The 72,089-nt window shown below is 45.5% G+C and overlaps 1 protein-coding gene across 1 annotated transcript; it reads left to right on the top strand.

The window, feature by feature from the left end:
• Positions 1-13,475: 13,475 nt before the first annotated feature.
• LOC146195445 (xyloside xylosyltransferase 1-like) lies at positions 13,476-51,553 on the top strand. Its single transcript, XM_084597827.1, has 2 exons — positions 13,476-14,161; positions 39,150-51,553. The coding sequence occupies exons 1-2, from the start codon at positions 13,685-13,687 to the stop codon at positions 39,825-39,827; spliced, it is 1,155 nt and encodes a 384-aa protein (XP_084453953.1). The 5' UTR covers positions 13,476-13,684; the 3' UTR covers positions 39,828-51,553.
• Positions 51,554-72,089: the final 20,536 nt, after the last annotated feature.

The following is a 72,089-nucleotide window of genomic DNA, read 5'->3' as shown; positions in this document are numbered from 1 at the left end:
CCTCTGTCCTTGATCCAAGCCGTGAAAACCAAGGAACCGACCGGCAGTTGCGTAGAGGTGGTTGTCTTACACCGCTGCGTGTTACCGACAAAGGAGCTAGCCGTGCACGTAGCCGCCGCCGCCGCTGCGTCGTCGCCTCTCGCCTGGAGTGAGTGAGTGAGTGAGTGAGTGAGTGAGTGAGTGAGTGAGTGAGTGAGTGAGTGAGTGAGTGAGTGAGTGAGTGAGTGAGTGAGTGAGTGAGTGAGTGAGTGAACTTTATTAATTGCTCGGAGATCTTTTTCTCCGCCTCTTCAACCGAGGCTGACGAGCGGTTGGCGCCCCCAGTCCAGGGCACCACTGGCTTTCGCCAGTTTGCGAGCTCTTGTGACCAGGTAGAGCTGAGCCTCCGGGTCAGAGCTGGCCAGCAAAGCCTCCCACTGTCTTTCATTTGGGTTTTATCCGGCCGCGTGGTAGAGAGCTGAGCCTTCGATCTTTACAAAACAAACATCAGAACGCCAGAGCGCAACCACGAATACATTTCTAAATATGTGCTAAAGTCATACTGAAAAAGCGGACCCTGTAACGGGCGTTCCTCAGCATTGATATTAATAATAATAACAGTAACAATATAAATATTTTGTTTAGAAGAAAGGAAAGGCGCAGTATCTGTCACGTTTTCTGTGGACATCTTAACCGAACGATAATGAAGGGTGACTGATTGTTTTGGGGTTTAACGTCCCAAAGCGACTCAGGCTAGGAGAGACGCCGTAGTGGAGGACTCCGGAAATTTAGACCACCTGGGGTTCTTTAACATGCACTGACATCACGCAGCACACGGGCGCCTGGCTTTTAGCCTCCACCGAAAAGCGGCCGCCGAGGCCGGGATCATAATGGAAGGGTGGAAAGTGGGAGTGGAAGTGAAGAGAAAGAGGTGCCGTAGTGGAGAGCTGCGGAGTATTTTCACCACCTAGGGGTCTTTAACCTGAGCTGACATCTGCAGAATGAAGTAATCGTAATAATAATAACGATTGGTTCACAAGAAGGGAAAGGCGTAGCATCTGTCACACTTGTAGCTGTGGGCACCTGAACCGCGCGGTATACGAAGGGAGGAAGGTGGGAGTGAAAGTGGAAAGAGAGAAAGAGGCGCCATAGTGGAGGGCTTCGGAGTAATTTCGACCACCTGGGGATCTTTAACATGCACCGACATCGCACAGCAAATGGACGCCTCTTTGTTTCGCCTCTATCGAAACGCTGCTGCCGCGGTCGGGATCGAGCGCGGGTACCCTGACACAGTAGTCTGGCGTCTTACCACTGCACCACCGCGGTGGGGCGAAGCAATCATCTGCATCGCGCGTTTTCACAGCAGCGGACAAAGCTAACGAAAACAATTGAAGAGGTTCAGCTATCATTGAGCCAAATATCGCTAGTGTTAGTCATCGGCCGCAGCTGCAGTCGTTGCTTCATCTTTGACCTTGGCCCGCTTCCGCGCTTTCGCTTTCTAAGAATCTTGGTAACGGGCATTTTTCGATGCTCTCGGGCAAAGACGGGGCGCATCTGTCCTTCGGAATGGTACTGGGCAGGCAGTATATGGTTTCGCAGTATTCTTCAAATGCTGAAATATGTCTCCATATGGGGTGGCGACAGATCTTCAAAGGTCGTAGGGGCTCAGGACACAGAAATGACATTGGACGCATGTAGAAGTGTGAAAAGGGTAACTTTACACACTTCACACATGATTTGTTCTGACGTTTTGTTTCCGGACGTTCTTTCATGTCCAGGAGTCCATCTAATAATTGTTGAGCAGCCCTCCATTCTGGTGACGGACTTATAGTCTGCAATGTCATAGTTGCCCCACAGGGATGGTGCAGTGGTAAGACGCCCGACTGCTGCCAACCGGTGGTAGAAATTACTCCGTAGCCCTTCACTACGGCTTCTTTCGCTCTTTCCACTTTCACTCTCATCTTCATTCCTTCCCTGTCCACAGAAACAAGTGTAACAGATATTGCGCCTTTCCCTTCCTGTGAACCAACTATTTCTTATTATGTCATAGTCTGCTCCCCATGTGCGGTATAGGCGGTGTAAGCGGCTTGCGATTTAGTGTAAACCACGGTGTAAGAAATTATTCTTACACCGTGGTGTAAACATAGCAGCTACGATCTGTCAGGTCCTGTCTTTGTTATGCCGCTGATGTCACCATATATGACTATGAGCTCCTGACTGCCGTATTTTATGGTGCATAAAAGGCACCCCTCATATTAGAGGCTTCCAATGAAAACTTCGGTATAGGCACTTCAATCTACCCAGTTAGTGCAATGCGGCTTGGTTATACATGCTTCCGTGACCATCGCAAAATACTCCCTATCTGTTTGCGAAACTCAAAAAAAAAAAGAGGCAGCACTCACGCCCAAAAATACTCTCGTGTTGTTTGAACAGAAGCGCTTCATTTTTACTCAAAGGCTTCATCTTCCGGTGCGCTGTCAAAACGTTGAGGCAATGCTGCAGCGGCATCGCTGACCTGATAATCACTGAACCTGTTCTCATGCGGATAAGTATATTCATAGAATAAAAACACAGAAAACACCCATTAGGCACCAAAGTTTGCAAATGCCAACAGGAAAAATACAGTCCGCTTGTCCCGGCAGTGTGGAACAGCGCGAATTGGGCAATATTTTTAGCATTCCATATTTATTTGTTTCATCGGTATACTGCCAGCCTTCAAGAAAAGTCGTAGGCACGAGTGGGCGGTGCAGTAAAGTGAATACAATACAAAAAGAAACAACAAAACGCATAACAAGAAGCACATTAGGTAAAATAAGATGTAGGTCGCACTGTCCACTAACGCGGAAGTAACTCGATATTTTCCATATCATTTGCAAACCAACCAGTCTTATTTTTAAAAACTGCACGCAAGTACTGACAGACGCCCAGGGAAAAAGAAACACTAAGCACGAATACGGATTCCACAGCTGTCTATGGTGTCATTGGTATATTAATAAGGCTTGGGGCCTGTTAATTAGGCGACCGTAGCTCTCGTAATAGTGGAATTCGCTACCACCGACATTTTACAGTAAAGTTCACTTGGGAGCGTTGCGAAAAACGAAGATAAACGTATATAAAATGCAGCATTGCACAGACCCCTTGAAAACTCCGTAAGTCAGCATTCCTGATAGCAAAAAACCTTTTACCATTTCGTCGGGGCCCGTCGTGTACGTAGGGGCATGGGTTTTGTGCAGTCGCTGAATGCTTCAATACTAAACCTTCCGTTGCGCACTATGCTAGCAAGCAGTATTTCTTTGTAATTGCAGCGCGAGGACGAGTAATAGTTCCTGGGAAGCAGCGGTTCGGAAAAGCCACTCTTAATCTCTAAATAGGTAAAGCGAAGCGAGGCGGAGCTAATACAGCGATGGGTGCGGTATCTTTATTACAATAGACGTCGCCAACACTGTTATGTTCGGGGCGTCGGAGCCCCGTGAGCGAAGAACCTCTCGATTCGGTTGCTGGGTGGAGACTACTTTATTGTGCGTTAGGAGAGAGGGGAAGAGAAGGAAAGAAAGAAGCGCGAGCTCCTGTGAAGATTGTCCGAGGACGGTCCAGTTCAGAGGCAACGCACGGCTCGGGTTACGTCGAACCCGCGAGTCGTCGTAGGCGCAGGCACTGGGGACCCCCGCTGGCCTCTCCGAAGCGGCCGGCTCCCAGTTGCAAGGAGGCATTGCAACTGGAGCGGCCATACGTCCGTTTGCTAGGAAGCGGTGTGGCAGTGCGTCGGTTCGCGTACACAACAAGCACTGGGCACCAAAGGTGGGCATTTGACCTCAAAAACTTCGACCTCACCTCAAACTCAAAAAATATTTGGCGACCTCACTCAACCTCAACCTCATAAATTGAGGTTGAGGTCCCCCAGACGACCTCACCTCACTTTTCAGGTGACCATTGGCGACCTCACTCAACCTCACCTCAAACTCAAAATGTGAGGTTGAGGTCGGGCACTCGACCTCAAAAAAAAAAGAATCATCAAATTAAACCGTAACTTAACGCAAATATACAATCCTCGGTAATCCTAGCATATATAGGCAAGCCAGAATTTTGTCGTATGAAGGCTGTATTTTACTCTTAATTTTATACAACAATTAATATCCCGGATAAAAGAAAAACTCCGGAGACTCCATGTCCAATCCTGCACTAAAGTAGCAATCCTCTCCCCCTCTTCGCCTACCATTTTTTGGTCCGTTTTATTCTAAGGCCTACATGGGTACCACATTACTACGCATAGGTCCATGATGCAATACAAAGAGTTTATCCCATCCGACCAACATGAATAAAATCCGTATTAGAAATAAAACAAGCCAGTTCTTACTATATACTGAAAAGACAAATGCTGTTGACCCTAGTGACGATGGCAACAATAACGATATGCTCTTTTTCTTAATTCGAAAAAAACAAATTGATGATTGCCAAGCATTGTTTTTTAATACACTGTACATTGTCTTGCGACCGTACACATCAAATTGGGGAAAAAATAGGAATACAGTCGTGCCTCGTTAGTATGGACACTTTGGTTCCCGACCAAAACTGTCCATAACGCGAGTCATCCATAATAACGAGTCATGATAAAAATGAAAAGTATTTTTTTTTAGAAAAACAGTATAATTAATGACAGCTTAATAAATTAAATTTTTAATTAAAAACAGTCGATGTTACCCCCTTCTCCATGAATCCGTCGACCCAAAATGTCATGTCTGTTCTTAAATCTTGTCAGCTATCCTCATGAGTAGCTGAAGTTAGTAATGCCTATACATAGCGTAGAATAATTTATCTCGGTAAACATCCCTGTTTTACTGAACAAAAATTCCGTAAGTCATCACAGGTAAAACCTATCAAGACGGAGGAGAAGGAAGGGTGCGCACCCATAATGTTACCGAGGCAGCGAGCCTTCTATTGAAGCCTTTCGTCGCTCACGACAGCACCATTCGCGCACACATTTCCGAACCACATTAACAAGGCTGACTCCATTTCTTCGAACTGTGCTGGGCGCTGTCGGACTGTAGCTGACGCTGCGATGAGCGATGCCGACGTTGAGCCATTTATCAGAGCCCTGTAGTATCGATGCTACCGTCGACCTGGCGAGGCTGAAGCCTAGTTGAACTTGGGTCCAGTCCCTCACGGCTTGGATTAATTGAGATGGCTTTTGCCGCTTGTATTCACAGATGTCCCGCTTTGCGCCTACGTTCAGTTCCGTCTTTTTTTTTTTTTTTTTTGCGTTTAACTCCCGCCATGCCAAAAGTCAGACTAAAGTTGAGGGTTACAGGCTCCTGATTCTTTGCACTCTTTTTGCCTAGTTAACCTCCCCGCCTTTCCGTTCTTCTGATTCTCTTTTTTTCTGCCTTGTACTGTTTATGTGAGGAAGCGAGGGAGTCAAGTTGGCAGGCTGCTGAGGGCTATCGAACAGCCCTTTCCTGTGCCGTTTGTATGTGTTCCTATGAAACAAACACTGCAAGCTGAAGTACAGTTTAGAACGACGGCGAACCGACTACGAAGAGCTCAGACCTTGTCAAGGCCGCATCGTTGACTTAAGGCGAAGCCGACATGCGGACCGCCCGGGGCGCGAAATGTGGCAGTTCGGCACCCCAACAGTGACGAAAACCAGGAGCATGAGAAGGAAGGGCGTCCAGGACGGGACGCCCGGTCCTGGTTGCGTGCTCGCCGCCTTTCTTTTGTCGCTCTACTTCGTGAGTGTGTTTTAACTCTGACCGAAAAGCGTTAACGGCTTCATGGAACACACTTTGTGTTTTGGGAAAGAAAAACTTCAGTTGCCACCCCCACTTTTTGGCGCTTGTCTTTCTTCCTATTATTTCTTTCCTACGCTTTTACCGGCCTCTCTGTTCACGTTCAGCAGAATTTATTGCGACCACATGTTGCTGTTTTCCCGACTGCGGCCTCTCGTTGCGGCGCTGCCGCTGCACCCAGAAATCTCCCGGTTCCCTCCATTCAGGGTCTTTCTTACTTAGCTGACCCTCGGTTTTCTGTGTACGCTCCTTTCCGCTCTTGCGTCCCTCCCCTTCTTAAAATGACCACACGCCCGCTTTGGTTCTTTCCAACTCCACAGGACTAGTTCAGGCATCCGACCGTATCGGCTGTCGCATAGGTTCCCGGCCTGCGCGCCCTTCTTTAACTTGCGTTCGGACTCCGCTGCTTTTTTCAAACGATGTCCATATTAACGAGACAAAAATACCTGGGCCCAAGTGGGCTCTATGCATTCTTCCCCTGTCCATTGTTCAAACAGCGAGTTTTTACATTAACGAGGCATAAATACATTGAAAAAGTTCGTCCCCAGAAAACTGTTCATAATTCGGGTCGTCCATATTAACGGGGCACGAATTTTGCATAAAAGCTACTCATGAAACGATCTGTCGTGATGACTAAATCCCCAACAAAACAAACAGAAGAAGAAAGACAGCAACACACCAAATAATCACCAAACTCGGCCAACGCCGAGTAAACAAATGTACCTTCAGAAATTTTCAGAGGAACGCTGTGGATGTTACGAGGTCCCAACCGGTCACTCCTAGGTGTTTGTCTATAATTCTGTGATCCCGAGGCGTATTGCAAGAATTGATGAAATTGCTTCTTCGAACACCACGCTTACATTAAAAAATTACAGGGTTCGAAACTGCTAGGAAAGAGGGTTAAACGTGAACCATTTTGCAGTCAAATTTCGCCGGACCAAAATGTCCAACTCCCCCCCCCCCCCAAAAAAAAAAAAAAAAACGATACAAATGCTTGTACATCTGAACAGAATACTGAATATCATTTCTCCAACAAGTCTGAGACGAGCTTCTTTGTGTTATTCACTTGTTTTCCTTTAAAGACTGAACTAATAGATTACACGGTGGTGTCTCCGAAGCTGCTTCGTCGCATGCACTACACGTGCATCCAGAGAAACCGTTTCCCCGTTAGTGTCGTGTAGTTACAGCACATAAACGTAAAATAAAGACAAGAACAACAGAAAGGAGGCGATCAAGCAGCCTGGAGGGACCGCGCTCCCTGCTGTGCACGCGTTCCTCCCTTCGCCGTCCATCTCTAGACTCTAGGTTTTGCACATGCAGTGAATGCCGAACTGTCACCAATACACACCAAAGGCAGCAGCGAATGTGTCAGCTTCGTTCTCAGAGACTACATCGCGCTTTGCAATACTTGCAAAAAAATAAAAAGAGAAACTAAATGACCGCTCCGGTAAGTGGAAAGGAGGGTTGTGCTATGGGTCTCTGGAAAGATGCCAAAGAAAGAGCCAAATGTGAGGGAAGAAGCCTGTTCTTTGTTCGCCAGTACACGAACGTAAATGTCATACAAGAAAATATATATAAAGAAATACCATGTTGACGGAAGTATACGAAATTTCGCACACTAAAGAAAGAAGAGAACTGCGCTTCCCAGAGGGTATAGAAGGCTTGAGACATCGACTTAGTACTGCATTCCTCAGTGCTAGCATGTAATTGGTTTCATTCACATATATTTCAATGGATTTTTAAAGAAAAAACGAATGTCTGAATATATTACTCCGATATCTGACCACACAAATTTTCATCCGATTGATTTGTCCGTCTCGAGCAGACGGCAGCACAAAAGAGACGCGCTCAGTTTGCCACACTAATTCGTCTGTCTAGACACCAAAATGTTGAGTCAGAAAACATCTCAGTAGTTTTTAACTTATAAAAACATGTAGGAGAACGCTTTTCTCTTTTTTTTTCCTGCGCCTAAAGTGATTTCAAGATAGACCTGATATTATGAAGTTAAGAATCTCTTACCATCATCCTTCCTCCTGCATTGCTTGGTTTCACGAAAATTTGAGAGAGAAACAAAGGGCCTTAGCGGAGCAAAAAGATTTTTATTTTCATTGGGCTTTACTATATACAAGCCCCATATCATTTTTTGCCTCTTCTACCTAGGCAAATGGTTAACATGCGCAGGCTTCTTTCCTGTATACCAGTTGTGTCTTATAAGCTGTGCCGTCCGTCTCATCATCTTGCGTGTTTTACCGCTATATTGGTTACGTAAGAAACGCTACCACCTTCATCCCATGCAATTTCGCTACACCATTTTCTATTAAGGTTCCGTGTAATGTACAGCGGGATCCTTCATCGAATGTAAAGCAGCAGCCATGACGTCAGCGCCTGGGAACGGGCATGCATACGACAAACAGTTCTGCTTTGCACCGTCTGCGCAAAAGACAATTTGCTTCGCTTTTTAGTTTCCTTGTTTGTTTGCGGCATCCGACAAAAGCATCGCGGGTCAGAGTGAGTTATGTGCTTTGTGCACTTCTGGGTGTTTGAGTCGGCGGCAAGCATCGGCACAAACAAGTCAGAGAAAACGGGAGTGGCGGGCGCGGGGGGGGGGGGGGGGGGGGGGGGGGGGCACGAGGAGTTCGTGTCGTAAAAAAAAAAAAAAAAAATCTTCCAAGAAGACCAGAGGGAAGCCTGGGCAGGGGCTACGGCATCCGGTCGTCCGAACGGGGGGTAACCGAACACCAAGAGTCGACGGGCACACCGCGGCAGTACGCTCGAACTCCGCGTCAAAAGGGGCGCTCTTCGAAGCAAGCCGCGGCAACAGCAAAAAAGCCTGGACCTCACAATTTCGACCTCACACAATTACGACCTCACTCAACCTCAAACTCACGCGTGAGGTTGAGGTCCAATTTCGTGACCTCACTCAAAATATTTTGAGCTATAGCCGACCTCACCTCAACCTCACCTCACTCCGTGAGGTCGAGGTCATTTTGAGGTTGAGGTCGACCTCATGAGGTCGAAACCTCATGAGGTTGCCCACCTCTGCTGGGCACACCTTCTGCCTCCAAAAAAGGTTTGACTGCCATGATTATGGACTTCTTGTTGTGTAGAGAAGCTCTTTTTCAGAGTTTTTCAAAGGGTCCATACGACGTACTTGTAGAATATTTGTTAAAAAAAACTTAGATAAGAAAATGCAGAAAGAGCAATTTTTTCCCCGGGAAGCTTTTGGACTGACTGTGATGTTTGACTCCGAATCACGGTGTACTAAAATACTGAGAAATGTTCCGATCTGAACGATAAAAAGTATAGAGGGCACTGAGAGTCAGAACAATGCTGCCGCTTCGCTCAAAGCGCGGAGTAAACACGCGCGGCGTCTGCTTCTGTTCTTTGTTCCATGCGTTATTTTCTGCCGTGGAATGCTATTTTACGCTCGTACAATGATGCGATGTTAACTGAACAGGATGCGAAAAGCCGACGCAAATAGAGAGACCGCAGGCTCTTTGTAGAGAGCAAACGCGGATCGCCAGTCGCAGAAAGGAGCGTGGCTCGTATATGGCGTTCAACTGTCAGGCTACCGACTTGGAGGTTGTTAAAAAGAATGGAAATTTCGTCTGTATCGTAAGACAGTCTACTGACAATAAAGGCAATCAATCGCACTATTTACTCCTGATACTAACATTACGTAATACGAATCTTTGCTGAGGAATTTCCCCGGGCTGTTCTGCCCAGGCGGCGTTGGCAGAAGCTGTGATTGAGTCTTGAAAAATAATAAAATCATCGCTTTAGCTAGCACTTTGATCACTGGAGGGACGCTACGACTCTTAGTTTTTGGCGCCAAGAGGGAGACTTGAGGTGAAGAGTCTAAAACTCATGTTCGGACCGGGTTAGGCCTGCACTGACCGCGCTCCGGGGAACCGCTACGAGTAGCTCGACGCAAGTATAGTCGTCGGTCAGGCAGGACAGGGTGTCGTTGCGGACGCACCGTGGTCTGACGTTCTTGTTAGCCTGCTGTTCCAGATGTTATAGACCACCCCGGTCGTTGTGTAAATAGTATACAATAGTGTAAATAAATTCAGTTGTATATTTGTGCCAAGAAACCTGTCCATTCGTCTCGTGTCCACTTCAACGTGTCGCGCCCCAAATGAACCGCTTCTCCACCACGAGGACGTGGCGTTGCGAAAATGCAACAAGAACCCCCAGGACTAACTATACGGTGCGACACGTACCTGCATGATGGAAACAAAATAAAGTCGTACGATTGTGCGCGAAATTCAGCGCCAGGGAAACGCATTTTCAAACCCGCTACACTCCACTAGGCTCCCCGTCAAACGTATAAAATCTGGTGATAGAAGTGCAAGTGATAGCGCTGGAAATGGGAAACATCTACCAGGTAACCGAGGCTTTCTCGGTACCGCCAGATAAAAGCGCCTCACACAGGAGACGCGCAGAGCAACAAAACGTCGAAGGTAGAAGGCATTTATGCACCACCGGGCGCGAAGGATTTCACCACCACTCTCATATATCCAAAGTAATTTTATGGCAATCCAACATAAGTTGACGTCGTCTACATAGACCATGACATCGTAGAGCTATTACCACAAAAACATGACCACCCAAGCATTTTATAGTAAACCTATGCAGGTCCCCACGAGAACGAGGACGAAGATTTGGCTACTACTTTTCAGAAACTCTCAAACATGTACAGCACCACGGGCTGATCATAGTTGCAGATCTTAATGCATGGCACGCAGCCTGAGGCAATCAGAAAGATCGAGCCGCAAGGCGGAGCCGGTTTAGTAACATTGTTTTGGAAAATACAATCCCAGACCTTACAATGGACGGGCAACTGCGGGTAGTGATCACTACCCAATACATACTACATTTGCCATCGGACCGTACCGAAGGAAAGGTACAATTCTTCTGATTGGGACAAATTCCACACCTCGAGGACGAAGAGCAGGGACCCTACACCTTGAGAACACTGGGCACGCCATAAGGGGCGGTCTTGTCACCGCTCCTGCTCCATATGGCAATAATGAAGCTTCCACACAAAATTGTCCGGGTGGAAAAATTCCGGCGCGGGTTATATGAGAACGACACATGAATTTGGACGAGTAATTGGGAAGCCTTGGAGACGTGGAGGAGCCCCTTCGGGAGGTGGCTGCGCCGCTTGCTGTGGATTTCAGTGGGCTCCCGTGAATTGTGGGCTCTAACATACTCATCATCATCATCAGCCTGACTATACCCACTGCAGGGCGAAGGCCTCTCCCATATTTCTCCACTTAACCCGTTTCTCCATATTTCTCCACTATGCATATTCGATCCGACCCAAAAGATAACACCACGAGTCTGCACATCTCTCTGACGGGAAGTTCCATCACAGAGGCTGAGCTGAGGAGCTCTGGACATTGGGCTCATCATTAACTGTTAGCTCAGTCCGGAGGCTACTCTCGCCAAAATGGAGCGTATGATTTACCACGTTTCAAGCAAGCACAGTGGTTTCGGCTCGCATATTCTACGCATCCCGAAACAACACCGCATTGAGGCCACCGTTAGGAAGGTCACAAACGAGCATTGGATCTGCCGGTCAGTGGCGTAAATTGATGCAAACTTCAAGGGGGGGGGGGATAAAGTATGCCGTGAAGCCCATTTTGAATATAAAATTTTATTTCTATTTGTTTCTCCTAAATAAATGTGCTACAATGTAATTTAAGAGAGAGAGTACGCGGCGTTACCAGACTAAAATGCTTTTAACTAACTTTAATGACCTGCAATTTGCGAAAAAAAAAAAAGATGTCACTAAACGTTCAACAAAAGATACTCAGTCAGGTTACTCGAACGTTTAAACATAACAGCTAAGATTAACACTGGACTCAGCAGGCATGCACGCACTCACCCACACGTTACCTAAAACTTTGCGTAGCTTCTCCAGAGAGAGAGAGAGACTCCATAATTTATTACTTTTCGCTGGTCCGAAACCAAGGCATGGCTGTGGCAAGCACTGACAAATATTTTAATCAATCCAGTCAAGGTAGCATTGCCTCTAACGTTTTGATGGACATGCGTCATCGCCATATACTTCTCATGCATTAATCCCACATCGTATTCTGAAGCCACGCCTTCAACCTTCTCAGGGTACTGAAAGATCACTCTACTTCATACGAGGAAACTGACATCACCAGCAGGGCTTAAATTCACCGTGGTCCAAGGGGTCTCGGACCCCTCCCAACGAGATCTCCAAGGCTAAGGTTTGCATTATTACGAAGCAGACTGTCAACTTTTAATCCTGTCAGGGGTTGTTAAAACATTTTTCTGATATTTCAGCAATTTGGCAGTGAGTTTCAATAAGAACTATTACCAGATCCTCTATAAGCCGCGACGGATAAAAATAATTTCTCCCATTTGTATCAAACGATGTAAGAAGCAGGCCACCAACCGCTTTGTCTCCCCCCCCCCCCCCCCCCCCCCCCCCCCCCCCCCCCCCCCCCTCCCCTTTGTCTTCCTTTCCCTCCTATTTTAAGTAGTGATCGCCGGAGTAGCACTAAGGGTGTCTGGTCCTCATCTTTTTAAAATAAATCCAAGTTTACTCATACGTTTTTTTTTTTTTTTTCAGGTTCCATAAAATACGGCATAAACGCGCTTAAAAGTAACGAAAGCAGTTAAGTAAAGCAAGAAACTAGGCAGGTGCGCGCAGATATCTGCATCGCCAACCTTTCCCCTGCAGCTAGTTTCGATAGGGCGGCTGCTAGACCAAACCGAATTCGCAGTGCAATGCCCCTCAGACGCGCGGCGTCGTCAAAGCGAGCCTCGCACACGCACCGCTCCGGTCTCCTCTGGGCGCGGGCGTGTGCCTTTGCAGCGGCAGGTTGGCGGAGGCGGTGTAGGCACGCGCGCTGGGACTTCCACTTGTTCGGCCGGATAGCGGAGCGGCCGAGTGGAGAGGGAGGGCATCAGTGCCCAGCAATCGGGAGAGGAGGGTAGGGGCAGGGACGCCTGCAGGCACGGGGCGCGAGGTCACGCGCTGCGGTGGTTGTTGCGGCCGCTTCGTTGCCCGGCGGGTTTGGTGCGCGGGCGGGCGGAGGCGGCAAGGGAGAAGGAAAGGCAGACGAGCAAGCTTTCGAAGACACAGGTTGGCCGTCGCAACGGCTGGCCATCAGCTGGAAGGGGTTATGAAGGTGTCCGGGTAAACACTCCTCAAATCAGCTACATAAGATGGTAAATGCTACGTAGTAAATGCTCACGTTCCTGATCGTCGACTTTTGTTGTCTTTCACGGCCCCCATGAAGCGCTGTGTACCTTACATTATGTCCATCATTTAGGAACCCCATTTTATCAAAATTAATTCAAAAATCGTTATTTTACTATGACCCATGGTACGTGGTTCTGTCAACTCTCCTTTCAGCTGCTATTTTTTTCAGTAAGAGTACAATTTGTGTATAAACCGTGGCTTCAACCGCGATTGAGAAATTAACTGTAAGGTAATTTACGGTATTTCTATAATAAAACCCTACTCAAAATCATGACACACAACGACCACGTACCATACAAAGACAAAACTAATTATTCGCCTGGTTTTTGGTGAACAAAAAAAGAGAAATATAACAGCAGAAGGCAACGACGAAGCAAGCCATCAGAATCGAAACTGACGCGCTCACTAGCGAGCGCAGCGCTACAGACGCTTGCGGTGAAAACCCGAAGTACGAGTACGCTTGTGAAAGGGGGAACCACTCTCGTAGCTGTCAAACTTGCTTCCCCGGGCTTTGGAACGGCGTGTTGTGTCGCATAGCTGGGAAGTTAGTGCGCTCGCGTTGCGCAAGCATGCGCGAACGCGCGCCTGTTTGTCACCTGTATCTGACAACGGCAAGTGCTAGCAGGTGCAGTTAGCAATGTAGCGCGCTTACGCTTCACCTGCGGGCTCGGCGCAGATGGAGCTCGCCACTCCGCGCCGACATTGGAAGCGAGAGTTGCTGGTTGCCTTCGCCGTGATAACGGTTCTGATCGTCCTGTACGCCAACCCACGCGAGCTGCGCAAAGCGATTGGAAGTGCTGTGCAAGATCCGGACCGCCGAGCATCCTCTGCATCGCATGACAAGGCTACTGGCGGCAGCAACAGCAGTGCGTTTGCGGTTCCCATTCGTGTGCTTGGACGCTTCCGACACGAATCGCAAGACAGCGGCACTGCAACCGAGTGGGACTCCGACGATGTGGTGCGCGTGTTGCTCATCTTCACGCAAGCTCACAAGGTGGGATACCTTCGCGAGAGGCTGTCAATTAGCCTTGGCTCACTGATCGAGCTCAGCAGCGCTCCACTTCGGATCTACATCGTCACGGACCATCCGAGCGCCAACGTGGCGCGGCAAGTTCTCGCGGATGCCTCAGCCAAGGCCTCCTGTGACGTGCTGGTGAGTACATTTGCATGCAGAGCAAAGGTCGAGCAACTCGGTCGTCGTCTCCGCTTCGGCTGTGCGCATCCCGTTCACCCGCTTAGCAAATAGGCCGTCGCCTGTGCGGCGGCCCTAGCGATCGCGGTACGCTGTAATCGTGCTGAAGCGCCTAGCTCCCAGCACGCGCGCGCTGTACGACTGATTCCGCACGCCCGCCTGGCTGATCCCTGGGGAGGGGGGTGCACCGGGAAAACGGCAACAACAAAGTGCGGGGGACCGCCCTCACAATGTTTGGCTGCCCGCGCTGCGGTTCGCCTGTGGCGGTGTGGGGCGCTCGCTTTGCGTTGGGCGTTAGTCATATTTCCAGTTTTGTCCAGGCGCGTCATATTCCATTGGGAATCGCGCTTTCTGGCGTCTTTTGTGCGCGCGTCTGCCGACTAGGCTGAGCGCGGACGAACTGAAGCTGAAGCTTTCGAGCGTGCTGTTGGCTTTACTTTAGGTAGAATCGCAGATAGAATCCCCCAGAAAAAAGCAACTGGTTATAGAAAACGGAAAACATGATGCTTAGCTCGTTGCGGACACCTAAGGCACCCAGAATTAGCTACTTTCGCCGAGCCTGATAGTCTGCTAGGTGTCACACAGTATGACAAAAGCATTAGGCAAACTGGTAAAGTGCTGTGTGTGTAATGTTTGAAAAGCAAGTTGCCTCGGGATGTCTTTAACTGCAGGGATGTACTAATATTTGAAAATTTGAGTAGGGAATCAAATATCCGCCTGGTTGGTTACTCATTGAATCAAATTGTGCATGCTCAAAATTATTTATTTTTAGACTTCTCATCCTGAACCTCATGCCCTGTGTCGAAGGCCCACGTTCAAAACTCTTATGCCTCACCAACTAAGGTTTGGAACTAGTTTGTTTGTAGTTCTTATCAGTAGCAAAACATCAGTTTTGTATGTACGCAACATGATAATTTAATTACTACACTGACTTCGTGTTGCGTGCTCCCCCCCCCCCCCCCCCCCCCCTCCGGTTGAGTCTTCTGAGAGCGCCAGGGCTAATGCGTGAAATATTGCTTTAAGAGGCTTAAGTAGTGCTACACGTCCTGCTCTACATTTATCAAGGTTTCACGGAGCACCATTATGTGTGCCATAACTTGAATACAAGACCGTGAGAAAGGTTTCGTTCGTGCTCCATGCTGATAGCTTGACTGCAGGAACCTTAATCACAGGCAATGTAACACCTTCCCGTCAGCATCTGAGACTTTGGTTTGTTTGTACTCCCATCCCATGCATGCGGGTCTTGAACTTGTGCCATTCCAGCATGAGCTTCAATTATTATAAGGGGCTAGGTATTCCGAACAGAGTCTGTGTCGCAAATGTTTTGGGAGCAAACTTCCACGTGCAATGGAAAGACATGCCCTTGGGAGCAAACTTCCACGTGCAATGGAAAGACATGCCCGAGAGACATGAAATTGTGTCGCTCTGCTGACAAGTTGAACCAGTTCCCGAACGATGCTTTGACTAGCTGCCTGCTTCTTCAGCCTGGTTTTCCCTAAATGAGTTCCTTCAATCGAAGCACATTTGACAGCGCCAACATCACAGCGCAGCTTACAAATGTAGAGGTGCAGACTAATTTGTTATTCATGCTTCCCTAAAGGTGCCAGAATGCAGGAGCGAAATACTGAACCCTTTTTTAAAATCAATTGCAAGTTGATACCCCCCAAAAATAACTGAAATGTGGGTCCTCTACACTGTCCACAACTTTCACACGTAAAAAGTTGTGCTAATGCTCATATTGCAAAATATCACCCATTTTTGTTTTGAAACCAGTAAATAAATTTGTGTGCATTTGGATTGAAAATATGCAGGCATGACTTACACAACTGCGTAGAATGTGGAGCATTCATATCTTCTTGCAGTGTGTCATGTGTTATTTAAAAATCTCTGTATTCACATCTTTATATTGTTTCTCATTATTGGGCTCCTGCTACGAAAGACGAGGTAACTGCTCCAACTCAAATTTTATCCTTCTACAAAGCCTACTTCAAAATGCCCTTGTCCATCCCAAGCAGTGCCATAAAATTTGCAGCGACCTGAAAAGGCTTTTTGATTATACATGGAAGACAGATGTTCGAAAATAATGAAAAAAAAAAAACGTTTTTTAAATGGACGCCTTCATGTTCCACGATAGCTCTGGTGTAGCTCTCAGCGAGTATGCGTTTTTGTTTCCTTGTTTCGCAGACATAACTATCTTAACTGGCCTGACTTGTTTACATAATCACCTCATATGACAGGAATGCGTAAATACATCTACTATAATAGTAGCCTTAGAAACAGTTTGGTTTGGAATTTTGTTTCAAGGGAACCTAGTCGAAACTTTATTAATAATCATAACAGAAGGTGAGAATTTTCAATTTGATTTCTTATGTTCCTTACAATAATATGAAAAATATTCCCTCCCATCCCTTCAGAAATGATTTGTGCCTGAGAGGGATAAGCTGGATGGGCACATTATGCTGTAATGTACCAAGGTAAAGATGGATCATCTGCATCGTGTTTTTTTCATGGCAGCGACAAAGGATAGAAGAGCAGGAAAAGAGAAAATTAATGAGCCCCGTAAGGGTCATCTGTTAAAGCAGATGTTAGTGTGTACTGTGTGACACCAGGGACCCCAAGCACTCATGCTTATCTGTGCGCGGCATCCCCGTGTCTGGGGAAAATGGGATCCTTGTGGTTTAGCCAATGGTGAGTGATTGGACCTTCAAGGCCCCTTGGCGGAGGCAACACACCGCTTTGGTCCACGCTTCCCATAGACGGCACTCCAGGCTGACCCACCCGGTGTACATTGGCAGTCACCTTTTCCTGTATGCTCCCCTCCATCTTTCACTTTCCAATCTTCTGTCTTACAACTGACCTGTCTCTTCTTCTTTTCTTAGTTTTTGCTTTTGCCAGGCTGTGAGGGTTAACCTTGTGTAGTGAACCACCCTTAGTTCTACCTCATTTGGTTACAATCGTGGCGTACAGCTGGCATGGGCAGGACTGACATAAGTTCCTGTCCTGTCCTCTCGTTTGGTACCTGGTGGGTGGCTTGCCACAATGGCCGAACAACAAACTTATTTTACATCATCCTTTTCCGAAAATTGAAGAAAATAATTGAGATAAATGCAAATAAAGATAATAAGAACATTACACAGAAAACAAAAACCTGGCATATACGCTGCAAACTAGCATCCACATGTCCAATGCAATAACACTCGCGTGTCCACAAAAAGACACTACACAATGGACATGCATTGAGTCCACATCTTCATTCTATTGGCAAACATAAGCAGTCATTCAAAAATACATGCAACACCACCACAGACGGACGACTGATGCAGGCATTTCCATGATCCTCTATGAAAAAAGCTTTCGTGATTTTTCCTGCTTGTGTATCTTTATGACAAAAGAGACATCACTGTCCTCTCAAAAGCAGGGTTGCATCCACATGACCAGCGATGCTTTGCAAGATCGATCAATGAAGCAGAAGAGTCATGGACATAAGAATATGAATCTTCTTGAAGTCTTTTGTTTATGCATGTATCTCATGAGCTAATCTGAGATCTCTGCTGCTGCGCACAAATACTACTCAGTTTTGTAGGTGCAGAGAAAGCAACCTTCACACCATAACTGCTCCCTATCTTCCTTAAACCTTGTGGCAATTTGTGAACATATGGCGCAGCTGCTACCTTCTTGTAATCATAGGGATTAATTCGATTCCTTGTCTTTTTTTTTTTTTCCCTGCTCTTTTATCTTTGGCGGTTAGGGTAACCGCTCTTTCTCATTCGTCCTTTGCTCTGTCAAACAAACGGTAAGTTTGTGGGCATACGGTTTATACACCACAAACTAGCTTTGAGCAACCAGACCTTTAGGCTAGTGAAGCTCGCACAGTTCTCGGTTTATACTGTCAGCGCGAATGATCTGTGAGAGCATATGAACATAGCTCCAAGAACCTCAAAAATTACCAGGTAATCATCTACATAGCAATAAGTTTTTTGAAACAGGCCAAAGGAATTCTCATCAATAACTCTATCTACATAACTCAAAAACGTATTACTCAGCTTAAAATCCACCCGTTACCCTATGCAAGCACACCATATTTTTTAATGTATTGTTCATCGTTTTGCTCTATAACAGTAGATGTCAAATAGAACCACAGGATTTCCAAAAGTGTACCAACTGACACAGGACATCCTGGAAATTTCTCTCATCCTTATCCTGTGTGATGCATTCTTTGACACGCTTCGTTAAATCATTATCAGGTGGGGAATAGTATAAATCATCAACAGCTACACCGAAGATATGACAACCCCCCAAATTATGCTCACTAAGCAAGTCTACCATCGAGTCAGATTTAAAAATGAGGTGAAGGTCTTTCACAAGAAGCAAATTTAAAGGTTTTCGTAAATAAGAGGTCACGACATATTGTCACATATTGGCCTCTGACAATATAGAGCAAAGCGAAAGTTCTGGCTTGTGTGTCTTGGCAGACAAAAATTTGCTTGGAATTCCGCACTGCAGATGCAACGTGCTCCAGGTTGTGCTTAATTCGAAGCTTCTTCCTTCACCTTGCTTGCCTTGAAAGCCAACTGCTTGAAATTCTTGAATTCTTGTGCACAGCTTAAATTCGTTTTAAATAAGTTCGGCTAAAACTGCTTTCTTCTTATAATCACTGGAATTAATCCGATTCCTTACACCTTTTTTGCCGTCCTATTTACCTTTTCACATGCTCTGGTAATAAGGTGGTCAGGGTAGCCACACTCATTCTAGTCACTTGCCCCATCAAGCTAACTGTAAGCTTGTAAGCAACTAAACAGCCCTCTTTGTCCGATACCAGCATTTTTAAGCCACTGGAGAACCAAGCCTGTGTCAAGAAAGACTATGGACGACTTCCATACTAGGTGTGAAGCTGAGTGTTTCGAGCTCATTTTGAAAACCGAAGGTAGGGAGGTAAATGTTGGCAGCAAAAAGCACGTAGTGGATTACTTGCTCTCCAGTGGTTTAAAGGTGATGGGGCAAAGAAGGCTATTTGTTTTATTTAATTAATAACCAATTTCAGTTGTGAATAAGAATTTTAAGCAGGTGGCTTTCAAAGCAAGCAAGGTAAAGGAAGAAGCTGTGTCGCTCCTAATTAAGCACAACCTGGAGCAGATTGCATTTGCAGTTCGGAATTCATTGCAAGGTGTTCCCGAACTGTTTTTTTTTTTTTTTGGCCAAGGCACACAAACAAGAAGCTCTCTTTTGCTCTACTGTGTCAGAGGCCAAGTAGTGGCAAGCAATATGCGGCGGCCTCTTTTTTGCAAAAACATTTGAATTTGCTGCTGGTGAAGGACCCTTTTCTCACTTCTAAATCTGTCTCTGTGATAGAATTACCGGCTAGTTGTCATATCTTCAGTTTAGCTGTCAATGACTTATAATATTCTCTACCTCATAAGGATTCCACAAGTGTGTCAAAGAATGCATCACACAGCATAATGATGAGGTTAATTTCATACCATGATGTCCTGTGTCAGTTTGTACGTTTTTGGAAATCCTCTGGTTCTATTTGAAGTGTACTGTTGCAGGGTGGAATGATCACCATTACATTCAAAAGTCCGGTGAGTTTGCATAGGGTCACGGGAGGCACCTGTGTTGAGTAATAAATTTTTAAGCTATGTAGATAGAGCGGTTAATGAGAATTCCCTCGCCTATTTTAGAAAATTTAATTTTTCAGGTACTTGGACCTCTGTTTGCATGTCCTTACAGATAATTTGTGCTGGCAGTATAAACAGGGAACTGTGAAAGTTTTACTAGCCCACAGGTCTGGTTAAGGATGGCATACTAGTGCCATGCATTAGGTCAGCGGTGCATAAATTGGGCACACACAAGCTTACTGTTAGTTTGACGGAGCAACTCACTAGAATGAGGAAAAGAGCGGTTACCACCTTATTACCGGAGTGTGCGAAAAGGCAAAGGATAGTAAAAAAAAAAAAAGAAAAGCAAAAGGTATCGGATCAATGCCAATCGTTATAGAAGGTAGCCGTTGTGTGATACGTTGTCAAATTGGCACATGGTTTAAGGAAGACAGGGAGCAGTTATGGTGTGAAGGTTGTTTTCTCTGCACCTACAAAACTGAGTAGACTTGTGCGCAGCAGCAGAGTGATCTCAGATTAGTCCATGAGGTCAATATGGTGGGTGTCATGTTAAACATCGTCCGAAGTCCTGATAGAATGGAAGTCGACTCAATGTGTGTTCATTGTGCAGAGTGTTGGGATTGTGGACATTTGAATGCTAGTTTGCAGCGTGTAAGCTAGGCTTTTGTTTTTGCTCCTATGTTGTTTTTATTACGTTTATTTGCACTTCCCTTTCAATTTTTTTTTCAATGATTTTCCTCAACTTTTTGTTTCATTTTTTATAATCTCTTGTGGCATTAGCTTTTTTTCTTGTTTCCTACACATTTTGTCTTGTTCTGTGTATTTGCTTCCTGGACTTAAGAAGAAGTTGAAGTGAGTGCTTATTGTATCTCTATATTCTCTCTATGTCCGTGCTTATGCGCTCATGTCGGCCATGTATTCCGACCAACTCGCCCAGATGTCTGCGTTGAACATCCTGAACACTGACCCCATTCCTAGCAGTATCGAAATAATCACGGACACCCTTGGTTGGAAATAGGAAACCAACAAAATAGCAGATGAATACCTACTGCCCGAATTAAACAACGAATCACGGAATGCAAAGCTTGCAAACCTCCTTTCTATTGCAGACGTAGCTGTGACCATCACCGCCCAATGATCCTTCAACACTGTCTGTGGTGTAGTATGCAACAATGACTTCGTTCGTATAACACAGAAACAAAATGTTAGAAGCCTTGCTGAGCAGAATTATAGAATTGTCCAAAGAATAACAATCCGAAAAGACAACAAGGAGATCCCTACTAAACACCTGCTACTAACATTCAACTCAAGCACACTCCCAGGAAAGATAGGCTACCAAAAGTCGAAGTCTGTGCTTATATACCGCATGCACTTTAATTGCCAGCGATATGGATCACAAAGTTTCCGTGGCCGCAAAGCATGTGCAAAATGTGCCTCCAAAGATCACCTTGCTGAGAACTGTGTGTTGGGGAACCATCGTGCCCACTGAGAGGGAGGGTGCTCCTCGTACTCTAGATCTTGTCCCTACACTACAGCAAAGACAGTCAGTACAGCAAAGACAAAGGAAATATATTGTAGCACTCTTGATGTCTCCACGCAAAAGCAATGTTACTGAGACCAAAAGAATGATGCACCCGAGCAAGCCAGCACCTCAGCTCCTGCACACTTGTCCTTCATCCTCCTACACTGTCGTCGCCCCTATACCACAGAGGCTAGCCGACTGTCGGGAGGTGTCACAGTTCTAACACAAAGCGACGTCACTGCAAGAGAAATACCATTAAAAACAAGCCTCAAGGCAGTTAGAGTTGGCATGATTAGCCGCAAAACAATAAGACAATAACAGTTTGTTCTCTACACTTAACAGCACACCTAACGTTTACAATACATGACCTAGAAGAACTTAGTCAGCAAATACCAGAGCCATAGATGGTAGTCTGGGATTTTAATGGGCACTCCTCCTTTTGGGGAAGTCAACAGGCTGGTGCAAGAGGGCAAATTATAGAAGATTTTATGTTATCAAGTAACATATGTCTGCTGGGCGCGGGAAAGCCCACATATGGCTGCCCCAGCTCAGGCAAAATGAGCTGTCTTGACCTAGCCTTTCCGTCACCATTAATTTTCAATGATGTAAGCTCATATGTTTTAGATGACCCAAGGAAGAATGGCCTTTTACCCACCATTTTAAAGTTATCATTCTCTATACCCATCACCTCAACAAGACCACGGTGTTAGAAACTTCAGCTCTCTGAAGAAAAATACAAAAATTATGGTGAGTGCAGGAATGGAAATTTATAAAACAAAGCATGGGGCATCGTTCGTAGATATCCAGCTCCAGAAAACATGACTAATTTCAAAAAGGCTAGAACCAGAGTGCGGTTCGTATGAAGAAGCACCGAGAAAACCTCATGGCAAAAATGTGTGTTCGAAAGTTCAGTGGAGATTGTACACCTTGCTGACAGCGCCTGGAACACAAACAACATTAGAAAAACAAGCCAACGTTTTTGGCAAACATTTTTTCTAAGTTTCAAGGTCGTCCAGCTGCTCACACATTTTCAAAGCACAAAAGAATAGCAGAAAAACAAAAGCTCTCCATTGGGACAGGCGTAAATGATGAGTACAATGAGCTCATAACATTATGCGAACAAAACACTCTTACCTTCTGGTAAAAAAAAGCAGCATCACTCTCTGATATTCTGCACCATACAATGCTCTCCCATCTCTCGCTGGCTGTCTTAGGGGCATTGTTGAAATTTTTAATAAAGTATAGACAACTGGGAAAATACTGGAAGCATGGAAGAAGACCATAATAGTACCCTTCTTTTGAGCTTTCGAGCTAAATGCAATCGTAGCCTTGTGGTCAGAGAAGTTGGCATTCTTATGCCACCTTCCAGAAGCATGGTCATTGTTTTTCGGCGCTGTGGGCCTTCAGACAGGGCTGCAAGGTCCCATTTGTTCAGTCTCCATCTCACCCTTTCATATGAAAGGAACTACCTGAGTTGGGTAGCTTTCTTCAATTTGACCATGCCACCTGGTCTGGTGATGTCACAGAACTCGCTGATCAATCACTCGTCCGGCGACTTTTATAGGCAAAGGAGAAATGAGTCCTAGAATGCCATTGCACCTCTGTGAGGACTTCCCCCAGAAAATTTGGAGAGGCGAACATTTGAAGAGGGGGGGTAAGGAGCAGCGACGGTGTAAACGGAATAAAGACAACGCTGCGGATGTCTTGCAAAAAAAAAAAAAAAGAGCACAGGCAGCTGCGCAGCGTTTTTCGTTTTGACTGCAGTAAAATCTCAATTTGGCACTCGGGAAAAATGTTCGATTTATGGAGTGGCCCTAAAAAACTGCCAAAAACTGTTTGCATCACAGCAATATTATTTAATGAGCAACTAGAATATGGTTGCGTGTATATTTGAGATGAAAGCTGTGAGACACCGGCGATGATTCGCGCATTTGTTAATTGCTTTGTTTTGCGTGCGCTGTCAAGGATTGGAATAATTGCTCCAAAATCAAAAGTAGCCCACCAGGCTCAGGCTTGAAGTTGTGGGCCTGGGCCGGGTATGGGCTTGAAGGTTCGGGCGTAGGCCAGGCTTTGGCTAGCTGTGTACATGCTTCTTTCGAAAATGAAGAAATCCCGGTGCTAAAATTATTGAAGTGGTTTAGGAATAAACCACTAATAGCACATTTGTTAATAAGGAATGAGAGGATGCTTACTTGTAGACCGAGTTTAATCAGCTGCACTTGGTGGGTTGTTCAAGTAACTTTGGATATGCGCGCCTCTTGGCATCCAACAACACAAGCGAAAAAGGTAAAAAGAAAATGCTCAAGACCCTGAAGTATGCTCTGCACACTTCGTTGTATCTAGCATAAAGCACGCTTGTATCATTTCATTGTCGTGTTACCACCAACGAGTGGGCATATGTAGCCTCATAAGGGCCACTTGAGAAGGACCATTAATTGACTGCTCCACAGGTAGCAGTCTTCACCTTGCCCCCCTCCCCCTGGAAAAAAAAAAATCTCTATGCTACGAGAAACTCCATTCAATAAGACCGTATTCCTTTAGGAATCTTCGGTTATTCAAATACATATTTATACAAAATAAACAGGCATTTCTGTCTCTATTAGATGCGGAGAGCGGCTATGAGTTCAATAGAATATTGTTGCATGAGAATCTGTAGATTTTTTCTTTTCCTGCCCTTGATCACACAGGTTCCTATGGAATAGTTGCCGGGGGCAGTCTCTTTGTGCTTGAATAGGCAAATCACTTGCCTCAAGAGCTAATTAAAAATAAAGAGGCATACTTAAAATCCCTCTAATCTATAGCTCTTAAACGTCCATGAGCACGACAGCTTTAACTGAACTGGCGTGACAGAAATTTCTTGACCAAGCATTTGCTTCTGCCGGTACTTTAACAGTGCCCTCCTCTGCTGAGAATATTTTGTCACATTTTTCTCCCATCTTGATTTATTGTTATGTACCATCTAAGAATTAATATGTATTTAATCTAACAGTACTATCAGATATGCAGGGCTAAGATAGAAGTGCTTTGATTAGATCTTAAGTACACTCATAGTCGCCTGCCACTGGCATGCTGGAGGTTTTTTGCTTTGTTGTTGTTTCGAACAGTACACACCGATGCCCCAGACAACCTGATTTACTTTCTTTATTATTATCATCGTGGTGTTAATGCTCTCACATTAAATATGCTTCTATTCCATTGCATCCTTGTAGCGCATTCATTGCATAAGCATGCAGAAGTGGACTTTGCAAACTGTGTCTCTGAGCTCCAGATTAGTGACAATGTTTTATTCGGACTGCGAACTCGCGAACGTAAGCGAATTCCATTCGAAATCATCATATATTCTTGCACAGTAGTGAACCCCTTCATTTCCCACAGATGACTGTGCATCATTTCTCTCTCTTGAGCAAATACATTTTTTATAAAAATCAGTTATATTAAAGTACGTCTGGCCGCGACGATGCGCTTCTTACGAAATTACGCTGTGTGCGCGCTGCTGTGGGTCGCCAGCGATTAAAAAAGAAAGAAACCCCACCGAGCTTTCTTTTTTTTTTTTTTCCAATTAGGTTTACCACCAGGCACCCCAGCTCTGAGGAGAAGCCAACAAAGCACGTGGCACATAAGAAAAAAAAAGTAAAGCTGGCTACAAAGGTGAAAGAAGGCGGCGTGGTCCGTTCTGAAATTAAAAAGATTAAAAGCCAATCAAGTAGAGAAGGGAAAAAATGGCAGAACCTTCGCAGCACTGTGCAGCATGAAGCATGAGGAAGCGGTGAAAAGAAGTGGAGGGTCAGCATGTGTAGTTTTGTCGCGCTTGACTGCTGCATGCCATTTCTCATCTGCTGACCCTTAAATGACAAATTGTGGAGGGCGACGCCGTGTTCATGCAAGGCTTTCGTTTTTACATGAAATCAAGCTTGACTGGATTCTAGCCTCGTTGCTTTCATGCTAAAGACTTACTTCCACAAGATGTAACCAAAAATAGAAAATTTATAACTGTACAAAATAAAATTGCAAAAAGGACGATAAGGGAAGTATGAAAGGTATTTTGGAGTGCTTTTTTTTTTTTTTCAATAAAGTGGGTCTGACTACGGCTATACTTGAGCAGTGGTTGCACACACTTTCGTACGGCATATTCTCTGGCCACAAGTACAGTGGGAGCTCTGCTAAGCGAGTAGCACTTACTGCTGCGATGGGTGTGACGGACATAACAGACCTACCCCTCTCTGGCCGCTCGCTTCTTTAGAGGTGGCCGGAGTGCACCTTGTTTCTTGTCTTGAAGTACTGATTTGCGAGATACAGGGAGCTGAAGCAAAGACAAAACAATGCAGTGGGTTCGCGTGCGTCATGAAGTTTGAACATCATAAAATATTTTCTTCAAAAAGCTGGCCACTAAAAAAAATCAATCTCCTGTTCTCTAAAGTTAGGCTAAGCATGTAATATATATCGAGGCCTTAAATGTTAACACTGTACATTGATTTATTTTGTATGCTGATCCATCGCAGCACGTAAATTAGATGTCAAGGCTGGCTCTGCCGGAATAAACAAGCTCTGAAACCAAGCTTAAGTGGGTGTGATCTCTGGGAATGCAAACTCAGCAGAGCAGGCTTGGGTTCCTCTGTAGCTGCAGCATATGGGCGGGCTTCCTCAAAGGGTATGCTGCTTCGAAAACCCATAATATTAATGACTAATGTCACAGTAAGTAATATATGCATGTGAATCCTTCCAGCACATAAACTCCTGAAATGGCAGGACTAACAGGAGCCTACAGTGATTTACCTAAAGACGAATTCTCTTTGCCCTGAAAATACATTCAGTTCACGGAGTCAATGACATCCCGAATTAACTGCATGTAGTTCTGATTTTATATGCTTATGCCGGAGTTTTGCAGACTATGATCAAGAAGCAATATAGGTTTTCTTTGTTTATTTTCGACTAAACATTGCCTCAAAACTTAATTCTTTGTCATATTATTGAGTCACAAACAGCCAATGAGCACTGTACTGATTGTCAGTATTAAGTATCTTTGTCATATTTTTTGAGTCACAAACAGCCAATGAGCACTGTACTGATTGTCAGTATTAAGTATTCGGCAACCTGTTAGGTTGCACGAAAGCTCCTCTTTCTATGACTTTTCGCTTCCTGTGTGGCATTAGACACAAGCACGCCATTTATTCATAAAAATGCAATGGCAAGGCTGCAGAACCTATCACATGAGAACTAATATTCTTGCTGGTCTGTGCAGCATCCGGAAATAGAGCGAGTGCCCTGTCTGCTGTTTTTGTTGCGGTCACTGTTCGATGTGGCGCTTTGCATTCTGCCAGCCAGTTTCAATTAGTGGTCAAGCAAGAGGGAGTGACATGTCGTAGCGGAAACATTGCTTCATCTTTGAACGCATTTCTGTTTGCTTCTGTAGGTGTCCCTCCTACTCCGGCATTTCCCTGTGCCTGTTGTTCAGTCAGGGTGGTCATTGACTCGATTTAGGTTCTGTTAATAAAAGTTGGGAATACTTGTTCTCGTCTCGCTTTTGGTGTACTCCAGCCTGCATTCACCATAACCTGTCTTCCTGTCCTGAGGTGTGCGCTTTACCTTGGGGCGGCAGATGGTGTTCATTGTCGTCCTCACATGCAGCACCACAACTGAATAAAGCATGGCCAGGGTCACAGACTTGGCCAGCCTGTAAACAATATAAAAGTAACTCTATTCCACACAAAAAGAGTGATCCCAGATCAAAAGCGTCAGCAAGCTTTGCACGCTAGCAGCCATGCCTACAGAGGAGGAGGGGCAGGGCTGCAGTGCCATAATTGCACGGCAGTGGCAGACAGGAAACACTCCTAGTATGCAGGCAATACAAAGTGGGCGCCATTGCTGCTGCTCAAGTCTGGCCGTGGTCTGACATGCAGTGGCAGATCTGTTCACTTCTGCAGGGTGTTTTTAGTCGGTGCCCGTCTGGGAAAGGAAGTGTTCTCTCGTGGATTGTGTTGAAGGCAGGGCAATTTCACCTGGGATGTCCAGCCGTGCGTTTTTCTGGGAATGCTGGGCGTTTAGGGCTCGGGTGTGAGCGCCGGTTTAATGAGGTGCATCCTTTCTGGTGGCAGAAGCTGTCCAGTCTGGGCTCCGTAAAGAAGGACCACCACTATCCTTCAGAGTTTGTTGGGCAGGTGGAGGTATAGTTTCTGAGATCTGGCCAAATGCTGGAGCACATTGCGGTGATGGCAATGTCTACATTACCATTGCTGGCCCTATTCATGGGGGTGACGGCAGATTTGGAAATAAGCTATAAGCACCGGATGCAGAGATGACAGTGGGTACATAAACATGTGCATAAAGAGCTGCTGTGCATATATGGCTATCAGCTCCAGATGCGCGAGAATGTTTCCTTTGGGAAGCTGTTGGTCTGCAGTCTAGTCTGACTCCGAATCATAAGAAGCAATGCCAGCGCCATGTTGAGACTGAGCAGCGTCATGGCATGACATGTTTACGGGGCGTTTAGCAGCAACTTTGTGGCTTTGTTGATGAGTGGAGCTCATGTTTTCTTGGTGATGGAATACGATCTACTGAATAAAAAAATTAGTTGTGGTTTAGCTCTTGTTAACCCTAGTCAAATTCTGAAAGCAGCAGCGGAAGCTTCTTTTTCCTTCTACATTATTCCCCTATTATGCCCTATCAGTGTAATGTGCTGCATTATTGGGGACGCTTAAGCTCATCCTTTAAGGGTATGACACGAGAGCAGGAGCCCACTTATTTAATACCCCACCCATGTGCCGAGATACGGTGTAAGGTTTGATTGCAACCGAGCACTGTGCTATGAAGTTAGCCCATCCTCTTCAATTAGCATGCCTAGTGTGGGGGGTTGTTTCTGGAGAATGACTGATTCCCCTAAATGAACTGAGATGACGTTGCATCTACCTTCAGATCGCAGACGCGGTGCAGTAATGACAGAAACACACTTGGTTTCTTCTGGTTAGGTTTGCGTGCCACACTTGATAATGTAGTCACGGTGATGCCTGCCTGTAGGGCTAGTTCTTACTTTCTGGGGGACCCCGAGTTCATCAACAAAGTTGTATCGTCCACATACGGCATAATTACAACTGGGTATTGATATCATTAGTTGTGTAAGGTCTCATTAGGGTAATAGTGTAAGCTGTGTAAGCTGGTTGGTGTTTCATTATGTATTTATGCTAGCGCAACAAAGGAAAAGACGCAGCTTGTTTGTTCTTGTGTCTTTGTCTCTTGGCATAAACACAATGTAGAAGTCGACATAGCAGTGCTGAAAAGGGGTGTGAAAAGACGGGTTCTTGGAGAACAATGTTTTGTTATTTGTTGCTATTCGTCGTGAGTACCTCTAGCCATTACTAAGAATACCGTGTCGATGAGAAAAGCTTTCAAAGAACCTCACAAAGTGGGCTCTGGTAGCTTCCTACCTATACACATGATAAGTATGGTCGTGTGGTGCACAAAATGAAACTCCACTTTGTCTAATGTGAATCGGATGTCATGTTCATGTAGTGTGCCTGTTGGGGTGTTTCAGGCTGGGGAAAAAAAAACCTTCCCTTCTTGCTTAACTATAGCTAAGCCTGGAAAACATTCCAGTTCAGAGCTATACCCCTAGGAGGATGAAATCAACTGCTGCTTCCATGTACAGCACATAGTATGTGCTCATGTGCTAGACCTTTGACAATTTAACTGTTCTATTGGGTGAACACCACAGCAGCTGCCTTTAGTGCTACTCAGTTATATAGAGCAGGGATTGCTCTAACTCTGGACATGGTGGTTGCACAGAAAGACACACACATACACACAAGACAGGGTATGGGACCAGCCCTTTTTTTTTTTTTTTTTTTTTTTTTTTTTTCATATTGCTATGCGGGCCACACTAAGAAAAATGCCATCCCCCAGACCAGGAGCCAGGAAGTAAGAAATAAGAGAAAGAACATATAAAAACAATACAGAAATATCAAAACAATAAAACTGAAAAAAGACTAACCGGAATGTCTTGTTCCTAGATCACACCCTGCCATTGTTCGTGGAGAAAAAAAAAGCAACACATATACTTGATTCAGCCTAAACACTGGACCGGGGTGCTACTTTATGATGGCTCGAAAAGAGCTACCAATAGGGTACAAGGGTAATAACAACTACAGTTTTCTGGGAATGCGGTCTTTTGGTTTATTTTAGTTTGAAATTGTGTCTCTTGAAGCTGAGTTTTGGAACAGAGGCTGAACTTTTGGATTTGGCAGGTCACGTCACAGAGCTTGCAGCCTGTGGCGCCTGCGTGTTTGAGAACCCCACTATAGACTGAGATGTACTAATGGTATATCATGTCTATGATATCAGGTTTACAGACGCCGTTTACCGTTAAGAAAGGGAGACTTTCATATGGAAGAGTCAAGTTTTAAAATTTTCTTCTTTGTTTCTCAGCTTCACAGCCGAACATTTGTTCATTTTGGTAATCGAACTTTTGAATGGTAAAAAAGAAAATTGCTTAAAAAGTGAGTAGACTATCCCTTTAAGCTGTAGTCCTGTTATTGTTGTTAGCATGTAAACCATATAGCTCGAGATCCTCTCGTTCAGTGTAGAGTGGAATCAAAACTTGGAAAATAATATTTTGCAACTTTTACATGAGTTTTTCACTCATTAAAAAATATTCAATTCCAACAGTGTAAACTTTAACGAGAGAGCTCTAGTGCTCTGTGTCGGGGAAGAATTTTTCAGCGGCGCTGTAGTGGATCATTTGATGTCTCGCAGCCGCGAAAAACCTTGAGCCTGCCTCTGGCAAATCGTAGTTGTCAGGGGGCATGCACGAAGACCTTTGCACCCCCGTTTAAAGCCTCGCGAAACCACAACCATTCTTCTGGCAGGTGAAATGGCTGGGTAATTATCCGTTGTAGTTGCATGGTGTGTCAGTTTGATCATTTCTATTCCACTCACGGAAGTCGCCAGGCACGTCAGTGATCGATGGGTTGTGTAATATCACCAGATGGCGTGGTCAATTCGGAAGAAGCTGACAACTTTGGGCAGTTCTCTTATACTGTAGAGAGGGGGGGGGGGAAGGGGGTGAGATGAGAGTTGAACACACTGGGTTCCTTGCGCCCCAGTTTAAAGCCTCGTAGTGTCCAAACGTCTTTACAATGCCCCTGTATGGAGTCAGGAGAGAATGCACTCCCTGACCAGGAGGCTGTGATGGTCCTATTGAGCTCAAAACATTCACCTGTAAGGAGACTTGACAGCTACAGGACATCCCACAATACCTAATTCACCTCAAAAGGAAATTGCACACTCATTGGCATAGAGTCATGGTCTACCATGGCACGCTAAAGGCGACGAGCCGTACAGATGTACCTGCGTGTCTTGAAAGCCGTGTGTCTGAGTTGGGATGGTCCCACCTCCAAAGTGTTGCTGAAGTTGGCAGCTCCAGCCAGTTCGGCCATGACATGAGGTCTTGGGGGGTAACACAACTTGCTGACACAGACACGGGCGTCACTGTTGCGTTGTGAGACTGGATGCTTCAGAGAGGCACACAAACCGCCTGTACAGTTTGATCGAGAGCCCTGATACTAGTGCTGTAAAATGAGCATTACTGTCTGATTTCTTTACATAGCTGGTAACGTAATGATATAGCACTCCATAGAAAGTGATGTCTACTGTTGCATGAATTTCATTGACTGTCTGCGATTCTTTCTTTCACTTCTCTGACTTCTTGCTGCTAGGATATATTTCTGAGTGCTCTATTTTGTGTTAATTATTGCTGCATGAATTCTTTGTTTCATAAAAGAGCCATGATAATCAGCAGTGCCATTTTTGGTGATATGGAGAAAGCATACATTTCGGCAAAACTTCCAGTTTGCAATAAACACCAAAAAGTTTCCACAGAGTTTGAAAGAAACTAAACCAGAAATATTTAGCCTTTAATTATAATATAGTTATATATCATATAATACTTTGGTTCTCAACAAGATGTGTCGAGGAGCCCTTGTGGATGTGTGGGGCCCATTGAGACCAAAAGGGGAGGGGGGGGGAGGGAAGGGATCTTGTACAGGCTGCTGCCTCGGTTCTTGAGACAAGGCTAAACTGGCATGTAAAAAACACCCACTTGATAAGCCAGTGTGCTACGGTATACAGAGGATGGGAGAGAGATGCAATGTGTCTGTGCAGGTATGCATGCTGCTAGCAGGGTTTCCACTTCTCTACATACCGTGCGTGCCGCTCACTCGTCGAACACCTGAGGTGTTTTGCTTTGCAGCCTCGTCCAGCAGTAAAGCCAGTTTTTGAGTTTCACTGATGCTGGCATCCAGAAGTGCCATATAAGCTCTTTCTCCTCTCTCCATCTCGCATGCGCTCTCTATTTCTGCATGCCTCTCGCATTTCTTTCGCTTTGTGAAACTCAAGTCTGCTTTGAACCTCTATGCTTTTGTAACGCTGCAAAACTGTGTCTATCCTGGCTGGAGCTATCGCGCAACCTTTCTTTTTTTGTGTAGGTGTGTGCTTGGGCGTGGGTTTTGTGGACCTCTAAAATCACTTTACAATCCTCCTGGGGTCAGCAGATCCCCATTTGAGAAACACCGATATAATATACTAATACTGACATAATAGTGGCATAACTCACCGTTCTGCTATCTAGATCATGACCTCTGATCCAGGAAATTAGTACAGGAACTGAAATTTCTCATCCTTTAACCACGCTGTGGTGGCTTATTGCTTAGAGCACTCGAATTCTGAGCTTGGGGACCTGGGCTCTATCCTGGATGTGGTGGATACATTCCGATGCAGGCAGAACGCAAGGCACGCATGTAGTGTGCGGTGTCAGCATGCCTTAAACCTCTCTTGCCTCGATTACTTAGCAGTAATTGATGCTAGAGCTGTGTACAGTAGAATACCACTTGAATTCATAGCCGTCTTAGCACGCTTAATTAGCTGTACAGTCGCAGCCATTCAAAGCCAGATCTTCAGCCCTACTAGGCCATTTAGCTGTAAGAATTGCGAATGTGTGCATTTTGGTTAACCATGATCTGCTTGGAGAAAATGAAAGCCTTTTCTCCTCAGCAGGCCGTTGTGATGGGCAAGGTTTTTGGGAGCTTGCACACAGTGACTGAGTTCAAGACCACTGTAGTCCTTTCAAAAGTGCTGCAAAAGATTACGCATTCTTCACTTGCAAATGAGCACAGTGACAAATAAATGGGCTCAGATAAGATTTGAACAACTTACGTTTCTTGGAGCTAACGAAAACAATCTTCTACATATTTATTTCAGTTCTTCGGACCGTTAAGGCCCCTCGGCGGAGGCAACACACCACTTTGGCCCACGCTTCCCATAGACGGCACCTCCGGGCTGACCCACCCAGGGGAAATCGGCAGTCGCCTTTTCCTGTCCTCCCCTCCATCTTTCACTTTCCTGTCATCTATCCTACAACTCTCCTGTCCTCTACTCTCTTCTTGGTTTTTTCCTTACTTCCCGGCGGCGAGGGTTAACCTTGTGTGGCTGACTACCCTGAGTTGAGCCATATTAGGTTATAGTTAAGGTATACAGCTGGCGTGGGCAGAGCTTTTTTTAGGCACCTGTCCCGTCCCCTTGTTGGACTCCATGGTGGGTGGCTGGTACCATAACCGAACAATAAAATAAATTTTATGGCTTCTTTCCTTTCCGCAACTGATCGCCCTCCCGCCAAGAGCACCGATGTGACGAACAAGTTTTTCACTAAAAATGTAAACAGCTTCCCCCGCTTTCATGTCATTCACTCCGAACAAGCAGAAAAAACTGCCCGTCAAGTCTCACCGTTCCTTGTAACAAAGACTCTCACAGACACAATAGGTCCAAGCTACAAAGTCAAAAAGCTACCAAATGGTGACCTCCTCTTAGAAGTGCTGTACAACCACCAGTGCGAAAAGCTAGCAGCTATTACATCATTCGGTGACGTCGCTGTCACAATCTCACCACACCGCTCACTCAATACAGTTCGTGGGGTCATTTCAGATAATGACCTCAAGTTTCTGACCGAAGAAGAATTGCTCGAAGGACTCAAGGACCAAAATGTCATCAACGTTTATCGAATTAAGATCAGGCGAGACAACAAAGCGATCCAAACTAAGCACATCGTCTTGACATTTGCGCTGAGCACCCTTCCAGACTCCGTTGAAGTAGGATACACAAAGCTGCAACTCAGACTGTACATACCTAACCCACGTCGCTGTTATAACTGCCAGAGATATGGCCACAGCTCCCAGAGCTGCCGAGGCCGACTCACCTGCGCAAAATGTGCCTCAAATGAACATGCCACTGACAACTGCCAAACTGAACCAAACCTTTGCGTAAACTGTGAGGGCAACCACCCAGCATACTCAAGATCCTGCCCAACATGGAAGAAAGAAAAAGAAATTGTAACCTTAAAAGTCACTGAGAACATTACATTCGGAGAGGCGAGAAAGCGGCTTTCATTGGTCCAAAGCCCAACTTACTCCGTTGTGACGCAACAGGGCGCAGCGTCACAGCGTGCTTTGGCACCCGCCCAGGTCATGGGTAGTGACCCTGGTGTGGAGCCATCCGCGCCCACGGTGGCTGCAGCTGGCGCTGCTCCACCACCCCCAAAGCAGGCTTCGCGACCTTCCAGGTCTGCGGGGCCCAAAGCCTCTTCAAGCGTTCCGGTGTGTTGTCCGCGGTCATCCAGCGTGTCTGAGGACGCGATGGACACGACAACACAGGGTAGTCCTGTGCCGTCAAGACGGCGGGACTCCTTAGAGCGTGCGAAAAAGGACAAGCCCCGGATCACGGGGCCAAAAACAACGTAGTCTCTATTTTACTCGTATAGCTTAAGATGGCTTTTGTAATAAACTGGAATTGCAGGGGACTGCTTAATAACTTAAGCGACATAAAAGACATTTTAGCAACATATTCACCTGTGGCCTTATGTCTGCAGGAAACAAACCTGAGTCCTCTACATGTGAATATTCTTAAAAAATAGTCTTCCGCCGTGATCGAGAGCAGGCATGCAGGCTCTCGGGCGGTGTTGCCATCATAGTTAAAAACAATATTGCAGCTCATGAACATAGGCTCAAAACTCGGCTAGAAGCAGTAGCTGCCACACTTATCACGTATAAAACAATCACAATTTGCAGTATTTATATAGAGCCACACTTAAAAATAACACTCCATGATATCGAAGACCTTTTCAGCCAACTGCCAGATCCATGCGTAGTAGTTGGCGATTTTAACTCCCACTCTTCTTTCTGGGGCAGTGAAAAAACTGACACGAGGGGCCAAATTTTAGAAGACTTTATTCTGTGCAATAATATCTGCTTACTTAACACCGGAAAACCCACTTACTGCTCCCCGAGCTCCGGTAAAATGAGTTTTATTGATCTATCTTTCTGCTCATCATCGGTTTTTAGCGATTTTAAATGGGATGTCTTAGATAATCCGCATGGAAGTGATCACCTACCTACAACAATCAGTCTAAAATCATCACCATCTATAATTCAAACCAAACCAAGATGTTGGAAGCTGCATTTAGCAGACTGGAAGCTTTTTAAAGAGAAAGCTGACTTAGGAAAGCTATTTGCCGAAGATTTTAATGTCGACGAGTTAAATGAAAGATTTACCTCTTGTATTTTAACCGCCGCACGCCAAGCCATCCCTCAATCATCTGGAGTTGTGAGACAGAACTGTAAAGTGTGGTGGACAAAAGACTGCAGGGAGGCAAAGAAAAAACAAAATAAGGCTTGGAGTATATTTCGCAGGTACCCCACACAAGAAAATCTCCTAATTTTCAAAAAGGCTAGAGCTAAAGCGCGCTGTGTACGTCATACTGCTGAAAAAGCTTCATGGCAGCATTACATCTCTTCTATAAACAGTCATATAACATCCAAGGATATGTGGGCACAAGTAAATAAATTAAATGGCAAGTACGCCCCGTTTACAGTTCCTCTCCTTACAGACCCAAATACCCAGACAAGCATTCAAGAGCAAGCGGACATTTTAGGTGAACATTTTTTCATGGTATCTAGCTCATCACATTATTCAGAATCATTTTTAAAGTATAAAAGCCAAGCAGAAAGACAGAAATTACCTACTACTGGCAGCGTTCACGAATCATACAACAGTCCCCTTACACTACAAGAAATAAACACAGTTCTCTCTTCCGGCAAACGTACAGCACCAGGCCCAGATGAAATACACTATCAAATGCTAGCCCATCTTTCTGAATCCTCAGTTGAAGCACTCTTAAAATTTTTTAACAAGGTATGGATGTCAGGAGAAATACCGCAGGCCTGGAAGAAAGCCATTATTGTTCCGTTACTGAAACATGGAAAGCCACCAACATCCCCAAGCAGTTATAGGCCCATAGCACTAACGAGTTGTATTGCTAAATCGTTTGAAAGTGTTCTAGATATCAGGCTCATGTTTACACTTGAATCTCGCAAACTTCTCGACACCCGCCAATGTGGATTTAGAAAAGGATGTTCGACAACTGATCATCTTGTGCGCTTGGAAAATACGGTACGAGAAGCATTTATACGCAGACAACACTGCCTTGCCGTATTTTTTGATTTAGAAAAAGCTTATGACACGACGTGGAGGTATGGAATCCTACGTGACCTGGGAGACCTTGGCATCCGCGGCAGAATGTTAAAATGCTTGAAAGAGTTTTTGTCCGACCGTTCTTTCCAAGTTCGTCTCGGTGCTACTCTGTCAAAACGTTTCACTCAGGAGAATGGTGTCCCTCAGGGGTGCATCTTGAGTACCACGCTGTTTATAGTAAAAATGAACTCCATAGTAAAAATAATCCCAACGACCATCATGCATTCAGTCTATGTCGATGACCTACAAATAGCATGTACATCCTCTAATGTATCAACGTGTGAGAGACAAATTCAATTAACAGTGAATAAACTAGCGACATGGGCAGATAGAAATGGTTTCAGGTTCTCTGCACAGAAATCAATAGCCGTTTTATTCTCACTTAGACGAGGTTTGCAAGTGGACCCTACAGTTTACCTCAATGACATTGCTGTCCCAGTAAAACACGAACATAATTTTCTAGGCATTACTTTCGACAGAAAGCTTACTTTCCTCCCCCACATAAACACCCTTAAAAAGAAAGCCTCCCAATCTTTAAATATACTTAAAGTGCTGTCACGTAAACGCTGGGGATCCGACAGGACATGCCTTCTGCAGATTTATCGTTCAGTTGTACGTTCGAGCTTGGACTGCGGTTGCATAGTCTACGGTTCCGCAAGACCCTCATACCTAAAACGACTAGACCCAGTCCACAACCTAGGTCTGCGTCTTTCGACCGGGGCATACAGGACGTCGCCTGTGCGAAGTCTGTATGTAGAAACCAACGAACCATCTCTTGAGGACAGAAGAACCATGCTAACTTGTTCATACATTCTTAAGATCCGTTCGCTACCAACACACCTCTGCTACCCCATAGTAACAAAGTGCCCGTCCAGAACCCTGTTCAACAACAAACCGCAAGCAGTCAGACCCCTTCTCCTCCGCTTTGAACAGATGTGCGAAGAAATAAAATACTCGATACACTCCCCGACATTGCACAATGCCCTGATCCATTACCCCCTTGGTATAAATTTCCCTGTGTATGCGACCTTACTTTAACACAGTTTGACAAACAACAAACTCCACACGAACACATATTACAAGAATTCCTGACATTAGAGGAAAAATACAAAGACCACAATACATTTTATACCGATGGTTCTAAAACGACCTCATATGTTGGTAGTGCTGTCGTAGAAAACAATCGCCAGAAAACAGTTAAATTGCCCAATTGTGCATCAGTGTTCACTGCAGAAAGTTATGCCATATCCATAGCTGTGGAAAAAATAATAAAATGCAATATTGAAAAGAGTATAATCTACACTGACTCCCTCAGCTTAATCACAGCATTACACTCTAAAAATGCAACAGAACTTTTAGTGGGAAAAATAATACATTGTATAACATCAGCCGAAACACGAGGTTACAAAATTAAATTCTGCTGGGTACCTAGCCATGTCGAAATCGTAGGTAACGAGACAGCTGACGAATGTGCAGCAGCTGCCCGAAAAGCAAAAATAGAAAAAGTAAATGTACCACGCAAAGATGTTTTGAAATTCATACAAAAAAAGCTCAGGGAAAAATGGCAAGCCTCATGGAAAAATGAAATAAACAACAAACTACACGTCGTGAAACCAGTTGTCGAAGAATGGAAGTCATGCAGTCACCAGAAACGCTTCATGGAGGTAATATTATGTCGCCTTCGAATAGGACACACGCATCTTACTCATAGTTTCATTCTCAAAAAAGAAGATGAACCCATATGTGAAGACTGTGGACATGGACTGACGATAAACCACATTTTAATTGCATGTAAAAAACTCGAAAAGCTACGGAAAAAGCATTTCACTCAATTTTACACCGAACAGATACCATTCCATCCATCACTTCTCCTAGGAGAGAATGCAATTGTAGACATTTCATGTGTTTTTAGTTTCTTAGAAGAAACATCTTTCCTGAACAAGCTATGATATCTTAACACTTTATTCCTTCTCAAACATAATATACCTTGTGCTTGGCGCATGATAGCCTGAGTTACTTATGCGCCATAAAACACAACACAACACAATATTTATTTCAGTTCAACGAACTTTCATTTTAACAAACTTTTTTCTAAGGTCCCTTGAACTTCGTTCAAGTGAAGCCTCACTGTATAATAGTGGGTGCAGCAGGAGTAAGTACCGTAGTACTCATGACGGCGCAGCACAGAGCAAGTTATTTAATGACTGTGTTCCATTTCCACTGCTGTCAAAATGCAGCATGTCCCCATGCATTCCCTTATTTGTTGCAGTGGTCACTTTTATCAGTTTATTTATAGAGTCCAACACAAAGAGTGTGAAGCAGTGGCAAACTACATTGCCTGCTCTAGTGCATATTTGGAATTGGAGGGTGGAAAGTTGCAGCATCGGGCATAGCTTGTCAGTAGCCTTTAACCTGTTCACTGCGTCTCCCGAAATACCCCGTGAGACCCCACACGCCATCCCGAGCATACTCGTGTTGCCACTTCCGATACCACTCATTTAAAAAATATATCAGGCAGGCATCTCGTGCTGTCTATAGAAAGGCCACATAAACATACAGAACTTGGTGGGTAAATTTCAGACAAATAGAGCGCATGTTTTTAGATCTGCATCATCATTATCATCATCACTCTGTTGTTTCATTCTTGACTCAGCAACAGCGTTTAAGCATGCCAGGTGCGTACTCACATTAGAGGATGAATGTAGCCTGGAAGTACTCATGAAATATGACTCATATACAAATGACATCGATGAGGCTGCTCAGCTAAATGACTAGTGGAGCGAAGACAAAGAAAGAGCGCCCGCCCCCTAAGAATACAAAGAAGATGAAACCGGCAAGTGGAGTAAAGAACGCTTATATGCCCTGCAGATCATTGCAGTGCATTACTGGGTTTAAAATTTGCACGAAACTAAAGTGCAAAAAAAAAAAGCCTGGAATGCGGGCAAAAAAAAAATTACTAGGAGTCAGGAGGAGGCAAAAAAGAACTCTGCAGTGAAAGGGTTAAAGTGAAACATCTCTGCACACAAAGTATCCAGCGACCGTGAGTTGATTTTTTTTATGCCTTCGTAACTAGGCCATAGTTGATAGAATGACAGGCGATTGCAGTTGAGTCTAAAGTACACATTCACGTTGCTGGCTTCCATTATTATTTGAATGCTTTGAGGAAGCCGTAATAATTAGTAACGTTTTGAGCTTGAGGCATATGGAGTAATTCTTACATGCTACCGGTTTTCGCACCTCATTGCAGGCGGAGCTAGTACACGTGGACGACCTGCTGGCTCCCATTACGGACCTGGTGTCTTCGATGCGGTCTGTGTTCGACTCCAGTTCCGGTTACTTCCACAAGAACCTATTCTTCCTGTCTACAGGCTTGCACCGACTGTTCTCCAAGAGTGTGCGTCAGCTTATCCTTCTAGACGTGGACATTCGTTTGCGCTCGGACATTGCCCTGCTGCAGCGCCATTTTTCTCTGTTCCCTCCGGCGGCCATTATGGGGATGGCATATGAACAGCAGCCTGTCTACCGCCACATTCTTCACAAGTACCGCCAAGAAAATCCAGGCACCAAGTGCGGCGATCCCCCGTCTCGTGGAAACCCTGGGTTCAACAGCGGTGTTGTGCTTCTAGACCTGCAGGCAGTTAGGAACTCGTCTCTCTACCAGGGCTTCCTCAACGTCAAGGCTCTTCAGTGGCTAGCCGCAAAGTACAGCTTTCGAGGCCACCTTGGAGACCAGTGCTTCTACTCAGTTCTCTCCTGGGAACACCCTGAGCTCTTCTATGTGCTTCCGTGCACGTGGAATCGGCAGCTGTGCGAATGGTGGCGACACCATGGTTATGCAGATGTTTTTGAGGAGTATCATGTGTGCAACGGCACGGTTCATGTCTATCATGGGAACTGCAATTCTTCCATACCATCGGCGAGGTGACGGTGCTGAGTATTGTTCTGTTACATTTGCAGCAGTCATTACTTACGTTTGCTGGCAGGCTTACATTCATTGAACATAGATTGTTTTTTTTGTTTTTGGCTGCTGAAGTTTGCAGCTTTGTGTAGTGTTTGGGGCCAAAAGAGGTTGAATGTCAGGTGCCAAAGAAATTTTTAGTGGCATCCTGTAAGTAAGCAGCCAGACATGCCTTGTCAGTCTATCTTCAACAAGTTAATAATGGATGTCTACACTAGCAGAATTAACCAACAGTGTGACTAATGACCTGAATATTAGATAGGGTGCAGCGGTCTTCAATCCCTATAATTTTTACTACTTCTGTGATCATCACTGCAAATGTAGGATTCACATCTTGGCCTCTCGAGCATGTGCTCTCTATTGCTCTCATTCTTTGTGCTCTATATTCTTTAGGAGGTCATTGCCAGAAATTAACAACTACTTGTGCTTAACTTGCAATATATTTTTTCATGTGCTGACCTCATTCGTGACTTTGCTAATTGGCAGACATTTTGAATGAGGAACTGAATGAATCAGGCAAACAGCCTTCACAAAGTGATCTTTCATGACTCTATTCATTCTTTCATGTTCTGTGTTCTCGTGTGCATCAGATCTCAAAGGTTTAGAGGATCGACATTTTTAAAAAATCCCTCCTTTAGTCTCTGTTCATGTACTCTTGCACTCAGTATGACTTGCAAAATGTAATGAAAGAAGGCAACAGTGGACGAGGTGAAGGAAAGCATAGGAGATTGCTTTTCTCTTTCTTCAGTTTTCGCTGTTGATCTGGATTACCTAGTAGTGTAATCATTTTAGGGAGGAAGATAAATAAATACAAAGTAGAATAAAAAAATCGCCGCTGGTTGGTTTAAATCCCACGACAACGAATAGAAAGTAAATGTATGGCTGTTACATTGTGGTGTAACAAGAAAACCCTGGTCTGCAAGCAGTCATTTGGCACATGAACTTGTTCACACTTTGTCCTTATGCAGTAATTTTTCTGGGTCTAAGAAATGCACGCATAAAATTTGTTGGACTTCGTTTCAAGGAGTATAGACAGTCCAAGTTTCCAGTATGACTGGAAAACTGACACACACACAGTCAACCCAGTAATTCCTGCTTGCAGGAAGGGTTGGTTGTTGGCAAAAGAATTCAGTGTCGCTGCATTGCCAAAATTCGTTGCCAGTAGTCAAGGGCACCAAGGTGATACTATCCTATGCACTTTATACCCCTGTCGCACGGCTGCACTCAGAGTCAAGAGCTTTGAGATTCTCAGTTGTGATCAAAGTTGACGAAATTGTGCTACTGTACACAGCTAGCGAAAGATATCTCACACCAAGGTGTTGTGGTACCATCATCGCCCCACAAAATTTTGCAGGCATGCAAGCAGTCAGGCTGTAGGTTGGACATCCAAAAAGGTTAAAAGCAAAATTTTTCTCGTTACAGTGATATTATTTGCCCTTGAAATGAAATTAAGTGTTTTGGAGAAGCTGTACGGCATTCATGCATTTTTCAAGAAGCTGGTGTCAGTTATTGTATACCTGGAAACAATGGCGCTATACTTGCTACAGCGCTTTGTAGCCAAGGCTGTCAGTCCTTTTTTTTCTTTTTTTTTTTTTTAAAGTAAGTTTCTATTCTTAAGTTTTATGATTTTTTTCAGTGATCATACTGCTCTGATTTGATTACCTAAATATGTTACTATGCCCGCTGCATAATCGAGAGTGCATGCTGCCACAGTTTGGAGGCCTTTGAGGCCACGATAGAGTTCTGGTTTGCTAGGCTGACTTAGTAAACTACTGACTTAATAGTCATTGAAACCGCTTGTGAAGCAGTACTCAAAGTCCTTTGAGTCGATAGTCTATCAATCTGAGGGCCTTCAAAGTGTTTGTGTGTGACAGAGGTATTACTATTCTTTTTGACTGGCACCTACAGTTTCGTATTGCGAGCCATTCTTGGCCATGAATTCAAAGCTTCAGCTTCAATATCCATTATTTGTTTTGAGGAAAGGTTGCAACCGCAGCCTCGGGGAGGAAAATGTCAAGGAGTATACTAGACTGCTCGGAGCAGTACCTTTTTTGTTTGTTTTTTTGTACTCCCTATGGTGGCTCAACATTTAGGGTGCTTGCCTACAGAGCCAAATGATCCCGGACCAAACCTGGCCGCATTTTGATGGCGAAGAAACTCAAAAAGGTCTTTGTATGCTGTAGTATTGACACATAGTTAAGAACCCTAAGTCACCTAAGTTAACATGGGACCCTCCACTGTAGCATCCTTATTCACCGTGATTTGTTTTGTGATGTTGAATCCCGCAATCTACAGTTTTAACGCGACAGTGTTAAATGCCCCGTCCACCAGAAAATTCAGCTTTGGCATAGTGAGCATTGTGACCGACAAATCACAAGCATGGCTCTTGGCAGTTGGCATGGCCGAACACAGATTGGTCATGGGGTTGTGTGACGTCAAGCAACCACTTGACATGACTGATTTGGCAGGAGCTGCCAGCTTGGGCTTGTTAATTTAGATGGGAGGGCAAGGGAAATTGAACACTCCAGGACCCTAGGCCATACAGGCACGTTTGTATGGCTCAAGTCAAGCCGGTCCTTTTATCTGGGTCAGGTGTTCTTTCGCAAAATGAGGTAGCTTGCATCATGTGCTGAAAAGTTTCGAGAGGTAATCGAGGCACAGATTAAGGTAATAGTGATTGAGTGGCAATGGGCATGCATGCAAACTGCGATTATCTGCAAAGGAAGCTGCGGGCACAAGTCTTTAACGCTATCGCATCATGCCCTTAAAGGCAGAGTTTAAGTACACCCCCCTCGTTTTATATTAGGCCAGCGCTGTAAATTTCCGAACGAGTGCCTTCCCTTTCACCCCATATTCATTGTCGGTTGCACATTTCCACGCCATTCCGAACCGCTCGCTCCCCCCATCTCTCTTTCTCACAATACACCTCCCAGGCAATACTACCTGCCCAATCCAATCCAATCCAATCTCAACTCCCAAAAACATTTCAAGTTTGAAATGGCAGCATCTTGCCAGATATGCACATGCCCAAAAGCTGAACGCATCAGATGACCACCACGAGCGAGACATACGATGTACGCGACCAGAGCAGCAGATGGCCTCTGTCTAGGCAAGAGCCGGTGCCAAAATGAAATATGAGAATCACTAACATATTTAAATTGCTCACTGAGAGAAAATATCACCGGTGTGCACCATTCAGTTTACATCAGAATTGGTGGCATAGCAAGAATGCACAGCGTGGCGGCTCGCTGACATCTTGGTGCATGCTTCTAATCCTGATTTATCAGATTGAAGAGTAAAAAAAAATTGAAATCTATGTGCACTGCGCTCGATGTTTTCTTGTCTGGCGGGAAAATTTTATCGTCGCCACTTTGAATTTTGGTGCCGTGCCAGGAAAGTGCCCCCCTCCATTTTTCCAACTTGTGCTCTGGAAAGTGCCTGTAATAATTGCGGAAGACGAGATGCTTAGAAAGGGTGTAAGCATAGCAGCGACCTTGACAGGGGGCTTTTTATTTTCTTTTAATATTGTGAATAAGTAATATGCATCCAAGAATTGTCATGTGTATTGCATTAAGTGCCAGTGCTGTGAAATGCGTATAGCTTCTTTCAATCATGCCGCTCCCTGTAGACCACCTGTTCTCTTGTTACACCACGGTGCTGTCAACCATACAATATATTCAATTTTGTTCCTCTATTTTTTTTTTTTTTTGCTGCTAGGACGAAAGTGTTGGTAGGGAGGAAACTCGGAGCGGTACACACCTCTGTTATTGCAGAACCTTATTGTTTTATTGCGAAAGCAATACTACGACAGCCAAACCGAGACCTCGGGTGGCCGCAGCTACGCTGTGAAGAGGCATAGCTACGGTCTCCTCATAAAAAAATTGACCTGCCATGACATTTGAATTAACATTACCCCTATGCCACGGGCAGGAGCTGCCAACTCGGGTCGCTCCTTTCATATCAGAGGGTGATATTAGAATCAGCCTGCCAGAACCATTTGCATTCTCGTTGCCCCTACGACACGCAGGCAAGTCCATACAGCTTGGTTGAAGCGTGACTTTATATGTGGGCTGGTAGCTTACACTCTCGCGTCATACCCTTAAAGGATGAGCTTAAATATCCCCAATAATGTAGCACCTTACACTGATAGGGCGGGATAGAGGAATAATGTAGCAGGCAAAAAAAGTTTCCGTCGTTGCTTTTGCAATTCAACTAGGGTTAACCAGAGCTAAACCACAAGTAATTTTGATTTCAGGGAAACTAAACGTCATCACTATCATGCCACATTATGCACTGCGGTCACAGCTCGCATGCTGCAGACCATACTAAGTGCATTAGTACATTGGGCAGAGCAATTGACTAGCATGGCCAAACTATGCTTACTCTGGAAAGCACACGTTTCTTTTAGTAATAATGTTTAAGACACCTGGTTAAAAACACGCTAGGTTGGGTCAAGAAGAGGACACGGCGGTTATCACTGTTGAGGTTGCCTTGACATTTTCTCGCATCACTTGTCCCCGTAGCTTTGGTAGCTGCATTTAAAATTACGGATTATGTATTCACAGCTGTTCCTTTTTTGTTCTCTGTACTTATGCTTCATTCCTTCCAAGAGGTAGCTATGTGTTATTGTCTTTATGTCTCCATTTGTTGCTACTGCTGCCTTTATGCCCAGGTACAAAATATATTTTGTTGTCATTGGCACATTATGGATTGATTGAAGATGCCACTTAGTATTATTAATGTAACATGGTAATGACTGGCATGATTCACTGTTCCTCTTGCCCCTTCCATAGTCGTCGAACAGGTTGCCTGAAAATGGAGAGTGTACTGTACCAGACTGATATTGTATATATTGCTCTTGGTCTCATATTCACATTTATAAGGGCGTACTGAAATTCTGAGCTTCTTTACTGCAGAGTCCATAAATTCTAATAGTAATTATGTGGTTAACAAGCACTAAAAAGATGGAGAGAAAAGAGGGACCGTCACACAAGGTCAGCGCTTTTCTACCCGAGGGGCAGGCCTTGCAGTTAAGCCTGCGTTTGTCAAGTTCTGTGCCTAATAACCTAGTGATAAGCTTGTGTTTTCCCATTAGAACATAAGCATCTGCAGCTTTTGGTTCTTGCCTTCCTAACAGTATGTAGTAATTTTGTATATATTTGGCTAAGCATTTTGACCGCTTTACATTGGCTTCGCATTTAAAACCGCGGGTAGTAACCTTTCAAGTGCTTCTCTCCCGTTTGGAGGTCGACGTTCTTAGTTTTTTCCCTCCCTCTGTCACTTTGTGCCAATTTGATGCTTTAGGAACAGGCTGGGATAGGCATTCGTTGATTTCTGTTTCACTGGGCGTTTTTCACATCGGTTGCCTGATTGCACCCCAGTTTTCATCGTGAAATCTGTAGCCATGGGCTGAGTTGTAGTTCTGGGCATCAGAAAGTTACATACTAATCGGCAGTCGTTATTAGGTCTGATGCCCCGTCCTTGCGCCCCTCTCATCTCCGAACTGGGAGGATTTTTAATTTTTCTCTTTTGAGTCCTGTGGTTTATCATGCATATCAGGTGAGGCTCGTGTGAGAATGCTGCTAAACAGGCAAGCATATTAATTTTCATTTTGCCTGAGCAATAGCTAGTGCTACCGTTATGCCGCACACTCTGAAATGTGCTTTAGTTGCCACCAGTGCCATCGTGTGGCCACTCGTGCATACTTAATTCTCTCTTGGCTAAGTTCCTTCAGTTGTTGCCACTTGGTGCAGTTCATTTTGGCAGCGCACTTTTGTGTCATTGCAATATGCTGCAGTATTGTCTAGTCTCGTGTTGTTTCTTTTGCGGACAGTTTTATTGTTTGTTGCCCCTCCCCCTTTAGTATTTGATGCTTGCTGGTATATCATGTTTGTCAAGAGTAAGCAGAAGTACTGTATGCCTTTTTGTACCATAAGTTCGTTTACCTTGCCATTAAAATCAAAATCTTTTTTTAGTATTCTTGATTTTAATGAAGATTGCCATATTATATTCATTGACACGTTGCTTCAGATATATGTCTAAAGTTTTGTATATATATGCGGACATTGAGACGCATTGTGGCATGCTTTTCACTTTCAACTGAAAACAATTATCATGCAATAATTTGCTGCTTTTCCACGACAGCAGTTATGAAGTCACTCTGCAGGTGCTTCAGACATTTTTGCTTCTTATACTGGTGCAGATGTCTTAGAAATGCACCATATGTCAACCGTTTGCTGCCAGAAGCTAAATTAATACTTTTATGGTATTGTTCCTGATCGTGCACCTTGCTTCATTGGATAAAAAAAAAAGCTTTCGAATTGAAGCTTCGTGCTCTAAATGAAAAAGGACGCAGCTTATGTAAAACCTCATGTTCTCAAGTGTTTTGTATTTGTTCTGTTTTGTGTGTGAATTTAAGTTCTCAGTAGTCTTGTGTATTGCTTGCATTATTATATAATCGTCCTGTTTGTCAATAACAGAGCAGTTATCTCTTTTATGATTTTTCACGTTGACCAGTGTACAGAGAATTTTTATTCAGGGAAAAAGTTGATGCGTGCTTCAGTTGTGAAAGCTCCTGGTACATGCTGCTGTGTAATGACCAAAGGGTCTCAACTCTACATTTTTATACCCTTGTGTCTGACATATTGACACACTGTGTATTGCGTTACTTTGTTCAACTGCACCTATCACGCTTCTCTACAGGTGTCATTTCCATGAGTGGCTGATTTCTGCTAAGTGTGTGCGAAGTGAAGGAGATTGCAGGTATGCCGGTCATGTGTGTGTACATTTTTCCTGCGCCAGATTTGGAGAGAATGGTTGACACACTCAGATTCATTAAAAGAGGAGAGAGAAGGATGTGAAGCAAGAAAAAGAAAAATAAGTACTAACACAATTTGTAAAAGACAGGTACTGTCCTCTGGAGGTATGAAGCCATTTGTGTGAGCTTTGTCGATGCTGACGAGCTACTATGGCTAAAATTTGGCGGTAAAAAATTGAACTTGTGTCTTGAGCAAGCAGAAATACTTGCAGAAGCACACTTTAAGCTAGCTTTTCACTGTGCATGACTAGTTTGGCAGTATGCAGGATTGTAAATTTTGTAATATGCGCGTGCAGCTTTTTGGCTAGAAAAGTTGATCTTAAATCATAGTATTTGCTGTCTTGCAGGCCAGTCTAATCTCGAGGTATTTGCCTAAGGAAGGAGTGGCCATGTTTTATGGAAAGGTTAAAGCCAGTGCAGTGGGTTACAGAACAGTAGGGGTGTTTAAATAGTGCTTTTTCAAAACCGAACTGAAAATAAATTGGCTAGCTACAGTATCAAACCGGATATGAGTGGTGGAGTTGAAAACAGAATAAAACACAAACTGGACAGTGAAGCAACCAAACTGAATACGAGTAGAATATTTGTGCCGTTATCTCTTGTGCAAATGTTCTTACAAAATTAATAGTATTCATGCAAAGCAGCGAACCTCTAGGTGCGGTGGCATAACTCGTGGAATAAAGCTGTACCGATCGGCAGAGGTCACATTGATTCCCACTAGGGACAAGCGATACAGAATAAATTGACGCAGATCTCGGTTTGATAAGAGGAACAACAGTTTTAGTCACTTCCTTTTATCTATCGTGCATGAAGCAGGGTTTGCCAAAAATGGCTGAATGTGCCACGTTGCCTAATCTTGAAGACCATGTGGACATCGCCACTCAGTTGGCCCTCTTCATGGGGCTCAATCGGCCTTCCTTCCGTCTCTAACTGATAGCAGCAGCATCTTCCTGCTGAGTGGCATCGAAGCGTGCTTTGGTTTTTGAAAATGTCAAAGTGAACTAAAACAGGTCTCATGCGAACCTCAAGCCAGTTATTTGAGAATTTGAGAACAAATTTAATTCCTTTTAATTATTTATGACCCACATTATTTCATTCGTTCAGTGAATCAAATAGAGCAGTGTTTTATTTGCGAAAATGCAGAAAATTCGTACACCCCTACAAAATTTGCAGTTTCAAGATATTTACTCATCTAAGCGCTACTACCTGCGGCATCGGTGGTTGTGACAAAATCAGTTTCTATTACTTTAGCCTTCTAGTTGGGTGAGACACATAGGCAAAGACGTCACAGGAATTTCACTGTGCTTTCTCGCATCTGTAATCATTCGTCATAGTTATAATTAATGGTTTTTACTTTCGATAATTTGCAAATTTTGTGCGTTTATTTCAATGTGCATCTTTTTTGCGAAATATTATTTTCCGGTAGTAAATTGTCTTTTTTTTAGTTAATAAAATGATATTCCGTCATAGAAAAAATTTTCTGAAATGGTATCTTTGGTTTTTATTGGCAGAAATAGTCTGTCTAGCCATAGTTTATGCAAAAATGGCCTTACTTTGATCTGTTCTTGTGCTCCTGTCGCAAGTATAAAAAAGTAACGAAAATGAAATGAGGACCTGGCAAGTAGTAATAGAAGTGCAAGTTTATTTCTAAAAGCTAGGTTGACTCATTACCATTTAACTGTTGTGCTGGGTCGAGCAAGAAGATGATGCATCTGGTGGCTTGCATGGCGGATGACTGTCACTGCACTGTTATAGTATCGAGAACGTGGCCATTTTTTTGTGGCGCTTTTGGATAGTTTCTTGCCAATTATCCTTATGTGCAGTGAACTCTTGCAAACTAAGTGGTAACTACTTTAAGCAGGTGATGGTAGCAAACTGTGCTTAGCTACGAGGCATGAGGTGGTGGAACGTTGTGGCCCGTAAAGGTATGTGCATTGCATTGCATTGCTGGCATTGCACCAAATCACACAAATGTGTTAATCAGTGGTACCTATTACTTAGCACATCCTTTAGTAACAAGGAAAGAAGAGCTAGTTGGTAAACACTGTGGATAAGAAAGAAGACTGGACGAGTGCCTACGGAAACTGCTCATCGTTTTCTTTCTTGTCTGCTGCGTTTCGTGCTACTTCCACAAAATGCTTTGCTTTCTTATTGCGTTAGTCTCCTCGTTTCAATTTAACACGTGATCAGCTGGCTCTGACGCATGTGTTAATGATACTGGCTGTTCTCGGTGGAAACAGAAGTTCCAAAACTGAATTTGGTTTACTCCTGTTTTTTTGTTCAAATAACTAGTTACCTTCGTAACCAGCCATAAATCTTGTTGTATGCAGTCTGAACTGCAAGGCGATAAAAGCACAACAGCTGGCCTCATTCTTCTCAGACAACACATCGAGTCTTATCCCCATTCAGGCGTAAAAAAAAATCTTTGCAATTAAAAAGATATATCTGAGAACCATTTGTAGTTCTCCATGCTTCAAATGACGTGTCCTGTAGAAACTGAAAGAAAAATTTAATTTTTTCATTGTCTTTTGCACTAGTGTAGCGAAGTGCACTAATGTTGCATTGGGGCATGTTCATACTTAGTGTAGTTATGTTGTTAATTGCTGTTTTAATTTGTCTGGTGGTTGCAATCTCTTTATTGCAATAACGTGAGGTCTACTTTCAGGAGCATTCATGTGGAAAACCTGATTTTTGCAAGCATTTAGTGTGTTCATGTAACTTCTCTGTTGCAGCACCTGTTTTTAATCTTGCATCACCCTTACCCTTACAATTTACTGTCATCTAGGTTGTGCATCTGTTTTGCTTGTATTTTTAAAACACATTATTGTTCTCTTGTTAAGTATAGGCAGCTTAGTTTGTTTTCCAGAGTCAAACCTTTTTGTTGTTTTGCCTGTTTTAGTTTGGCTCTAAAAAGGCGATTTTTTGTGTGTGTGTTCTAATGTTACCCATGATGGCTTAAATTCTTCCGTGCAAATAACTGGCGGTTTTTGCCAGAGCTAATCCTAAAAGCAAACCTCCCTAATCCATTTGCTCACTTCCAGGTATATGTCTTAGTTGTCTAATTCTGGTGGTATTTGTGCATTATTAATCACGTTTATGTTGTGCCACAGAAAAGTGCTGTGCATGTTCAGATACCTTTGAAACAGCTTATTTTTCAAATATTTTCTTTCTTTTTCAATTCACTGCATGTGGAAGACATTCTAAAGGTAGAGTTGTGGTCACTTTTGTTTTTGTTCTTTTTAAAGTGCAGCTTTGAGTTGAGTTCAGGCCAGTTACATTGCATGACTTCTTGTTTTTGAGGAGACTGTGTAGCTTGTATAGATTTGCAGCTTTCCTTTTTTCATGCATGCTTAAATAATATAATGGGAAACTGGCAAGATATTTTGTTAAAATCCTATGCCCAAGATGTCCTATGCTTGTACTATAGTGCTAAGAATTCCTGCAGCGACACTGTTGCGTTTGCAGAGTGACAGATTTGCATTTACTGGTTCCTTCTTATGTTCATGTGCTGTGGTATTCGCTGCCGCATATTTTTATGTCATTACGACGGCTTTGTGACAGTACAAAACACCTTAGTGTGCAACCACTTTCCCCTCACATAGTAAAGGCAGGTAGGTCTGTTATAAAGGATGATGTAGGGTAAGAAAGGAAGCTCTCAGTGCAGTAGTAACTAGCCGTAATGTTAGGTTCTCAAATTGAAGAATGACGCTATTGTTCAGGATGTTGTTGTGTATGCTGATAATTTGGAGGCTATAAAATACCAAAAGTATCCTTGTACTTTTGTGCTACTTGTAAACTTTTGCTTATCAAGCCAGACAGTGCTAATAAATTGCTATTACTCCTTTCAGGAGGTATAAAGCCTGACTACATTGCACACTGTAAAATAATGACATTTTATTGACCAAAAAAACAAACAGAATTGACCATTTTTTTGTATTTTGGTATAGTGAGGTTTCATTTAGCTGCCATACTGTGTAACCAACTTCCTTCTCTTTAGGCGTGGTTATTGAGACAGTGAGACTGACTCAGCATCGTGGTAGCAACTTGGCACTGATGAGAACCAGCAGGATTTTTGAGGATGTTGTGGTAATTTGTACAAACTATCAACAAGCTATCCAGTCACACCAAACGGTGCATGAGGTACTTGTGAGTGCTGTATACTTGCCTTGGACATTTGCCTTGTTCAAAAGAGTGCCATTTTTAAGAGAGGGGTTCGAGTGCTCGTTTCCTATGCCTTGAGACACCATTGCAATGCTATTGCCTGTATCTTGTACAGTGAAGTGCCATTTTTTTTTTTTTTAGAGGATATTCTAAGAACTATTTTTGTACATGTTTAAAGTGAACTTGTGCATTGTACCCCAGAAGAGACATTATTTTTTTGTCATACCGTCGTGTCTTTTTCATTCTACAGCAATATGGCATGCTTGAGCGAATCAGCAAGCCATTGCTGACGCGCACAAACATTTCACTGCACTACATTACATGAGTGAGCATTGCGTGTCGGTCAGTAAGTGAACCCATCTCCCGTTGCGCTGCCAAATGTGTACATGAGTAATCTTGCAACATATTGTTTAAGAAAGGGAACATCATTAGCTTGGTGTATCGAAAAAAAAGTAACAGAGGCAACTTGAAGAATCAAATTAACACTCCACACTGGAACTGATTCGGGAGTTCATTTAATGGCTCAGTCCAAGATTGAGCTAAACAGATCTGAGGAGTGCTAATATGAGATCAACTGGCAAGGATAACTTCCCTTGGCTAGCAAAGAAACATCGGCTGGGGCGCGTGCTACTCTGAGTCGTATAACATTAATGATACTGGACTGTGAAAAGGGGAAATTGTTATATAAATGATGGGGTTCTCAAGGGGATTAATTCTCAATAGCGCGGGTGTTAATTTTTATTTTGCAGTATTTGCTACATTGGCAGTCCTAGAAAGGTTAGGAACTGCTGCAGAAGCAGGTAACCAATCATTCTGAAGGTGCGGTGGTAGCGGTGGATGTTTGGGTACCTCAGGCCACAATTATAGGTTTTCGCAAACGGGGAAGACAATGCTTTTTGGGTATATTTTGCATGACTGGTGCAAACCATCAAACGCAAGATAGCTGCTTTTAAAAAACGGGCTGTGTGCACCCTTTTAAATTAAGTGATCAGTGTGTTGTTTACAAGCTTCGAGAACCAGCTTTGCAATTCAACGTCATTGTTTTTGCCACAACACTTGGCAATGCATGAGGGAAGTGATTGGAATAATATAGCATCATGAGGAACTGCCAATCATGTAATTTGGCAGAATCAATAGAGACCACCCACAGTTGTTGGTTCAGTTCAGTTCAGTTCAGGCGTTCAGTCGTGTCCGACTCTTCGTGACCCTATGGACCATGTCACGCCACGCTTTCCGGTCTCTCACTATCTTCTTAACATCACATAGCTTCATCTGCAATGCCTCGAGAATGCCATCTAACCATCGCGTTCGCTGCCTACCCCTTCTCCGGCGACCCTCAACCTTTCCCAACATCAAATCTTTCTCCAGCGACTCCTCTCTTCTCATCAGATGACCAAAGTAGCTGAGCTTTAACTTTAGAATTTGACCCTCCAATGAGCAGTCAGGGTTTATGGTCGACAATATCGACTGATTTGATCTTCTGGCAGTCCAAGGGACTCTTAAGAGTCTTCGCCAGCACCACAATTCAAACGCGTCAATTCTTCGGCGGTCAGCCTTTTTCACAGTCCAACTCTCGCATCCATACATCACAACTGGAAAGACCATAGCACGGGTTATACGGATCTTGGTTGGCAGACTAATGTCTCTGCTCTTTACTAGGCGGTCAAGGCTAACCATTGCTCTCTTTCCCAGAAGCAGGCGTCTCCTAATTTCATGGCTGCAGTCTCCTTCCGAGGTAATCTTGGCGCCCAAGAACAGAAAATCTGTCACAGCTTCCACTTCTTGTCCATTGATGCTCCAGGACTTGATAGGGCAAGACGCCATGATCTTCGTCTTTTTAATGTTCAGTTTAAGCCCAAACTTCTCACTCTCTTCTTGTACGCGCATCAGAAGTCTCTTGAGTTCCACTTCACTTTCTGCCATTAAAGTGGTATCATCCGCATATCTAAGGTTGTTGATACGTTTTCCAGCAATCTTCACTCCAGCTGAAGACTCGTCCAGACCGGCCTTCCTCATGATGCACTCTGCATATAGGTTAAATAGGCAGGGCGACAGTATGCAGCCTTGCCTCACCCCTTTCTCAATCGGAAACCAATCAGTAAGACCATGCCCAGTTCTGACTGTGGCCTCTTGCCCTTCATAAAGGTTCCTGAGGAGACAGATGAGGTGAATTGGAACTCCCATCTCTCGGAGAGCTTGCCACAATCTGCTGTGATCTACGCAGTCAAACGCTTTCGCATAATCAATAAAGCAGAAGTAAATGGGTTTCTGGAACTCTCTTGCTTTTTCCATGATCCAGCGAAGGTTGGCAATTTGGTCTCTAGTTCCTCTGCCCTTGCGAAACCCAGCTTGCACGTCCGGAAGCTCCCGATCCACATACTGCTGCAGCCTACCTTGCAGGATTTTTAACATCACCTTGCTAGCATGCGAAATAAGCGCGATCGTGCGGTAGTTGGAACAATCTTTGGCACTGCCTTTCTTTGGAATGGGGATGTAAACTGACCTCCTCCAATCCTGTGGCCACTGCAGGGTTGTCCAAATCTTTTGACATAATGTATGCAGTGTGTTAACAGCGTCGTGGTTGTTGGTTAAGTAATACTAATTTAACATCGTTTTCCTGAAATGAAATGACCACGTATGCATCTTGACAAATGGGCAATTTTAATGCGTAGCAATTACATGATTGGTTCATACATGCTGCGTACAGATTATGTCCTTAGTGACTGCAGACCTTATGTCAGGTGTAATGACTCTGGACTGATTGTATGTCATATACCACCAGACTCTGGACTGGTTGTATCTCATATATCACCCATTAATTAGTGCATTGTGATTCTGTTCAACATTATGCTACATTGCTAAGCCATATATTGTTGGATAGCTTATGTCAAGTATTGCAGTGAACCTAATGTTGGTCTTAATATATTTAATTAGCTAATTAAAAATGAGCATTGGGGTTTAAACTACAGCATCAACTATTATATTGTTGAATAGCTTGCATCGAGTACACTTGTGGTACCCTAATTGCTGGTCTTAGCAACTGCTAGTTAGTCAACTGGGATTAACATTTCAACTTTAGACTGCAGTGCCATCATATTGTGAAAATGCCTTGATAATTAGAACCCAAAATCAAACGGTGAACTATGTAAAAATGTAAAACTGATAATTAACCGAACTAATGCTTGTCTAACTCGGCTTAAAGAGCACGCAACAGAATCATGGCGGCGGCACTTTACGCTTACTCAATTACTGCATGTAAGGACACTTAAGTGCCCATGATAGTTTATTTGCATAACTCATGCAAACCAGACGTTTATAAATGCGTGCTAAACTAGTAGATGCATGCTCTGAAATATTAACACCTTCAAGACTACACACAAAGGCAAGCGAACAAAGCTCACATAGGATTACAAAAAAAAATTGAAATACTGTTGTACCTAGCTATTATACAGTGGGAGGCAAAAACATATGTCAATGTAAGCTCAGAATATGCTACAGTATTGGCAAAACAGTGCATGTAATCATGCAGACAACGCAAAGAATTACAATAAATATAATAGCTGTATATAGAGGGGAGTAATCGCAATAAGCAATACTTTTGCTCTGAGCTTTTAACTTCCTTGCTTACGGTAACCTGATCTCTTTTTGACAGCAACCTGGTATAAAAGTGCATGCACATCACTGAGTGGTATTTTATGATTTGAATGGCAAATTGCTTATGGTGCAGTTCCCATCTGAGTGAAGCAAGGGAGCGGTGTCTGAAATTAACCAGAAAAGGTTAAGGTAATATAGTTTGGTTTGGTTTGTGGGGTTTAACGTCCCAAAGCGACGGACATATGAGGTGGCATTGTAACCTTAGAATGAAAGCATTCCAGGAAGGAGACATAGTTTTGCCATTAGTGTCTCACCACGAATCAACAGAAAGAAGCAGGAAATAGTGTATTCACAAATAAAACTGATAGGCACCCTTGTATCTTTTTCACATGCATTTGCACACTTGAGCAATACATGCTGCTTGCCTTTTGCAGTCTCGGGCCCACAAGGTGTCCTTTTGGGACCCATTGACAGCTGTACACTTGGAAATGCAGAAAACATACATGTGCGCATGACATATGCACACACCTGCACACATGTGGTGCCTTCTGGTTAAGTCCAGCGAGGCAAGTTGGCGTTGCATTTTGCTGTAAAAAATATCAGCGTGACAACTGGAAGATGGATGGCAGCAAGGACAAAAGTAGATGAGTGCACTGTATGCATTTTTTTTCTGTCACCTTGCCTTGCCTACCCAGGTGATTGTTAGCTCTCTTTAAATAGCCCTCACAGAAACTACCCGAAAATAGGCACCTTTTTAGGGACAATGAGACACTTCTTGAATCAACCAGCTGGCTGCTAGGTGTAATAAATGCAAAACCAGATGGAAGGTAGCTTGTTCGCACACGGCCGCATTGTCGATAGTGACAGTCTAGATCGGCTGTATATTGGCCCACATGGCCAACAATCTCGAAAGCCTGCACGATGCTCGAAGCTAGGGTGAGGCTTCCCCACGAAAAGATCTAGGTGGGTAGAAGATATACAAAATCTTCACTGCCACCTAAGGTGCCAGGTTCCAATACTCTATTCGAGAACGGTAGCTGCCACAACGAAAATGTTTGTCAAGCATAATGTGGAGCAGTGTGTGTCATTTTTATCACAATTTGTCAAAAACCAATATTTTTTGCACTGTATGCAAAATCGAAAGTTTTCATTTGCAATCGCAAAATATAAAGGCCCAAGAACACATTTTGTAGCATTGCCTATCCTCAGCTCCTTTCTAAATTGAATGCTTCTCTTAGAGTCTGGAAATTAACAGCCGTACGCCCACTGGGAAAAGTGGATCTACCATTTACAGGCGAAGTTTCATCAGCAGGGTGGTTGCTAAGGTTGACCTGGACTCACCGTGAGATCGCATGGCGACATGCCTATACTCCCCTCTGCACAAATCACTTCAGTAAATTGCAGCAGGTCATCTCTAGGGTGCTTCGAACTTGCTCTTTTGGCATTCACTAAAAAAAATTAGTTTTATATATATTATGGCTGCTTTTTCTTAAGTGTGGAAATTGCAGTGCTTTGACAGGAATAAAGGATACTAGCAGTGGTGGCTGGAAGCATAACTATAACTGATTCATACGCTGTCCGAGTGTGAAAATACGCCTGTACTGACTGCACAAGAATCATTACGGACGACTAAGGTGGTGAATAATAAAATGCACAGCCACATTCAGTTAAGCTAATCAATTGGACAGATCAAATGAAGCCATAATTGCTGGGGAGGTTCTAGAGTAGGGCTTTTCAGAATGCAGAATTAATTCAATAAAATAAATTTGTCACTATTATGGTTTCAACCCAGGTCCTCTGCATGCCAGGTGGGCATGCAATGCATCTGCCACAAAGGGTTGGCGCAGTGGTTACGACGCTCGACTACTGTTCCCAAGGACGCGGGATCGAATCCCGGCCTCGGCGGCAGCTTTTCGGTGGAGGCGAAAAGCAAGGCGTCCGTGTGCTGTGCGATGTCAGTGCACGTTAAAGAACCCCAGGTGGTCGAAATTTCCGGAGTCCTCCACTACGGCGTCTCTCATAGCCTGAGTTGCTTTGGGACGTTAAACTCCACAAACCAACCAACCAACAAAGGGTTCTTTCTTAATAGCCTGACATGCCAAAAAAAAATTACAAAAATCAGGACATGCAAATAAAATACGCACATGGCCGTCCATTTCTAGCTATAAGACGGATCCCTGCTTTGAAAATGCCGTTGCGTCCTTCTCGGCCACCACACAGTAAGCTAAGTGGCAGGAACCACCACTGTTGTGGGCGACACTAACGACAGCGCTCCAAGCGGCAAGCTAACCAGGCGGACCGCCGGGAGACTCCGGCATGGGCTACCGCGCCAAGAAGAGCGAAAACGGGGGCCATTACCTGATGTATAAATAAACAGTTTTGCTTGTTATACCGGCTACGTCTACCACATGGTGGCAGCGGCGGGATAACCAACGCAGCGTGACACCCAGAAGGACAGCGAGCCCAACGTAAGCGGCCGCAGCGTCATGCCAGACACTCGCGGCGCGAACGAAGAGCGCGCGAGCGGCACTCCGAGAATGATGTTCAACCCGCTTGCCGTAGAACTGCCGACAAAGCTCGATTTCCGCAAGCCCGAAGATTGGACACGATGGCACCGCAGGTGGAAACGCTACCGACTCATATCCAGTCTGACAGGACAGGACTCCGAGAATGACGTTCAACCCGCTTGACGTGGAACTGCCGACAAAGCTCGATTTCCGCAAGCCCGAAGATTGGACACGATGGCACCGCAGGCGGGAACGCTACCGACTCATATCCGGTCTGACAGGACAGGACGAGACGACGCAAATCAACACATTACTCTACGCCATGGGCGAAGAAGCGGAGGACGTGCTCGCTGCTTTGAAACTGACAGACGAACAGATGGCATCATACTCCGCCGTGGTGAGTGCTTTTGAAAAGCATTTCCTACCTCGAAAGAATGTCATCTATGAGAGAGCGCGATTTAACTCTCGGAAACAAGAGCAGCATGAAAACGTCGACGCATTTGCGACTGAACTGTTCAAGATGGCCGAAAGATGCGATTACAGAACTCTCAAAGACGAACTGATTCGGGACAGGCTCGTGGTCGGCTTGCGAGACTTAAAACTCAGCGAGAGCCTGCAGCTTGACACAGAACTCACTCTCGAAAAAGCAATCACAGCTGCCCGCAATTCAGAGAGCATGAAACTTCAACACAAGGAAATTCGCTCCATCGAACAGACAGCTCTCGACATGGGAGAAGTTCGCGGCCAGACAAACGTCAAAACTCGCCGGAACGAAGCGAAGGTGCCTTTCAAGTCGCGCCATCAGCGTACACACAAGACGGGAGACGAACGTTGCAAGTGGTGTGGTGGTGTGCGTGACCACACGAAGACACAGTGTCCCGCGATAGACAAGACGTGCAACCATTGTGGGAAAAAAGGCCACTACGCCTGCGTCTGCATGTTTAAGCCGAAGGACGAGACCTCGAGTATCCGACAACGACCAAAAGATCTCGGAGAGCTATATCTAGGCAAAATCAAAGCGGGAGTGAACACGCCGTGGAGGATTACTGCTACCGTGAACAACTTGCCTTTTACCTTCAAGGTCAACACCGGCGCGGATATGACTGCAATCGCACACGAGTACGACAGACCCGTCATGGGACCCATCAAGTCAACGCAACAGCTGTTGATAGGCCCAGGCCAGACAGCGATAGCCACTGTTGGCTACATCGATGCAACAGTCACCTGGCGCAACACTGAAGTCCAAGAAGCAGTCTTCATCATCAATGGATTAAAAGAACCGCTGCTCAGTCGACCAGCTATAGAATCACTTGGGATTCTACAGTGCCCTCTTGAGCTAGACGAAACCCTCGCACAATCAACTGATGTCCCCAACTTCTTGGCGCCATACCCAAAGCTAACGTCTCAGCTTGGAGTCATGAAGACTGAGTACCGCATCAAAGTCAAAAAGGATGCTGAGCCATACGTAGTCAGTTATCCTTCCAGTTGCGAAGAAAGAACTAGAAAGGATGGAAGACTTGGGAGTCATCCAGAAGATCGAGCGAGCAACCGAGTGGCGTTTTCCAATGGTTGTCGCACGGAAAAGAACAATGAGCTGCGCATCTGCGTGGACTATGGTCAACTTAACCAACAAATAATACGCGAACGTGTGCTCATGCCTACGGTGAACGAGTGTCTTGCAAAGTTAGCAGGTGCAAGTTTTCAGCCGCCTAGATGCACGAGCAGGGTACTGGCAGGTGCCACTATCCAAGGACTCTCACGAGTACACAACCTTGATCACACCAGTTGGAAGGTTCCAGTTCCTGAGGCTTCCCTTCGGAATCTCCACCGCGCCAGAGTTCTACCAACGAGAAATGCTCCATGTGCTCGAAGGACTAGATAGTGTGAGTTGTCTACAAGTTTACATCGTTGTCTCAGAAAAGACAACTGAGGAACACGACACCAACCTACTGCTGGTGCTGAGGAAGCTGGAAGAAGCAGGTGTTACCCTCAACATCGACAAGTGCTCCTTTCGACAAACAGAAGTAACATTCTTAGGACACGTCGTAAACTCAACAGGAGTCAGCGCCGATCCGGAAAAAGTCAGGGCCATATAGTTCCAGCTCGACCTACCATGTGATGTGTCTGAAGTCAGGTCTTTGTTGGGCTCTGCAAACCACCTAGCGAAATTTCTTCCAGAGCTAGCAGACTTTACGAAGCCTCTCAGAGACTTGCTCCACCAAGTAGCCGACTGGCACTGGGGCCCAGCTCAGCGGCAGAGTTTTGACAAACTCAAGCAAGCTTTAAGCAGGACGCCGATCCTCGCTCACTACGATGCTCAGTCGCCTCACACAGTGTCTGTGAATGCTTCCTCATACGGTCTTGGGGCTGTACTTCTACAGCAGTCGCACGAAAAGCTCCTACCTGTGGCATATACATCACGCTCTCTTATGGATACAGAACAAAGATATGCCCAAATCGAAAAGGAGGCACTGGAAATCAAATGGGCTTGCGAACATTTCCGCAAATACCTGCTGGGACCAACCTTTCACGTGGAAACGGGCCACAAGCCGTTAATACCGCTGCTGACGACTAAACGACTTGACGAGCTGTGTCCTCGCCTTCAACGTTTCAGGATGCGCCTTTTGGAGTACGACTACACCATGTCCCACACTCCCGGCAAAAAGCTCCTTCTGTTCCAGAAGCCATCTGGGAAACCAGCAGACATAGAGAGAACTCTCGAGAGTGCAGTGCGCGAGTTTGAAGAATCAGCACTTGAACAGCTCCCTGCTTCAAACCAAATACTGGACAGAATCAGGGCAAGCATCCAGTCAGACGAAACACTTTCCAGGGTGGCTACCTTCCACACTACATCATGGCCAACTGTGCATGGGCTGTCACCTGACCTGAAAATGTACGTCGAGGTGGCTAGTGAGATTTCGCTTGTTGATGGTCTGCTATTCAAAGGCGACAGAATAATCATCCCGCCAGACATCAGAGTAGAGGTTCTGGAAAAACTTCATGCAGGCCACTTGGGCACAACGAGGTGCCGAGCGAGGGCAAGAGAACGCATATGGTGGCCATAGGCAAGCACATTGAAGACTACGTGGAAAAGTGTCCAACTTGCAGAGAACACAGAAAGCCAGAAACAGAACCCCTGCTTCTAACTCCATTGCCAGCACACCCTTGGGACACAGTGGGCATGGATCTCATCACGCCGGAGGGGAAAGAGTATGTTGTAGTAGTAGACTACTACTCCCGATTTTTCGAGCTAGAACAGCTGCCGAGGACAGCTACAAAAACATAGCCCTAGTCTTGGAAACAATGTTTGCACGGTACGGTGTTCCACGGACAATACGCACAGACAACGGGCCGCAGTTCACTTCCACAGAGTTCAAAGAACTAGTGCATCACTGGGGAGCCTCACACACAACCTCAAGCCCTTACTACCCGCAGAGCAACGGTATGGCTGAGAGGGCTGTGCAGACAGCAAAGCAGCTTTTGAGGAAGTCTTCCAAATTACACGAAGCGCTGCTTGCCTACAGGGCCACACCCAGTGTGGAAGGGTTTTACCAGAAGAACTCTTAATAGGTAGTCGTCTGAACACCACAGTACCAATCACTTCGAAGCTGCTAGCCCCGAAGTGGGACGACAGCGAATTCAGACAAAATAATGAAGCCTACAAAGCTCGTGCAAAACGATCATACGACACCCGGCACAAGGTACGGAGCCGAGAGCGCTTACCACAAGGCACAGCGGTGCACATCCTCGCTGGAGCTGCATCACACGGCATGGTAACACAGCCACCATCATAACCAAGGTCCTACGTTGTACAAACCGACAGAGGACAAGCAAGACACCTGCAACCGTTGCAGGACACGAGCACCACAAGAAGTGGAGGTGTTTGTAAGCGACCAGAATGCCTGAACCTGTGAGATCAAACCTTTCAAGAAAGGGGGGTGTTGTGGGCGCCACTGACGACAGCGCCCCAAGCGGCAAGCTTACCAGGCGGACCGCCGGGAGACCCTGGCGTGGGCGACCGCGCCAAGCAGAGCGAAAACGGGCGTAATTACCTGATGTATAAGCACACAGTTTTTGCTTGTTATACTGGCTACGTCTACCACAACCACCACCTCTGGGTGCCTATATGTGTGCTTCAATTTCCAGTGATACATATACACCTGCATCGGGCACTATGTTTTTTGCATGCAGTGACTGTGCTATAGGCTATATAGCTGTAGAAGTGGATAACTGCAGAAGACATTGATGTAATCAGGTTGCCAGAATCCGCGGCCAGGGCACTTAATGAATTGTGGTGCGTGTAATGTCTTCAGATGCGTAATTATCGTTTATTTCGTGGTTTCGAAGGGTCATCTCGCAAGGCGCATGGACGGAGCGCCATGTACCCAAGAGAGGGGGGGGGTCTTTTTTTTCGGTGCGGAGCTCTGCCGGCGAGGCGACCCGGGTCGCACGCTCGTCGCCCGCCTAATTTATTTGAGGGGGACATCTGTTCGGTGTCAAAGTGTCCCTAGCTGCGGAGACAACGGGCGCTCTCCCGTATGCTCGCTTAGTACAACGGACCGTCCTGAGCCGGAGGGCGACCCAGCTCAGTGTGCCTCTGTGTTTCCTTTTGATTGTGCAGTTCTGTCCATCTGCCTAATCCATTAATTAATTATTTCAGCCAGTTTTAAATTCGGCCTATTTGAACGATTCCTTCGAAGCAACCGGACCTACAACATCGAGAAGAAAGAAGGAAGTTAAAGGACAATTAAAACAACGAGCCTACTGTGCGTTAGACGTACGTACGGTGTTTGGGATGCGTATACTGATGTTACAGTAATAAAAAATTAAAGAGCACTGCAGAATCTGCATTGGAGTAACGCGAAAGTACGGATGCTGCTGTTGGTTGCTTCTGGTTGCTTATAGTTGCTTCTAGTTGCTTGATTCACTTCTTGTTTACCCATTTCAGTCTTTGGTACTTTTAAATTGCGCTCCAATCCCTTCATATGTGCTTTTTCGGCTCTACTTCCGGTAGCGTGACGTCACATCTTCTATGTCACAGTAATTTACTTCTTGTTTACCCATTTTAGTCTTCGGTACTTTCAAATTGCGCGCCAATTCCATCTTGTGCCCTTTTTCGGCTCTACTTCCGGTTGCGTGACGCCACATCCTTGACGTCACCTTAATTGGCTGATTTAATTAACTATTTTAGTATTTGATACATTCAAAAGTGGCGCCAAGCCATTCGCTATTGGGACCATTTTCCACTTCGCTTTTTAATTTCTACCTCTAATTAATTACCTAATTAACCTATTTTGCAAAATATTTTTTCGCACACAACATTACATCACCCTCTATCGATTGACACCACTCATTACTCTACGACTTTTCAATTACAGCTGCTGCGGGCACGATTTTGTCTGTTTTGCCTCTAAATATTTACCTAATTAGTTTATTGACAATTATTATTTGGGACACAACATTGCGTCACCCTGTATCGATTGACACCCCTCATTAACCTCTACCACTTCTCAATTACTCAACTGCTGCGGAAAACTTTTAAATTTTCGCCTGTAATTAATTACATAATTAATTTATAGGCCTGATTATTTTTCTGCAGCAACATTACGTCAGCTTTTATCGATTGACGCCACTCATTACCTTATACCGCTTCTCAATTACTCGCAACTGTTGCGGACACGATTTTGCGGACAGAAATCTGCGAACATAGCGAAGTAACGCTTTCGCGTTAATGATACTTAAAATTAAAAACATAAAAATTAAAAAGGTGTTGTTAAATTGGCACTATCGCATCTTCCGGCGAATCTTAAGCACTCTTCTAATTTCTTTAAAATAATGTACATATGTCACGATAATGCCATGGAAATTGTCACCTAAAAAGTTTGTAGAAGGCGAACCAGGCGAACTTATTCTCAAATTTGAATCTAATCTAGTACATATCCACCAAGATGACTGTGGTGAAATGGACAATAAAGAAATTTCTGAAGTGGCGCTTGAGTTTATTGCCGTGAAATTACTTCGGTTGTGTAAAAACATTGCGAGGGGGAGCGTTAGTGGCCCCATGGTAGTGGAGAACTGCGCCGCTAAAGGCCACCGCGTTAAAATTGCTGACCTCGCGCTGCCGGTCGCCGTGCAAAGAATTCTGTTGAGTTTGTGAAAAGGTCTCGGCAACATCGCCACTGTGTGTCGACGCAGAAATTATTCCTTAGGGGTAGAGTGCTAACCAAAATGAGGGAGGAGGAAATGGAATGCGAGTTGTCAGAGGGAGGCGGAAAGAAGGTATAAGCAGCAATTAATTTGTGTCCTGAATGTTATATACTTTCTTTTTCGCGCTCATGATATCTGACTGGAATATCTGTACAGTTTTGTCAGGGCTTAAGTGACAATGTGCGACTACTTTCCTGCTGTTAGATGATATTGTAGTACTATATATATGCTGGGTAATATCCGTACGTATGTTGTCGACAGCGGGCAGCACAGCTACCATATACCGCATCCAGCCTGAATGGACTGAGTGCCAATTGTGGTTTTCGAAGGTCCACCCAGCAAACGCGCGGCTGTTCGTGCGCTGCCCTTAACGTGAGTGCAAAACATCGGCAGGTGAGGTTCCTGAGGAAAGTATGCGTCGACACTGTGCCTGAAAGGTCGGGTGCCGTATGTAGAAATGCAAAGCGGCGCGGCGCGGACCTAGATGTGCGCGGACGACTGACCGCACTATGCGCCTGGACCTGTGGCCGCCAGTCGACATTAATGATTTCAACTTCTGGCGACTGATGCTTGCCCGGATTGGCGTCGATCTTGCGTCTGTTGACCGGTGCGTCGCCATTCGCCTCGGCGTCGCCATTCGCCTTTTCGCACTCGTGCAGACATACTTTTGGAATCGTGAAGAACCCGCATTCGGCTTGTGCGATCGCGCCAGCACCGTCTGCGCACATCACGCGGCCATGCAGACGAGGCTGTGTGGCAGTGCCGTGCTGCGTCGTCTGCTGCCGACAGCAACATGGCGGCTTACCCAGCCACCACGGGTTAGAACCAAAGCAAGCCGAAGGCACAGACAGCATGCACTGCGCGCCTGGGCTTCCGCTCCGAAGGAAGCAAGGACACAAGTTATAAGCACAGATGTTTCATGCACAAAAAGTTGTATCATAAACACTGCACTGATCCCCCAGACCTCGGTCCCCCAGCCCGGCGAAAAGACTCGAGAGCGGGGCACGATGCAAAGGCTACTCACGCCTCCACGGTGGAGCTAAAGGGCTCACAGTAGAGGTGTGCACGGGCCAAAATTCTGAGCCCGAGCCTGGCCAAAGCCCTGCCTGGCCCGGCATTGAAAGGGCCTTAGTCCGGCCCGGCCCGCCCCTGTGCTCAGAATTAAGGCCCGGCTTGGCCCGACCTCAATCTAGATCATGAATCCGGTAGCACTGAAGTTTCTTCCGCTGTTGTCACTTGTGACTGGAATTACTAATACGTTCTCGGCACGAACACGTTTTTTCCACATAGTTTTCTTGTTTCTCTAAAAGCGCGCAGGCTAGAGAAATTGGTTTTATTTTGTGGTCCAGCGCCTTGCCGGAACCGTGAAAGGTACATGGTGAGCTCGCTCACCGTGTACCTTCCACGGTGTTGGCAAGGCGCTCTGAAACTGCATTGTCTGGGCTGAGCAATCACAAGACAACTTTAGGAAAGTGGCTGCTTTGACTATAGGAATTCCTATGGGGATATGTCGAGGCCAGCGGCAAGCCACAAAAAAAAAAAAGAGGTGAGAGAATGGCACGAACTGCGAAACTGATAATTAAACGCCTTTTAATGGCGGGGCAACTTGGACAGGCAGATCGACGTCGCGTGATAACTCAGAAGCTCTCGGGTTGGGAGGATGCAGGATCTTTTTTTTTTGTTTTGCATTGAGACGCATAGAGCCTCATGAAATATTTGCGCTTTCGAAAAAGTTGTGGTACTCGGGATAGGTGTGTCTTGCCCGGCACGCTCGAGGCAAACATAGCCCGGCCCGAGGTAGAGCCCCAGCTCGTGATCACCAGCTCGCAGGCCGAACGGTTAACCAGAGGGTGAAAGTGCGCGCGACACATGACGAGGGAGGATGATGGGTTCGCGGAGAACGCCTCGACTAGAGCGTACGATCTCGACGACACAGGTCGCACGCAGATGGATGGATGGAAAATAGGAGCGTCCCCTTCGAAACGGGGTGGTAGCAGTTACTATCATGCTCGTTTTTTTCTTCCTGTAAGGTATCGCTATGCGCCCACGGATTAGCGGCTATGCACTTCGGACCTCGTGGTAGTTTGCTTGTAGCATGAATTGATGCTAGCTGCGTGCAGACAAGAAGGCGCCGCGAAGCACCGGATGAAGCAGGGAAAACCATTAGAGTTACGAGTGCCACCAGGCGGCTGACAGACAATCGAGTCTTCAAAGGGGGAGGTTAAGCTGCTTTGTACGTACCGACTGTATGCTTTCCACGAGCCGACAGGACACCGCTGTCGCGGTTGAAACGTCCGTTCACAGACACGCCGCGTCCAGACATAAGGGTGACATTCGGCGCCGGTAGAAGAGTGGTGGGGAACGTTGAACAAAGGGGAGGCCTTCGCGAGAGGACCGATTGAGCGAGCGTCTTTTCTTCGTGCCGCCGCTAAGCCAGGGGTCACGGGCTTTGCAAGTTCTAGGAAGAGCGGGGGTGCGAGACGGCGGCGGTTCGTCAACGACCCTGCTCATTTGCTTCGATGACCTTAACGCGAGAACGCGGCAAGGTGTACAGTAGAATGGCGGCAGCATGTGACATTTTGTGTTTTGTATTTTTTTTTTCTTTCGTTGTGTGGAAAGGGTTTCACTCACACTGCTGAAGTTGCACGCGGCCACGAACCAATCATGTTGAAGTTTGTGGCGATTGGACGTAATTGAAATGTGGGCTGGTACCGAGGGCTTAAAACCAAGCCCGAGAGACCAGTCTGGTGTTCTGAGCTATGGCCTGATGTGTACATCTTCGGCTAGGCCGAGCTAGCTACATCCATGTCGCTTTTGCCTAACCTTGCTGTAAACATTGCCAAGTTTTGTATATAAACTTCAGGTAATCTCTTTGTAACTCTCAAGTGTCGTTATCCACATTTTGTCGTCTCTGATCACCGTCTTGAACGGGGCGCACCTGTGGTGCAATTTTCCACGTCTTCAAATCACCAAGAAGAACTTATTTCACAAAGAAAGAGCAACGAAAATTCGCTCCCCCTATATCTTGATTATTCTTTTAGATCGGTTAACTATACCATCATTCCATTCATTGATTTTGTGTTTATAAATTACTAACATTATGTCACTTCTCTGCTTTTAAATCACCAATCTTCCCAGCGTTTTTGCTAGCGTCCACCGCAGGTTCATTCACCCGACCACTGGTATCTAAACCAGTGGTCGGGTTTAGAGATACTAGCGGTCAGGTTAATGAACCTGCGGTGGAAGCTTTCGTTACTGGAAAGACTGCTCATTGGAGCGAGTTTCTGGGAAGGTCATAGCTCCCCTTCCGAAAGACCCGGTGTCAAGCTGCCGAAGCTCACTATAACACCTCTCTCTTGGGACCTGAGCCGCTAGACTCAGTTTTGGGAGCACTTTGACCACCTTATTCACCGCAACGATGGTCTCACTGTGTCAGACAAATTTCACTACTTTCGACTTTTCTTGAGAGGTGACGCAGCTTCAGTCATCGCGGGCCTTCCGACAACCGAGGCGTGCTACTTGGACGCCATTTCTATGTAAAATAAACGGTTCGACGATAAAGCACGCTTGGAGCAAGAGTACTTTTGCAGACTTCGCACGTTGCCAACAATATGCTCACAAACCGACACCACGGTTCTCTGAAAGCTCTACGAACAAGTACTGATTAACATCAGAGGGTTGGAGTTCTGGGCGTGAGCAAGACATCGTTTTCTGCGATGCTTTGCGATATCCTCATATGAACACTCCCGCGTGCTCTCGTCATCCAGTACCACCATTCATTAGCAATTGATGCGGCAGCCAAAAGTTCGCGATACCGCAGCAACTGGATCGGAGCTAGATCGCTTGCTGGCATTTCTGGTGATTGAAGCTGAGAGCTTGGAGAAGACCGACTTCAAGGGTCGTGAGAACCGGCAACACAGTCAGAGACTCGGACGCAATACCATGCCAACCAGTACAAGGCAGCGCTTGACTACGACCGAAGTCGTCAGTTCTTTATGGTCAATCCGCAAAGATAGCCGAGGTTGTGTTTTTGCCAATCAAGCGACCATTTGACTTCGTCATGCCGTGCTGACCTGCTGCTTCCAGACAAGAAGCTCCTGCCACAGAACATGCCATGCTTTCGCTGCACGACCAAAGGACACCGTGCGCGAGACTGCCGTCGCAGGATTACATGCTACAACTCTGTGGGTCGACACGCCACTAGCATGTGCAACGCGGATGCGATGCGCGGAACCCGCCAAGGGGAGGATAGAATGACCACCGACGCAACCGTATGTACACCCGTGGACAAAGGTGGTATACTTCACGCGAACCGCGACTGCATTTTTTTAGTATAAAAAAAAAAATGTGCCGCACAAAACTGCTTGGACAACATGACAAGTATATCAAGGAGAGTACGTTATGCATATCTTAGAAATAAATAACTGCTTCTCTGCCGGAAAAATCTGGCGGGCAGTTTTCTCGCAGCGCGTGGAGTACACCAATTTTGTCCACGGGTGTACCTTCCTTGGATCGTGCTCGTTTATTCTGCTACAAACGTTTCGTGCCTGGGCAGTGAGTGCCGCCACCTGCTGCTATGTTCGAGGCATCTTCGATGGAGGCAGTCAAAGCACGTTTATTACAGAATAGTTGACAAGACAGCTGCAAGCGAAGTTCATGGGATCCATAAAGATTGCACTTAATACCTTTGCAAATGTCTCTGACCAAGCGGCCAAGAAACGACACCTTGTATAGCTGCACTTGAAGAGACAGTTTTCAGATGATGAGATCACTTTGCGTGCTATTTTGATTCCTCACATTTGCAAGGACATCGAGGAGATGCCTATGGAGTCTTCTTTTATGGCGTCACTTAAGCAGCGTGGCCGACATATTGGAGACGAATTGTCATGCCATAACGCTGGCAACTGCAGTGGGATCCGCGTCCTAATTGGGTCGGACTGGCTGTGGACTGTCTTGACGGGGCAGGTCCGCAGACGCGACATGACAGTGTCAGTCATCGCTTTGGAGTCCAAGCTGGGATGAATCTTTCAAGGTATCACAACTTGCTTGAGAACGGAGAAATCGGCGTCAGGAACGATGGTTTGCGTGCTCAGAAGGAACACAACAGAGAGCGACGAATGGCTCCGCTCGTTTTGGAAACTTGAAAATCTGAACGATGTCCGGAAAACAGGCCACTAATCCGCGCCGCAGGGTACCTTGTCGACACAAGCAGAGAAACAGCCAGAACACTTCCGAAGGCCTTCTTCAGGACCTATTCCATTTCAACGACATTCTTGGACCACGTTCTGGCAGAGTCAATGAGATGGCCACAGAAGATCCTATGTATAGACACCTGGACTGCCGCTGGCTAGCACTGTGCCCAGAAAAGTGTGAGCAGAACCTTGTGAATCTCTGCGCCAACCTTTATGGCCACACATATGGACACGAATGAAGCGGAAGCGATTATTCGTTCGGCACGCGGTCTTATATACCGCCACCTCGCCGTGGAGACCATGGTGGCCGACCTACGCCGCTACTTCAATTATACCTTTAGGCCGCAGCTCGACGGCAAGATCAAGCAACATTTCCTCTACCGTGTGTCGAACTTGTGCATGGACTGCATCGAGTACAAATGAAAGAACGATAGAGAACTTGCAGGGTGCCATACGCGACATCTGCTTGCTGGCCACCAGCCATGAGAGGAACCTGACTAGCCTAATGCTAAACTGTTTCCTGTCTAGGGAACTGCGGGCCTTTCCCTTAAGCACTCTGGCGCTCAACAAGCTGCGACTGCAGGTCATGCCGGCAGCTACGCTGCAAGGATTCTATTCATCGTGGGAGCAGCCCTCCAATGAAGGCTGCACAAGAGTCGTAGCTCGAGCTCTTGGACTCCTAAAGCCCAACACGGACATGCACAGGCGCGCTCACAACGTGCACGACTTCGAGCGCAATTCGGGAAAATTCTTCGTGTGCCTTGTGCGGGCTCACAAACAGCAGATAGAGGCCATACCTCTTCTGAATACATGGAAAGAATACCACTCTTTCTGGGTGAGGGATCAGTACTTTGCTGCTATCCTGCGTGATCGAAGAGACTTTCGCATCTCCAAGCAGATCGTTAGGCTCTTCGAGATGCTTCAGCGCCTTTCCACAGTTATAGGGGAGAAAGACGTACGCACTATCTCCGACTACCTCCGCTACCGCGTCTTGTTTTTCGTGGCGCCATTCCCCTCCGAGAAGTTTAAGTTCCTTTTTTCTTGGGCCCCACCCACCAGCAAGATAATGTTCCGGCCATGTCACTTGCCTGCCTATACTCGACTGAGAACATCTACCTTTACGCCATGTGGTTATTTGCTTCTGTGGCCAACCAGGAGAGCGTTAGAATCGAACTCTGAAATGAACTAAAAAATACATTACTTGTCTTCGCCTCAACTATAAAGAAAGTCCTCAAAAATCACCTGATAATCGAAGTCTGGATGTTGCCGGTCGGGCTTGAATAATATCACCACAAAGCTTCCCAACGCGGACGTCCGCATTGAGTACCAGCTGAAAGCTGAGTTGGTAGAACTCATTCGCTACTACATGCGTATGGCCATGCCACTGGCGATTCAGTCGACGTTTAAAGCATTTCTCACACTACAGCAATCTAGCAGCGAGCTGTGTTGCATGTCCAGCGAGGGGCAGCCGGATCTGGTCACAATAGTGAGTGTGAGCAGCCTGGTGCCTGGCTACATGTACGGGGGGTGCAACGAAAGTGCATGGATCACTCCTACTACTTTAGGATTACCACTACTCAGCACCATAAAAACGGCACCAATATTATTGATGCTATCTGTGCTTCTTCACGTCAGTTTGAGCATGATGGTGCCCATCTACTCGCCTTCCACAACTCGAGGGTACATGAGACACCAGAAAACAAGTACAAAGTTTACCTAAAACTAGGCTGCTACAAGGTCAAGTTCGGCGACGGATTTGTCACTACGCGACCAATACAGAACCTTGCACCTTTGGAGATCAACGCCTGGGCATTTCGCGGCCGGGAGTGTGTTAAATCTTTAGTGCCGCTCTTCTTACTGAGCCAGCGAGGAGAAAGATACCGAGCCAGTGGGAAGAAGAAGACGAAAAGGAAGCGTGGGCTCGTGAGCGAGGACATGGTCAGGTCTCCATCTTGAGCAAACGCGAACGCATTAAACCGGTAACCGCATGAGGCGACAAGCCCTAGCGATCCGTCGCGCGACGCCGTCGCCAACTAGTGCCGTTGCCGCTGGTGCACACCGCACGGAGCGACGGGGCTCAGCGGCAGAGAGGAGCGTTTTCAGCGTTGCTCTGTTACTGCCGCCTCGTAGTTCGGTCATCATCATCATCATCATCATCAGCCTGACTATACCCATTGCAGGGCGAAGGCCTCTCCCATATGTCTCCACTTAACCCGGTTCTGTGCTAGCTGCATCCACTTGACCCCTGCGAACTTCTTAATCTCATCCACCCATCTAACTTTCTGCCGCTCCCCTGCTACGCTTTCCGTTTTTAATACTAAACAGCATGAAGTACAATAAAACACTGATGAAATTTCTTGTAACGCATCGCATTTTGCAGGGTCACAGCGCAGCGGTGCGCTACTACACTGCGATGCCGATTTGCATTGCAAGCAGTGACTTTCCCCTGTTCCTTTAAAAATTAACAATATCTAGCTAAACTAGCCCTTTTTTTCTTTTACTACCTTTACAAGCTTTTATTGAACTGTCTCGATGCGCTCATAATACACGGATCTGACGAAGTGTCTGTAGGCACCAGGTTCTTCGCCAAAACCGGACTAGGAAAACACCCACTTCACCCTCAAAAACAAAAACAAAAACAAAAAGCCAGAACGGTGGTTGAGCACCCCAAAGTCTTCCGCGATTCGCTGCCTCGCGAGCTGCTTCCTGGCGACATGCGAAATTTTCTAAAACCCGGAAACTGAGCGACAGCGACGAGCGGCAATGCTTTGGCGGCCCTCGGCCCGTCTCGCGGCGTGTCGCCGCGAATTGTCGTCACATGCGATTAGCGCTTTAATGCAATCTTTCTAGACATCGTACCAGACCTCAGTGTTTGGGTGCGTACTCGTGGCACATCTTCAAACACGCGGTTTGAGCAGAACCTGTCATCCAGTATTTTAATGTTTTTATGTCGTCTTTTTCAACAATCCGCCCCGGAACTAGGTACTCCGGCACTGTAGTCGGGCATCTTTACTTCTGCACCACCACGATGGGGCAAACTATTCGAAAATAATCACCTTTACAGGGACGATTTCACATACGTAAAGCCAGCCAGCTTGTTGCTGAGCGTAACACACTTAGAACCAGATGGGAGGCAGCTAGTTCACACGCTGCCGCGGTGTCGATAGTGGCAGTCCAGGTTGGCTGTAGATAGGCCCACATGGCCAGCAATAGCAAAAGCCTGCATGAGAGAGAGAAAGAGAGAGAGAGTAAACTTTAATTTAACGGAACAGCGTGGGTGGTTTCCTCAGTCCAGGATACCATTTGCCTAGGGTGTCTCAGAGCCCTGATGAGCAGGCTGCGCTGCTCAGAGAGACCCGTGTGGGCCAGCTCTGCCTCCTACTTCGCTTGGCTGAGTGCTCGAGCTTTATATTTCTCTAATTGCTCTTTGCAGTTCCATATCATATTGCCACATTAGGCGGTGCAACGCATAAGGAAAGAAGAACGCATACGCATAAGGAAAGAAGAAGAAGACTCTCGTGAGTTTTTGGAGAGAAGACGACGTTCAACAGCGTCGGCTGGTGCCTACAGAGAACGTCCGTTGGAAAGCCTTGTCTTCGGTGTCCGCCCTCTGCTACACGCTGAACTACCCCGTAACACCTTGGTGGAGGTACTTTCGATTCCCCTTGACACAGCTCCTCGTACTTTCACGCCAGAAACCTGGATTTGCGCAGTGGACGTCATCTCCCTGAGCTCACCACACCGACTACCG

Source organism: Amblyomma maculatum, chromosome 3, assembly GCF_055883805.1.
Source record: "Amblyomma maculatum isolate TAMU_Amacu chromosome 3, ASM5588380v1, whole genome shotgun sequence".
Taxonomy (NCBI): Eukaryota; Metazoa; Arthropoda; class Arachnida; order Ixodida; family Ixodidae; genus Amblyomma; species Amblyomma maculatum.
This window is presented reverse-complemented; position numbering and strand designations above follow the sequence as displayed.

Coding starts and splice junctions, on each gene's coding strand:
- LOC146195445 (XM_084597827.1), top strand. CDS start 13,685: ATGGAGCTCGCCACTCCGCGCCGACATTGGAAGCGAGAGTTGCTGGTT. Junction 14,162..39,149: donor AGGCCTCCTGTGACGTGCTG/GTGAGTACATTT, acceptor ACCTCATTGCAG/GCGGAGCTAGTACACGTGGA.